General features: G+C 41.3%; 2 protein-coding genes across 2 annotated transcripts; both read right to left on the reverse strand.

Annotated features, from left to right (window-relative positions):
- Positions 1-595: 595 nt before the first annotated feature.
- LOC106600902 (nuclear body protein SP140-like protein) lies at positions 596-29,399 on the reverse strand. Its single transcript, XM_045714957.1, has 15 exons — positions 28,848-29,399; positions 21,873-22,047; positions 21,399-21,629; positions 21,090-21,209; positions 19,484-19,617; positions 11,141-11,188; positions 10,536-10,584; positions 10,225-10,344; positions 9,361-9,500; positions 9,099-9,167; positions 3,458-3,585; positions 3,119-3,236; positions 2,885-2,959; positions 1,251-1,393; positions 596-1,062 (listed from the first exon to the last, which is right to left on the reverse strand). Exons 1-15 carry the CDS (start codon positions 28,989-28,991, stop codon positions 1,026-1,028), a joined length of 1,731 nt encoding a protein of 576 aa, XP_045570913.1. The 5' UTR covers positions 28,992-29,399; the 3' UTR covers positions 596-1,025.
- A 23,164-nt stretch (positions 29,400-52,563) lies between these two features.
- LOC106600904 (membrane-spanning 4-domains subfamily A member 4A) lies at positions 52,564-66,676 on the reverse strand. The gene is made up of 7 exons (XM_014192673.2): positions 66,366-66,676; positions 66,146-66,262; positions 65,654-65,710; positions 65,195-65,356; positions 64,756-64,878; positions 58,522-58,611; positions 52,564-53,021 (listed from the first exon to the last, which is right to left on the reverse strand). Exons 1-7 carry the CDS (start codon positions 66,534-66,536, stop codon positions 52,926-52,928), a joined length of 816 nt encoding a protein of 271 aa, XP_014048148.1. The 5' UTR covers positions 66,537-66,676; the 3' UTR covers positions 52,564-52,925.
- Between the last annotated feature and the right edge of the window lie 5,413 nt (positions 66,677-72,089).

Raw genomic sequence — 72,089 nt, forward strand, 5'->3', positions numbered from 1 at the left:
GCATGGTCTTCTATTGGACCGCATTCTCCCGGAGAAATATCATGACGTGCTGCAGACTCCGAGGCTCTTTTGCCCGAAAGCAGCGAAGATGATTCGTCTTCTTCGTCAAAGGACTCGGAGTCTTCACTTTTCACAGTGATGTTCAACGACATTACCGCGTCTACCAAGCGCACTGTCTTGATTATGGAATCGCTCGACCCCGTCTAAATAGGCTGCCTATTTCTCTCCATCCTTAAAAGGAAAAAGTTTTCGTCTTTCAGTTAGATATAAAGAAATGTGTCTACAAGCCCAAAATAAGCCACTATTGCAGTATTTGCATTCTCAGATCTGTGACTTTACAACAAGCTGAAGAGAAATGACAGCATTCTTTACCAAGCATTTATGCGCAACACAGCTGCGCAGCTCTGGGCAGGGATTCGCTGCTTGCAATTGTTGTGATGTTACCAGCGTGCGCATGCCCTGTATGAAGGCAGAGACCCAAAGCAGACGCTGAACTAACTGCCCTGAAGACAGCGCTGCTGCTCTGTCTGACATTCTCCTCAACAGAACCACATTCTGGTAGGCTACACACAGTCAAACAAGTAGACCTATGTTGTACAATGTTTTCGAAATTCATGAGTTTATTTTCGACAGAATCCCTGGACATGAATCTAGTGAGGCCTAACCAAAAGTAAGAACCTAGAAGGTGAGGAATTCTAAGGCTCTTGTATGAGAAGTTAGCAAAGCAACATTTACTGTGTGAAATGCAATGTTATCACCATCATTCTATTTCAATTAGTATCACACACACATTTTGACTGCTAGAACGAATGAAAGAAATTCATCAAAGGACTAGATGGATAATAATGTTCATGCAAATCTGTATGAAGGCTGTATACAAAGACCAGGGCATGGTGAATATTCCCTGTTGTCTCATAGTGAGATAACAGTACAGACTTGATGAAGGCTCTACTGGCTGTTGGATGCAGTTGGATGCTGAAGTTGGATACTGAAAATATTCTTGAACTCTCTCTCAAATAGATCCTTCAATCTTTCGCCCATCCCACGGAACTCTGCATTATCCTTCAGAAAAAAAGACAGTCACATTTGTATAGAAAACATAATAAACTAGAAATGCAATAAACACAACTCATTTAGCTTAATTCATATTTGTTATGGATTAAACAGAGACACATTGTTAAAGTGTTATTCATGCATTAGCACAATTCCAAGATTTGTTCACATTGGATACTGCAGTAGTGCAGTCTTACCCTGTTAAATGTGGCACAGTTGGTGAAGATAAGCAACACATCAGACACAAAGTGTCGCACTGTTTGGTAGAGATTCTGCTGCAGCTTCTCCACAACCCTGTCCAGCCATATAGGGTCTTTATCACACTGGTGTAGTTTCTCACCTGGCAATTGAACATACAGTTGAAGTCGGAAGTTTACATACACATAGGTTGGAGTCATTAATACTCGTTTTTCAACCACTCCACAAATTTCTTGTTAACAAACTATAGTTTTGGTAAGTCGGTTAGCACATCTACTTTGTGCATGACAAGTAATTTTTCCAACAATTTGTTTACAGACAGATTATTTCACTTATAATTCACTGTATCACAATTCCAGTGGGTCAGAGGTTTACATACACTAAGTTGACTGTGCCTTTAAACAGCTTGGAAAATTCCAGAAAATTATGTAATAACTTTAGAAGCTTCTGATAGACTAATTGACATCATTTGAGTCAATTGGAGGTGTACCTGTGGATGTACTTCAAGGCCTACCTTAAAAATCAGTGCCTCTTTGCTTGACATAATAGGAAAATCTAAAGAAATCCGGAAAAAAATTGTAGACCTCCACAAGTCTGGTTCATCCTTGGGAGCAAATTTCCAAATGCCTGAAGGTAACACGTTCATCTGTACAAACAATAGTACGCAAGTATAAACACCATGGGACCATGCAGCCGTCATAACTCTCAGCAAGGAGACGCGTTCTGTCTCCTAGAGATGAATGTACTTTGGTGCGAAAAGTGCAAATCAATCCCAGAACAACAGCAAAGGACCTTGTGTAGATGCTGGAGGAAACCGGTACAAAAGTATCTATATCCACAGTAAAATGAGTCCTATATCGGCATAACCTGAAAGGCCGCTCAGCAAGGAAGAAGCCACTGCTCCATAACCGCCATAAAAAAGCCAGACTACGGTTTGCAACTGCACATGGGGACAAAGATCATACTTTTTGGAGAAATGTCCTCTGGTCTGATGAAACAAAAATAGAACTGTTTGGCCATAATGACCATCGTTATGTTTGGAGAAAAAAAGGGGGAAGCTTGCAAGCCGAAGAACACCATCCCAACCGTGAAGCATGGGGTGGCAGGATCATGTTATGGGGGGTGCTTTGCTGCAGGAGGGACTGGTGCACTTCACAAAATAGATGGCATCATGAGTTAGGAAAATGATGTGGATATATTGAAGCAACATCTCAAGACATCAGTCAGGAAGATAAAGCTTGGTTGCAAATGTGTCTTCCAAATGGATAATGACCCCAAGCATACTTCCAAAGTTGTGGCAAAATGGCTTAAGGACAACAAAGTCAAGGTATTGGAGTGGCCATCACAAAGCAATGACCTTAATCCCATAGAAAAATTGAAAAAGCGTGTTTGAGCAAGGAAGCCTACAAACTGACTCAGAAATAAATCATTCTCTCTACTATTATTCTGACATTTCACATTCTTAAAATAAAGTGGTGATCCTGACTGACCTAAGACAGGGAATTTTTACTAGGACTAAATGTCAAGAATTGTGAAAAACTGAGTTTTAAATGGATTTGGCTAAGGTGTATGTAAACTTCCGACTTCAACTGTATATGTGAACTTTGAGAGAGAGAGAGACCGACAAACTTACGTGGATGCAAGGATCTGCCACAAAGATTTGGTCCTCGTCCGCATTGTACAGACACAGCAGGAGGTACTGGCATTCCTGTCAGAGTAAACACACCTTTATGTGACTGGTCAAAGATTGCTTACATTTAATTCTGAATAATTATTTAATGTGAAGTGTATATATTGATGCTTATACTGGACAGGCAATTGGAAGCAGTTGGACCAATGGTAGAAGTCATTAATTCGGGCTCCTCACCAGTAGGTGGTCAGAGATTTGGCAGGTTAAGGCTTCCTGGTAGGTCATTTGTTTGGGGTAGCGCCACGACTGACTGGCCCTCAGTACACAGAATGTACACATCCACGGACAATCATCCCTGTGATTACACACACACACACACACACACACACACACACACACACACACACACACACACACACACACACACACACACACACACACACACAAACACACACACACAAACATTTCAATAGTGCACAAATAAGCTGACAGCTACGTTTACCTACAGTACACAGAACAAGCAGACCTCTCTTGTATCAATCTCTTTCTCTCACATCAACCCTCAACTCTTCTCACCCCATCATGGCATCATCCACATTAGGAAGATGACATCTCTGATGGAAGGAGCGAGGACACTCATCACAGCATATCAAGTTGCCCTGGCTTCTACAGATGAAGCAGTTGTCATCGTTATCCTGATCATGCTGCCAAGACAGAGAAGAGAGGAAGGTGAGAAGGAATTGGTTAACAATCAAGCACCAACTGTCTGTTTGTGTTAACGAATATCGTACAGATTGGCTTCCCACACCCTTGGGTGTAAAACAAGGACATGCCTTATCACCAACTCTGTTTGCTATGTTTATTTTTGATTTGGCAAAAATAAACGAAACAGTTAAATACTGGAGTAAGATATGATGATGAAATGCTGATTTATATTATTTTAATGGCAGAAACTGAACAAAACCTGTGGAAAATGTTATTACGTGCAGTCAATTGGTTGTCAATTTTGTGGTGGTGAAGACATTCTTGAGTTTACTAGCAATTATAAATATTTGGGTCTTATTTTGATTAATATAAGACCTTTCAATACAGCACATCTGCCCTGGCTGACTCAGCATGTAGAGCTTTTGGGGGAGTCATAGGAAAAACAAAAACATTCAAAGATATTGGTTATGCCACATATTCCAAATTTTATCAGACGTGTATGTCCTGTTGTGGATTATTCAGCAGGAGTGTGAGTTGCTAAGAGGTATCTCAAAGCAGTACTTATTTTTTTAGGTGTCCACAGATTTGCGCCTATACTGGCAATAACTGGGGACATGGACTGGGAACCCTGTGAAGTGAGATGGAAGGCGTGCATGGTGAGACTTTGGAATAGACTGTTGGATATGCCTATTGCCGGGAATGTTTTTCAATTGTATCTCTTCTCAGGAGGAGCCTGGGCAACCAAAATGTCGGACCTTTTCCAGCAGTCTGACTTTTAACATTTGTACGAAGACCAAATTAAGGGAGATATAGTCACTAAAAACAACTGATAATGCAATATGAAAATAAATGGGTGGGGGAGATTCAGGCTAGGGTCTATTTTTCTCCATTTTCCCCCTGACTGACTTGCCCAAAATATACTGCCTGCTGTTCAGGCCCTGAAGCCAGGATATGCATATAATTGGTACCACTGGAAAGAAAACACTCGACGAAGAGGACGCGCACCTGCTAATATCGTTTTCCTATTGAACATACTTCTTTCCGTATGAAATATTATAGTTTATTTACATTTTAGGGTACCTGAGGATTAAATAGAAACGCATTTTGACTTGTTTTAACCTGTTGGGTCTAGGGGGCAGCATTTGCACGTCTGGATAAAAAAAATGTACCCGATTTAATCTGGTTACTAATCCTACCCAGTAACTAGAATATGCATATACTTATTATATATGGATAGAAAACACTCTAAAGTTTCCAAAACTGTTTGAATGGTGTCTGTGAGTATAACAGAACTCATTTGGCAGGCAAAACCCTGAGACATTTTCTGACAGGAAGTGGATACCTGATGTGTTGTATTGACTTTAAACCTCTCCCATTGAAAAACACAGGGGCTGAGGAATATTTTGGCACTTCCTATTGCTTCCACTAGATGTCACCAGCCTTTACAAAGTGTTTTGAGTCTTCTGGAGGGAGATCTGACCGAACAAGAGCCATGGAACGGTGATGTCCCATTAGACACCTGGCGCGCTACTTCATGTTGGGTACCCTCGTTCCAATACGTTATAAAAGGCTATGCATTCGTCCACCTTGAATATTATTCATGTTCTGGTTAAAAAAGGCCCTAATGATTTATGCTATACAACGTTTGACATGTTTGAACGAACGGAAATATATTTTTTCCCCTCGTTCATGACGAGAAGTCCGGCTGGCTTACATCATGTGCTAACGAGACGGAGATTTTTGGACATAAATGATGAGCTTTTTTGAACAAAACTACATTCGTTATGGACCTGTGATACCTGGAAGTGACATCTGATGAAGAGAATCAAAGGTAATGGATTATTTACATAGTATTTTCGATTTTAGATCTCCCCAACATGACGTCTAGTCTGTATCGCAACGCGTATTTTTCTGGGCACAGTGCTCAGATTATTGCAAAGTGTGATTTCCCAGTAAGGTTATTTTTAAATCTGGCAAGTTGATTGCGTTCAAAAGATGTAAATCTATAATTCTTTAAATGACAATATAATATTTTACCAATGTTTTCTAATTTTAATTATTTAATTTGTGACGCTGACTTGACTGCCGGTTATTGGAGGGAAACGATTTCCTCAACATCAATGCCATAGTAAAACGCTGTTTTTGTATATAAATATGAACTTGATAGAACTAAAAATGCATGCATTGTCTAACATAATGTCCTAGGAGTGTCATCTGATGGAGATTGTAAAAGGTTAGTGTATCATTTTAGCTGGTTTTATGGTTTTGGTGACCCTGTCTTTGACTTGACAAAACATTACACACAACTCTTGTAAATGTACTGTCCTAACATACTCTAAATTTATGCTTTCGCCGTAAAACCTTTTTGAAATCGTAAAACGTGGTTAGATTAAGGAGATGTTTATCTTTCAAATGGTGTAACATAGTTGTATTTTTGAAAAATTTGAATTTTGACATTTATTTGGATTCAAATTTGCCGCTCTTGAAATGCACCTGCTGTTGATGGAGTGCACCACAGGTGGCACGCTAGCGTCCCACCTAGCCCCAAGAGGTTAACAAAGTTTAGCGGTAGATTTTTGGATTCCTTTCTCTGCATGTTGAACGAGTGGATTACTCAAATCGATGGTGCCAACTAAACAGACTTTTGGGATATAAAGAAGGATTTTATCTAATAAAAAGACACTACATGTTGAGGCTGGGACCCTTTGGATCACAAATCAGAGGAAGACTTTCAAAAAGTAAGTGAATATTTCATTGCTATTTGTGAATTTATGAAACCTTTGCTGGTGGAAAAATATTTTGATGTGGGGCGCCGTCCTTCACTGTAAAGCCTATTGTAAATCGGACAGTGCAGTTAGATTAACAAGAATTTAAGCTTTTAACCGATATAAGACATTTGTATGTTCCTAAATGTTTAATATTCATAATTTTTAAGATTATTTATTTGAATTGCACACCCTCCAGTTTCACCAGAAGTTGCCTAGCCTTAAGAAGTTTCATAAACCCATAAACCTTTTATTTGATTAAGTGTGAATTTGTGTCTGAGAGATACAGTATATTATGTACAACCTACCTAAAAGCAAGAGATTGCCATGTGTATGATCAGGGATATTGCCCCTGCGTATTGAAACAGGTCGGTATAATGGTAAAATGGATGAGGAAAAACGCTGTAACTATTGTGACCTCGAAGAAATGGAGAATAACATTCATTTGATCATCTATTGCACTTCCTACCGCGATATATACAGTGAAGGGAAAAAAAGTATTTGATCCCCTGCTGATTTTGTATGTTTGCCCATTGATCATTTCTTTGTCGGTCTATAATTTTAATGGTAGGTTTATTTGAGCCGTGAGAGACAGAATAACAACAAAAGATCCAGAAAAACGCATGTCAAAAATGTTACAAATTGATTTGCATTTTAATGAGGGAAATAAATATTTTACCCCCTCTCAATCAGAAAGATTTCTGGCTCCCAGGTGTCTTTTATACACGTAACGAGCTGAGATTAGGAGCACACTCTTAAAGGGAGTGCTCCTAATCTCAGTTTGTTACCTGTATAAAAGACGCCTGTCCACAAAAGCAATCAATCAGATTCCAAACTCTCCACCATGGCCAAGACCAAAGAGCTCTCCAAGGATGTCAGGGACAAGATTGTAGACCTACACAAGGCTGGAATGGGCTACAAGACCATCGCCAAGCAGCTTGGTGAGAAGGTGACAACATTTGGTGCGATTATTCGCAAATGGAAGAAACACAAAAGAACTGTCAATATCCCTCAGCCTGGGGCTCCATGCAAGATCTCACCTCGTGGGGTTGCAATGATCATGAGAACGGTGAGGAATCATCCCAGAACTACACGGGAGGATCTTGTCAATGATCAAGGCAGCTGGGACCATAGTCACCAAGAAAACAATTGGTAACACACTACGCCGTGAAGGACTGAAATCCTGCAGCGCCCGCAAGGTCCCCCTGCTCAAGAAAGCACATATACATGCCCGTCTGAAGTTTGCCAATGAACATCTGAATGATTCAGAGGACAACTGGGTGAAAGTGTTGTGGTCAGATGAGACCAAAATGGAGCTCTTTGGCATCAACTTAACTTGCCGTGTTTGGAGGAGGAGGAATGCTGCCTATGACCCCAAGGACACCATCCCCACCGTCAAACATGGAGGTGGAAACATTATGCTTTAGGGGTGTTTTTCTGCTAAGGGGACAGGACAACTTCACCGCATCAAAGGGACGATGGACGGGGCCATGTACCGTCAAATCTTGGGTGAGAACCTTCTTCCCTCAGCCAGGGCATTGAAAATGGGTCGTGGATGGGTATTCCAGCATGACAATGACCCAAAACACACGGCCAAGGCAACAAAGGAGTGGCTCAAAAAGAAGGACATTAAGGTCCTGGAGTGGCCTAGCCAGTCTCCAGACCTTAATCCCATAGAAAATCTGTGGAGGGAGCTGAAGGTTCGAGTTGCCAAACATCAGCCTCGAAACCTTAGTGACTTGGAGAAGATTTGCAAAGAGGAGTGGGACAAAATCCCTCCTGAGATGTGTGCAAACCTGGTGGCCAACTACAAGAAACGTCTGACCTCTGTGATTTTTGGGTTTTGCCACCAAGTACTAAGTCATGTTTTGCAGAGGGGTCAAATACTTATTTCCCTCATTAAAATGCTAATCATTTTATAAAATCTTTGACATGCGTTTTTCTGGATTTTTTATTTATTTTGTCTCTCACTGTTCAAATAAACCTACCATTAAAATTCTAGACTGATCATTTCTTTGTCAGTGGGCAAGCGTACAAAATCAGCAGGGGATCAAATACTTTTTTCCCTCACTGTACATTTTTCTTTATTCCAGAAAGCCCACCAGATATACCCTGGCAATATGTGGCTGAGTGATGAGGAGAAACTGAAATGTTTTTTTTTGTACATTGTGTATTTCTGTTTGCTGAATTTTTTTGATAAAGCCTGGAATAGAATACAAGGGCGACCAGTAATTACATTCTATAAGTATTTAGCTCCTATATAGCAAAGTGCATGTATGAATATAGATTGTCTGTAGGGCTGTCTCACAATCTTCTCTGATCTCACACAAATCTTCTTTGTGCGAGATCAGGTTGAAACACCTTCTGTTGAATTTTTCTGTATTTATTTTTTATTATTTTTACTGTTCTAGGATTATTATTATTATTGCTTGGATAACCTTATCTACTATTATGTACTGATTTTTTTGTTCATTATTTATGCGGTGCACACTGCGCAGAACACCAGAAGAATTATCACTGAGAATCATTGTAATGTTTGTTTGTGTCATTTAATCCCGTAATGGATGGGATACCAACGGATGATTTGACACAAATGTCATTCATTCATTCATTCATTCCCTATACAGTGATGTTAAGAAACATCTTGGAATTTCATTATTAGAACTGAAGCATGCGTTTAATTAATGTGATTGGCTGATTGGTAAGTGGGTGCTACCATGTTCCTGAGGATCGAGGGGGAAACTTACCCTGTCGTTGGCCGTGGAGCTGCACAGCTTGCACTTACACAGGAGAGAGTGGATGACCAAGATCTTTCTCTGAAAATGGGAAACAAACAGAGACAGTAGTAGTACTAGTAAAACGTTTTTGAAGAAGGGAAATGTTTTCATCACAGGTCCTTAAAGACCTTGGAGACTATCTTAAACCATTCCTTGAACAGTAGGTTGGTAAGTGTCAAATACACATTTTTTCTCTCTCATCTTTATCGCTCTGTTCTCTTTCCGTCTGTACCTCGATGAGCACGCTGAGTGGTTTCCCGTCCCACTGGATGTCTTTCTTCCAGGAGGGATCTTCCAGAGCTGACCCCACCGTCACAAACTCCACCGGGGTCATCCAGCGCTGGTCCGTGCGGATGCTCTTTCCACACGACCCTGTGTGGAAACAGAGAAGATAGGGTCAGAAGGACAAGCTCAAATGAAACCCTATTATAACCCTAGTATAAATCCAATACGGCGCATTACAGCTGACCAGAGTGACATGGGGCTATGGTAAAATAACTTGTAGCGTATTATTGATAATAGCTGAAAGTGTGTCATTTACTTTACATTATTACGTTTATTTTCGCAGGGACATTCAGTTCAAGTGCTGGTTTTAGCCATTCGGCAAACTTTCTACCGTAGTCCCTGGGCAGTACAGACAATGAGCACATACAGAGCAGAGAGCAACATATGACAACTAACTCTTAGTACGCAGACAGAGAGCAATAACACAATAAGCAACCACACAAAAGACAGAAAATTAACAAACAATATCTACACACCTCAGAAACTACAGACAGGTTGTGTGTTGCACAGCTACGTGTGTCTGAAGGCAGTGAGTTCCAGACGTGGGAAGCTCTCAGAGTGAAAGCTGTCTGACTGAAGGTGCTTTTCCTGAAGGGAACTGTACAGTCACCTCTCATGGCTGACCTTGTGGATCTGCTGAAATGGGTTTTCTGCTTGATAAAAGCACTAAGTGGGGGCAGTATTTGAGGTGCAGCCAGAGAAAGAGGGTTGCCAACATGTAAAAGTGTCTCCAGTACCTTCAATAGTTTCAAAGACATGACAATAGCTATAGAATGTTGTTTATTAAACCTTGAGAGAATAAAATATGTACCTGATGCAAACCGATCCTTATGTAGCATTCCACTGATGGCTCCACAGGTGACTTTGAAGACTTCCTCTTTTTCCCGCTCAGCTTCTTCTTCCTCCTCATCATCGTCATCCTCCTCAGATTCTGAAGTAAAGATAAAGAGGTTTAGGGAAAGATGGTTTATTCTATAAGTGTGAAGGGTCAGGCCTGTGTTATTCACAAAACCTTATAACAACAAAAACACTGAGTTAGAGAGACAACCCCATCCCCTTTACCAGATAGTCATGTCTAAAGGATTCAGAAAGATTCCATTGAGTTGTGATTGGTGTACATACCAGTGATTGAGCCTGCTGATTGGTTGAAGGGAAACAGTGCTCTCTTGGCCTAGATAGGAGAAAAGGGACAGACCAGTTTTCCATATATCAGTCACATAATAGACTCTTCTTTATCTAATATGGTAAGAACATGGACAAACAAAATGATCTTTGGTCAAAGTATGATCACGCACAAGAAATATAAATTCATGCCCGTATAAACATCACAATATCAACGGCTGAGGCTAAGCTTGTTGTCAAGTTCAGATGTTGCAATAAAACTGATTCATGACTAACAATCATAAACAACATGTACTCAGATGCTATGACGATGCAGCACTTTCTATGCATTTTCAATGGTCCCACATGTTCCTATGCCCAGTATGGTATAAGGTTGTACTTGATATGATATGTTACCATTTTATTCATTCGTAAGGGACCTCCGTGCAGTTATTCAGTTATTAGAAAGTATTTTTTACATAGAATGATGTGGGTGAACTGTTATCTAGATATACAGTATGATGTAGATGTACTAAGCATTTGAGAGTATTTGTACAACTAAATGGTCAAATGAAGTTTGGCTGTTAATCCAGAGGATGTGGTATATTGAAAGATTGGTCTCCTACCTGTGCACTCTTTCTTCTTTTAAAGTTTGGTGAAGTTAAATGACCTTCCTGAGGTGGGTGGGATGGTGATGGGAGGGGGTAGAGAAAGGGGGACAGACATTGCTTTTTAGTGTTGAGTGACTGAATGGAACATCAGTGAAATAACTGTACAGTTAGTTTCTTTACAGAAAAACAAAAAGGGTATAATGTGTAGCTATAGTTCGTTGCTCTGTCTGGCCAAAATGTTCTGGTATATGTAATAATAAACCGATATGCTGTGGTAAGAGTAGGGGAGACCGGGGTTGGTTGCCTCACGGGTTGGTTGTCACAGTGCTAATTACTACCAACCGAAATGGAGCTGTGTGAATTCTTCGAAATAACTCATCCACCTGGTCACTTCATGTCAGCATGATAAAACATTAAGGTGAGGAGAATGTATGTTTTTTATAAGTACAAGTAAAAAAATACATGCGTGATATTTTCTTTGTAAATGTTTGAATTATGGGAGTATCCATGAACACGTACGTTTGATGAAAAGAGGACATTTCAAACCTATTTCTGAGTCCCTAGGTCAAGCCACGAGTTAACTAGCATCTTAAAATATTGAGTCATATCCCAGTTTACCTATTTACTTGTGGCCCTGCCTACACCAAATTACTTTTTTTAAAAAAGCATTATATGAGCAAAACATATTCCACTTTATTTGGAATGGCAAGCCAGGCAAAATTAAACAGGCCTATTTATATAATGAATATGAATGATTAAATATTACAGCCTTGCACATCTCACTAAAGGCTTCAGTCATAAAAAAGATGAACTGAAATCCGGACTGGTTTTCCAGCAGATTAGTAAGAATGGCTCACCCCATGTACATTTTTTTTTCCTTTTTCCTTTTATTCAGATTACAACTTCTCACTTTCGGTTATTTGAAAATAAAATAATCTCCAGAATATCACTGTTTTTAAAACAGGCTATAGAAAGCTGGTTGCAATTTCAGTTTTATGCATCAGAAAAGAAAGAACAAATATTATGGTTAAACTCAAATATACTAATTGATTTAAAAAATATATATAATCTTTGTTAATGATATCAGAAATATGACTGTTGGAGTTATGTCACACATGTAGATAACAAAAATATATGGAAATGTCTGCTATATCCAAAATTACCACCAACTGATTGCCACATTACCACAAAAGTGGAAGGGGAAGAAGGTAAGGAACTTGTCTGTCGGACCTATATTAAAGACCAACATTTGTTAAAGAAAATTGTGATTTAAAAAAAGTATATCAGTTTTATTTAAGGACCAAAAAAATGAAAGCTGCGCCATGCAGGTCGCAAAATAGTTAGGAAGAGATTTTCAATATGCCGATTCCATGGTACGTGGTTTATGAACTGATACACAAAACAACACTGGGTTAAAACGTTTCAGTTTTTCCATTTAATTATTATACAAAATTCTTGCAACCAGTAGAATGTTATGTATATGAGGGGTACAATCAATCCCAGTTCTGCAGATTTTGCTGCGAAGAGATAGCCTAGTGGTTAAGAGCCCTTGTTGATGTGCCCATGAGCAAGGCACTTAACCCTAAGAGCTCCTGTAAATCGCTCTGAATTACAGCATCAGTTAAATCACGTAAATGTAGCTTGTTTTTGGTCGCAAATGTAGGAATGGCTGAAGAATTACAACATTTACCTGGAACTAACTCTGCAAATAGCACTGCTGGGTGACTTGAAGAGCCATAGTCAATCGATCAATAATATAATAATAATTTTAGGAATCTTTAATTTACCATCTGTAGAAACTATGAAAATAGAAAGGTTCAGAACTTTTGTGAAACATTACAGCATAGTTGAAAAATGCATGGAAATTAGATAGATGGAAGGGGTTGAGGGTAGCTGAAGTGTCGGACTAAAAACGAATAAATAAAGATAACTAATGTAAAATACACTGTGTCTGTAAAATGTATATAGTATGTATTAGCTGAAAGTAGAAGCCTAAGTATTGTTGTCCATTATTTTACTCCAATTAGGGGAGGGGTGGAAGGATTGGGGTAAAATGATAAAGAAGGAAACAAATATTATATATATATATATATATATATGGGGATTGAAAATTATGCAAACAATTACATTGATAGAACCAACAATCTGCAATATTAAAGCTGATCTGAACGCCGCAGCCCGTCTGGTGTTCAACCTTCCCAAGTTCTCTCACGTCACCCCGCTCCTCCGCTCTCTCCACTGGCTTCCAGTTGAAGCTCGCATCCGCTACAAGACCATGGTGATTGCCTACGGAGCTGTGAAGGGAACGGCACCTCCATACCTTCAGGCTCTGATCAGGCCCTACACCCAAACAAGGGCACTGCGTTCATCCACCACTGGCCTGCTGGCCCCCCTACCTCTGAGGAAGCACAGTTCCCGCTCAGCCCAGTCAAAACTGTTCGCTGCTCTGGCACCCCAATGGTGGAACAAGCTCCCTCACGACGCCAGGACAGCGGAGTCAATCACCACCTAATTGCTAGGGGGCTGGCCCACATGGGGGAAATTGTAGGGAAAATGGCACCGCACAGCCCCCAGTACACAGTCATTTTCAAACTAGGGATTTCATGGCTAATTAAATAAGACAGTCATTCTGCTCATAGATTATGCATGTATGAACTACACATTGACACATCCAGCCCAAAGCGGGAGGTAAAAAAAAAAAAAAAAAAGACTTACTAGTCGCCAACGTTCCGGAGCAGGTCTTTAATTATCATTAAGGGGATAGCTGGGGATGGTTGTCACATGGAATGTAGGGTTGGTTGTCACTATCATCATTGCCACTGCCAGTACACAATAAATCCCGAGCTATTTTGTGCTTGTGCTATAAAGAGGTCACTTCTTTGCCTCTCTCTCACACACATATTTTTCCTGTCACACACCCACACACAGACACGTGTGTTCAAACACACAAATAGACACACATTTACTAAAAATTTAATCTTATTCTTAAGGCATGAAATGCAGAATTTTGTTAGGAATATTGTTTGATCAAACAAAGGCTATTTCTAAGAATCTGTTTGCAACATTGCTTCACTTCTTGTTACAAAAGCAATAAGCAACAAGCAAGCATTGTGACAACCCACCCCATACTATGTGACATCCAACCCCACGATGGGGCTGGTTGTCACAAGTGGACAGAGTGTGTTTGAAGGCTTATAAAATAAAATAACATGTTATTTGTCACGCTAACAGGGTTAGACTAACAGTGAAATGCTTACTTATGGGTCCTTTTCCAACAATGCAGAGTTAAAGATAACGAGGTAATTGAGGTAGCTACGTACTGTAGGTAGGGGTATTGTGACTAGGCAACAGGATAGATAATTAACAGTAGCAGCAGCATATGTGGTGAGTGTGAAAGTGTGAGTGTGTGTGAGTGGTGTTAGTATGCATGTGTGTGCATGTTATGTGTGTTGGTGTCAGGGATTGACATGAATTCAAAGCGCACACATAATTGACACTGCCGGACTGCACACGCGACCTGAATGCAGTTAATAAACCCTACAGGGTCTAACCCCTAAGTATGGCCTATAAAAGAAAGTGTGCCTCTTTGAGCTGTCATTGTGACTCTTCAGACAGTCACAAATTTGATAGGTCTATTTACAATTCACTACATACGCGTCTCTGTCACAGACATGAAGTCTGTTAACAATTCAGAGAGGCATGAGGGAAAAGGCTATCTTCTCCTGTCCTACAGCCTAGGCTACTTTCCTATCCAGTCCCAATCCCACTGAAACCCCAAATCCTGACTCATGTCACGCATGATAAATCCTAACTTTATTCTGCAATATATAGGTTGCATTGTGAAAGCACGTCTCTTGCCTACGCATATCAAAATACTGCGATATCATTTCCCCCGCTTCTCTGCGCTGTCTCGTACTAGCTGCCCATATGAGAGATTCGGTAGAGAATGTGTGATCAACAAACGATATGAGAGTCGATATGGATAATAAGATACCTTGATATTTAAACTATTTGCACTCTTCTCTTCCCCGTTATTCATAAGCTGATCTGGTATCTTTATAATCATCAACTAGACTTTGCCAAAATATTCTGACATTTGTTGATTATTAAGTTATCTAGCAAGTTTAGCAACTTCGGTCATTGGAATTGTCATTTGACTGCCGTTTGTATGATTTGACAACGCTATAGTCGGGGTGTGCTCTGTGCGTCCTGAACGCGCTCTGTGTCGAGAAAGCCTACTGCTGAAATGCGCTGAATTAATTGAGGAACATGATAACGCTCAGAATTTATGAACGGCCTGTTTTGTAAATCACAACAATGTTATTGGTGATCAAAGATCATTCTATCAAGGCGTCACTACAGATCCGGGTTCGATCCTGGGTTGTGTCGCAGCCGGCCGCTTGACCGGGAGACCCATAAGAAGGCGCACAATTGGCCCAGCTGGGTTAGGGCAGGGTTTGGCCAGCTGGGATGTCCTTGTCCCATCGCGTTCTAGCGACTCCTTGTGGCGGCCAAGCGCATGCACGCTTACTTCAGGTCACCAGCTGTACGGTGTTTCCTTCGACACGTTGGTGCGTCTGGCTACCGGGTTAAGCGAGCAGTGTGTCAAGAAGCAGTGTGGCTTGGCGGGTCGTGTTTTGGAGGACGCATGGCTCTCGACTTTCGCCTCTCCAGAGTCAGTGCAGGAATTCCAGCTATGGGACAAGACGGTAACTACCAATTGGATGTCACGAAATTAGAGATAAATATATAATGAAAAAATAATTATAAGTTCATTCTATCATTACTAAATATCAGTTTAATTTGCTCTGAATTATTTACATAGTGGTGCAGCGCCCCTCTTATTTGGGGAGAACCCTGGCATAGTGACCATATCTTTTAAAACGCTTTAAATGGGCACTTCCGGTTGTTAAGGAATTTCCCGGGACTCTGGATAATAATGAATTATTCCTGGTATTGAGACTTGGTAGATTCTCGGGAAAATATGAATCCCAAGTGGGTGTATATAGTGTGTGTTTTTATGTATGTGTCGGGGAGTCAGTGTAAGTATGTGTGAATGTGTGCGAGAGTCCAGGCTGTGTGCATAGAGTCAGTGCAAGAGAGTTATTGCAAAAAAGGGTCAATGCAGGTAGTCTGGCTAGCCATTTGATTAGCTTTTTAGCAGTCTTGTTTAGAGGTCTTATGGATTGGGGATAGAAGCTGTTCAGGGTCCTGTTGGTTCCACACTTGGTGCATTGGTACCGCTTACAGTGCAGTAGCAGAATGAACAGTCTATGACTTGGGTGGCTGGAGTCTTTTACATTTCTTGGGCCTTTCTCTGACACTGCCTGGTATTGAGGTCCTGGACGGCAGGGAGCTTGGCCCCGGTGATGTACTGGGCCATACACACTACCCTATGTAGCGCCTTGCTGTTGGATGCCAAGCAGTTGCCATACCAAGCGATGATGCAGTCAGTCAAGATGCTCTCAATGGTGCAGCTGTATAGCTTTTTGAGGATCTGAGGGCCCGTGCCAAATCTTTTCAGCCTCCTCAGGGTGAGGAGGCGTTGTCGTCCCTCTTCATGACTGTGTTGGTGTGTTTGGACCATGATAGATCCTTAATGATGTGGATACCGAGGAACTTGAAGTTCAGGACCGGCTCCACTTCCGCCCTGTTGATGTGAATGGGGTGTGCTCGGCCCTCCGTTTCCTGTAGTCCACGATCAGTTCCTTTGTCTTGCTGACGTTGAGGGAGAGGTTTTTGTCCTAGTACTACACTGTCAGGTCTCTGACCTCCTCCCATTAGGTTTTCAACGTCGTCGGCCTATTACCGTCGTGTCGTCGGCAAACTTAATGATGGTGTTGGAGTCGCGAGTGGCCACGCAGTCGTAGGTAAACAGGGAGTACAGGAGGGGACTAAGTACACACCCCTTACGTGCCCTGGTCTTGAGGGTCAGTGTGGCAGATGTGTTGTTGCCTACCCTCACCACCTGGGTGCGTCCGTCAGGAAGTCCAACATCCAGTTGCAGAGGGAGGTGTTCAGTCCCAGGGCACTTAGCTTAGCGATGAACTTCGAGGGTACTATGGTGTTGAACTCTGAGCTGTAGTCAATGAATAGCATTCTCAAGTAAGTGTTCCTTTTGTCCAAGTGGGAAAGAGCAGTGTGGAGTACAATAGAGATTGCGTCATCTGTGGATGACGGGTCAGGGAGAGGTTGAAAATGTCAGTGAAGACACTTGCCAGCTGGTCAGTACATGCTCTGAGTGTGCATCCTGGTAATCCATCTGGCCCTGCAGCCTTGTGAATGTTAACTTGTTTAAAGGTCTTACAGTGACTCCATCTTGTAATTAGATATGAATATAAAATGTATGTAGAAAAAATGTATGAAATGTATGCATTCACTACTGTAAGTCGCTCTGGATAAGAGTGTCTGCTAAATGACTAAAATGATAAAAAGGGTCAGCCCCCATTTCAACCCAAGACCTTGGTGTTTCTCCTAAATTTGAAAAGAGTGTTGTAAGATATACTGGTGCTGAGAAGTACACATAAGAGTAAAATATGTGACAACCAACGCCAGTCTCCCCTATATGATATTGTATATGATACAGATCTTTTTATATATACTGCTCAAAAACATAAAGGGAACACTTAAACAACACAATGTAACTCCAAGTCAATCACACTTCTGTGAAATCAAACTGTCCACTTAGGAAGCAACACTGATTGACAATAATTTTCACATGCTGTTGTGCAAATGGAATAGACAACAGGTGGAAATTATAGGCAATAAGCAAGACACCCCCAATAAAGGAGTGGTTCTGCAGGTGGAGACCACAGACCACTTCTCAGTTCCTATGCTTCCTGGCTGATGTTTTGGTCACTTTTGAATGCTGGCGGTGCTTTCACTCTAGTGGTAGCATGAGACGGAGTCTACAACCCACACAAGTGGCTCAGGTAGTGCAGCTCATCCAGGATGGCACATCAATGCGAGCTGTGCCAAGAAGGTTTGCTGTGTCTGTCAGCGTAGTGTCCAGAGCATGGAGGCGCTACCAGGAGACAGGCCAGTACATCAGGAGACGTGGAGGAGGCCGTAGGAGGGCAACAACCCAGCAGCAGGACCGCTACCTCCGCCTTTGTGCAAGCAGGAGGAGCACTGCCAGAGCCCTGCAAAATGACCTCCAGCAGACCACAAATGTGCATGTGTCTGCTCAAACGGTCAAAAACAGACTCCATGAGGGTGGTATGAGGGCCCGACGTCCACAGGTGGGGGTTGTGCTTACAGCCCAACACCGTGCAGGACGTTTGGCATTTGCCAGAGAACACCATGATTGGCAAATTCGCCACTGGCGCCCTGTGCTCTTCACAGATGAAAGCAGGTTCACACTGAGCACGTGACAGACGTCACAGAGTCTGGAGACGCCATGGAGAACGTTCTGCTGCCTGCAACATCCTCCAGCATGACCGATTTGGCGGTGGGTCAGTCATGGTGTGGGGTGGCATTTCTTTGGGGGGCCGCACAGCCCTCCATGTGCTCGCCAGAGGTAGCCTGACTGCCATTAGGTACCGAGATGAGATCCTCAGACCCCTTGTGAGACCATATGCTGGTGCGGTTGGCCCTGGGATCCTCCTAATGCAAGACAATGCTAGACCTCATGTGGCTGGAGTGTGTCAGCAGTTCCTGCAAGAGGAAGGCATTGATGCTATGGACTGGCCCGCCCGTTCCCCAGACCTGAATCCAATTGAGCACATCTGGGACATCATGTCTCGCTCCATCCACCAACGCTACGTTGCACCACAGACTGCCCAGGAGTTGGCGGATGCTTTAGTCCAGGTCTGGGAGGAGAACCCTCAGGAGACCATCCGCCACCTCATCAGGAGCATGCCCAGGCGTTGTAGGGAGGTCATACAGGCACGTGGAGGCCACACACACTACTGAGCCTCATTTTGACTTGTTTTAAGGACATTACATCAAAGTTGGATCAGCCTGTAGTGTGGTTTTCCACTTTAATTTTGAGTGTGACTCCAAATCCAGATCTCCATGGGTTGATAAATTGGATGTCCATTGATTATTTTTGTGTGATTTTGTTGTCAGCACATTCAACTATGTAAAGAAAAAAGTATTTAATAAGATTATTTCTTTCATTCAGATCTAGGATGTGTTGTTTAAGTGTTCCCTTTATTTTTTTGAGCAGTGTATATCCCAGAGTGTAGTTTATGGAAACATTGTCCAAATTACATAGGCCTGATTAGAGTGTGAAAAGTGACTAAGCTGTTCAACTTTTCTGTGTTTTATTTGATGATTTTAAGTCAATTGTGTCCACGTCTGGTTGAATTGTGTTTTTAAATGGTCAAATAAATGTAATCAAAATATATGCTGTACCTGGATCAGTTTTCCCAGAGTGGTGCCTCTACAGCGGATACTGTACTTCCAGTTCTTACTGCTCTTCTTCCCCCCAAACTCCTCAAAGCCACTTGGGATGAACCATCGACCCTTGACCTCAATGCACCTCTCCCCTGAAACAAACCAAGGAGGAAGTCAGACGTCAACCAACAACCCTGGACCACAATTCTCCTCTCCCCTGGGACAAACCAATGAGGAAGTCAGACATCAACCAGCAAATCTGAACCGCAATGCACCTCTCCCCTGAGACAAACCAATGAGGAAGTCAGACATCATACACACCACCACACATTAAAACCATGCAAAGTCAAATAGACCGTAGTACACATGTGCCTGACTGTGATTGAAACCTGGGTTTCCTGCAGAGAACATTTATTGTAAGTACTGATGGGTAATAAATAAAAGCTGTCCTTGAAGCCTTTAGTCATAAGTCACACCTAGTCGACATATATTTAGGACACCTCATGAGCTGTCCTAACCAGTTAAGAGTTACAAGCGGGTGTCTTGATAATAGAAAAATGCAGCGAGTCTGGTTCCTGCACCACATGCAATTACTTTGGAGTGGTTAAAATAATGTTTTGATATTTCTATATGATTAATCCATAAATAATCTAGACCTAATTGTAACAGTATCTCTTGAGCTTTTGGCAATGATTTCAACGGGCCTATTTCATAATTATATGCCTACGTTTTTCTTTTGATTCTTTATTTCCCTACATCATGTTATTTCCGTTATCCAACATCACTTTGCTAAAAAGATATGTTAAAATTGGGCATGCCTATAAATTGGGCAATTGACGGCTTGGGCTTACGTTGACTTTGTGTTCAATGAAAATGATAGACCTTTCAAACGTTGTATGCAACATTGAAGGCAAGATTGTCTGCAAGTGACTTGATGCCTCCTGTGGCAAAGAGATTCAGATTTGTTAAATGGGAGTGACAAGTGTGTTGAAATAAAGGTAATCTTGTAAAAAATTCCACTTTAAACAACCATCAGAATTGGTTAAAGAAAAATATGCATGCCAACATATTAGAGTAGGCAACAGTGGAGGCTGCTGAGGGGAGGACGGCTCATAATAATGGCTGAACGGCGCGAATGGAATGGCATCAGATGGAAACCATGTGTTGGATGTATTTGATTCCATTCCACTCCAGCCATTACCACGAGCCAGTTCTCCCCAATTAAGGTGCCACCAACCTCCTGTGGTTGGCAAAGTGATCGTGCCAGGTAAAAATAATATCCAACTTTTTACCATTGCAACATTTTATGTAGCCTACAGTCACATTCACCATGGTTGCATGTTACCTATAGAGTTCACAGCTGGGCCTCGCGATTGGTTATTCCCCATTTGCAATGTCAATGAGCCTCATCACTATCTTTCCTTTGCGGTACCTCAAACTGTAATGATTACCATCTGAGATAAAAATGTATGAGTTGATTTTACTCCTGGCTCAGAATTTGGGTCCAAAAATGGATGTAGCAACTGCAGATTGCCACTTTTAAGGTCTCAGGCAAGGATATTCGGCCAAAACACATCCACCATTACACACAAACACATCATATAAAGTCCTTGTTATGACCTACCTTTGGCCAGCTTGTCCCTGTTGAGCATGCCTTCTTTGTCCCCACAGGTGACTGGGAGCTGGGTCTTGTAGAAGGGCCAGGTCCAGATGTCATCTTTCTCCTTCTTTCTGAAAGGAGAAGCTGCATGGGGACAGTCATTAAGATGTGAACATATATTTCACCCCCGCAAAAAACAAACTTACTACCTATGCTATGAATTCAGGAGTCAATATTTACTCAAGAAAATGTCTGTTTGAAGTTATAGGTACTTTAGACTTCCCTACACAAGGCCTCCTCTTTCCCCCAGGGAACATGAAGCCGGGGACTCACAGTATTTGGGCCTCTGGACTTTCCTCTTCTGACTGGGGTTGGACTGGGTGGACGTGCTGGGCTGCTCCTCCTCAGCACTCTCACTTCTCTTTTTCTGGTTCCTCTTTTTCCTTCTTGTCTTCTTCTCCTCCTCCTCCTCTTCTCCTTCCGCTGAACCCTTCTTCTTCTTATCCTCCTCCTCCTCTTCCTTCTCCACCTTCTCTGGCAGTTTCTCATAGAATGTGGACGACCCTACAAGGGATTGGTGTCAAAATTTTGCAAACCATGCAACCTAATTCATGTACACCTAATAAAAAATGATTATTATTACAAATTAGACAGGGCTTTGAACGTCAACTTCAAAGTATCCACCATTGTGACTACATTTATATTATACTAGGAGTTAGAATTATATATAGACATTAGGCTATCCATACAATTGCCATAATAATACCATAATAATACAATAATAAGAGTGAAGACTCTAGAACTGACCGTCCAGCAGGCGCTTTCGGAGCAGGCGTAACGTGGGGTACTGCAGCAGGAGGTGGTCCCTGAACACACAGTTCCAGAACACCTTGATGCTGTCGGGACTCTTTGCCTGCACCCAGTCCAACACCTGGTACACACCCTTCTCCCTCAGCTCCTTACTCCTACACCGAATCAGCTTCTGCAGGAGGGTCAAATACAACACCACGGTCCAATTTATAGGGGTTAACAATTTGTGGCTGGAGTAGAGTGCTAGATTTGATTCTCTAAAAGCAACTACCATCCCAATCAGTTCCTTTTTACAGACAGAAATTCATGGGCACACGTCAGGCATTACTAATCAATGATCATCAACTCCGAAGTCCACTCTTACAATAACATTCAAAGACCTGTTATTTATATTGTTTGTACCCAGCTACTAATAGGACAGTGAATGGTCTTAGTGTACACAGAACACTCTTAGAATTAGTGTTGACCCGATGAACCCTGGAGATCATCAAGGAACCTTTCGCGGATAAACCGGGAAATGGTTACAATCTTTTTTCCACCATTCATTTTTCCCATCATTTTTTAAAAACACTTAAAATAAGGGCTGTGTTTCATGTAGGCTTACCCTGGCGTGATGTTTTGATAACCGTGTAAATCTCTCTAGGACAAAGTAACTTTTAACAATATATTCGCCTGTATTTACCCCCCCAAAAAAGAAACGCTATTTAGCTGCTAATGTGGTTATCATAAAGAACCACAAATACCATGATGATCTGGAATAGACTGCTGAATCGAGGCATAGGTAATAATCTCTGGATTAACTATCTAATGTTAGCTAAATGTAGCCATGAATAAATTATCTACATTTCTTTAAATTGACAATTCTGTGAAATGTATTGTGCAAGTTTAAAATTGACACATTACCTGTTAGCAAAGGTGTCAGCTAGAAATGACATGCAGGAGCTTGCAGGGATTTGTAGTCTTGCAGGATGTCTACTTTGACGCTAATTAGCACTTTCGAATCTGAGCGTAAATAGAACCGAATATATTGATAAAAGTCACCTTCTCCGAGAGAGATTTACAGCAGTCCTCCAGAGGAATTAATGGAATTACTATACAGTAATACAGTATTTCAGGACAAAATTAAATGTATTTAAGTATTTTTTGTAGTAGTGGAGAAAGTAACATTAACACTCAAAAACCAAATAGTTTAAGGAAAATGTTTTTATATTTATCTTATGTTTAGCTCACATGATATAATTTTAAAGTATGCAATAAACTCGTAAAAAATGTATGTATTTTTTACAATGGAAGAGCATCAAGATGGCTGCACGGTGGCTTCAATACAGCACCCACTTTCAGTCATCGTTGACCTTTACACAGGGGTTCCTCGAAGACCCTCGATGACCCTTTTCAGAGCGGTTCCTCAAGGAACCTTTTTCAATCGGCAAGGTTCCGCTGGTGTGGCAACCCAAAAGGTTCTTCCAGGAACATTTACTTGCAAAATAGGAGGAAGAATTTTACCAAAGAATTCTGTATTCTGTATTCTACAATTTGTTTTGTTACAAGGTTGGATCAGGGTTTTATTTGATAGAGTACTACTGTACAGTACAGTAAGGTGTACAGTAGAGTTTAAATCAGTAGAGTACAGTACAGTACAGTTTAGTTCAGTAGAGTACATTAGAGTAAATTATTGAACAATACAGTACATTATACTGAACTCTACTATGCTGTACTCTAATGTACTGAACTATACTTATTTTATTTACCATACTGTGCTCTACTGTATTGTACTGTACTCTCCTGTATTGTACTGTACTCTCCTGTATTGTACTGTACTCTCCAGTCCGGACTGGACAAAATCTGAACCAATTATATACATTTTTGTTTTGGCCAAATATAGTCCGGACCAAATATGAACCAATCATACATGTCTATGTTTGAGCTAAATCAAGGCCTGTCGGGACAGGACCAAATCTGAACCAAACATAGACGTCTATGATTGGTTCAGATTTGGTCCAAACATCTACGCCCGTGGATGTTGAAATCAAGGCCGCTCCGGACCACACCAAAAAAATACATTAAAAAATGAAGTCCGGACAAGAATAAAAAAAGACGTCGGCATTGGTCCGTGCTTAGTGGGATTTAGTTTATCGCTGCTTGGTTAACCCATTTTCCCCCCAGACATGCCACTATGCAAATCTTATGCCATTAGTTACCCTAACATGTAATCCATATTTATTTTTATATTTTATTTTGAAAAGCATGTCAAAAAAGTATGTTTTAATCTCAGTCACAATTGTGACTGATGGGAACATGCAGTGCTCTGACTATAATAAAATGAAAACATATTTATCACTATTCCTCAGCCGCAATATCTATACACAGTGCATTCGGAAAGTATTCAGACCCCTTGACTTTTGTTACGTTACAGCCTTATTCTAAAATGTATTCAATTGTTGTTTTCCCCTCATCAATCTACACACAATACCCCATAATGACAAAGCAAAAACAGTTCTTAGACGTAAAAAAATTAAATATAACATTTACATAAATATTCAGAGCCTTTACTCAGTACTTTGTTGAAGCACCTTTGGCAGCGATTACAGCCTTGAGTCTTCTTGGGTATGACGCTACAAGCTTGGCACACCTGTATTTGCGGAGTTTCTCCCATTCTTTTCTGCAGATCCACTCAAGCTCTGTCAGGTTGGATGGGGAGCGTGGTTGCACAGCTATTTTCAGGTCTCTCCAGAGACATTTGATCAGGTCCGGGCTCTGGCTTGGCCACTCAAGGACATTCAGAAAATTGTCCTGAAGCCACTCCTGCGTTGTCTTGGCTGTGTGCTTAGGGTCGTTGTCCTGTTGGAAGATGAACCTTTGCCCCAGTCTGAGGTTCTGAGCACTCCGTTCCTCTTTCCCTCGATCCAGACTAGTCTCCACGTCCCTGCTGCTGAAAAACATCCCCACAGAATGATGATGCCACCACCATGCTTCACTGTAGGGATGGTGCCAGATTTCCTTCAGACGTGACGCTTGGCATTGTACTTCAGCCCACTTACCCACACACCTAAACCCAATTACTCACACACCCCAGCCCCATTAACCCTATGCCCTAACCCTAACACCCACATGCCAACACCCTAATATTGATACAATCAAGTACCAGTACACCAATATCCTAGCCCTAAATGCCCTATTTACTAATCATAGACCCCAGTTCCTTTGCCAATACACCTCATCCCTGTTACCCACTTTCCTTAGGCCTGTATTCCCCAAGTCACCAACAGTAACCTACAGGTAACTGCCAAAATAAAGGAAACAACAATAAAATGTCTTAGAAAAGCTTCAGTGCACCTTGGCATACATTTTTACAAGTGTATGGAAATCTATTGGAGGGATGTGACACCATTCTTCCACGAGAAATTCCATCATTTGGTGTTTTGTTGATGTTGGTGGAAAACACTGTTTCAGGCACCGCTCCAGATTCTTGAGATCTGGTGACTGAGACGGCCATGGCATATGGTTGTCATTGTTTTCATGCTCATCAAACCATTCAGTGACCACTCTTGCACTGTGGATAGGGGAAATGTCATCCTGGAAGAGACCACTCCCATCAGGTGAGAAATGACTTATCATAGATTGAAGGTGATCACTCAGAATGGCTGTGTATTTATTAGTGTTTACCTTGCCCTCTAAGGTATTGAGTAAACCAAAACCATGCCAGGAAAATGCACCCCACACCACAACAGAGCCGCCAGAACTCTAATTTTATGTTTCCTTTATTTTTTCAGTTACCTGTATATCCAGCTATTCTCTGCACACCCCAACCCTGTTATTTGCATATCTTAGTCATGTGACCTTTGACCTGTATACACTTATCATTTCATAGATAAACCCATAGTACAGTGGTATAGCACCAATTAGTCAACTAAGCCTGATGACTCATAAACTGTAAAGCAGGTCTACCCCTGCACAGTAGGGCCGTAGCTACATACAGTTGAAGTAGGAAGATTACATACACTTAGGTTAGAGTCATTAATACTCGTTTTTCAACCACTCCACAAATTTCTTGTTAACAAACTATAGTTTTGTCAAGTTGGTTAGGACATCTACTTTGTGCATGACACAAGTAATTTTTACAACAATTGTTTAGAGACAGATTATTTCACTTATAATTCACTGTATCACAATTCCAGTGGGTCAGAAGTTTAGGTACAGTAAGTTGACTGTGCATTTAAACAGCTTGGAAAATTCCAGAAAATTATGTCATGGCTTTAGAAGCTTCTGATAGGCTAATTGACATCATTTGAGTCAATTCGAGGCGCACCTGTAGATGTATTTTAAGGCCTACCTTCAAACTCATTGGTTCTTTGCTTGACATCATGGGAAAATCAAAAGAAATCATCCAAGACCTCAGAATTTTTTTTAGACCTCCACAAGTCTGGTTCATCCTTGGGAGCAATTTCCAAATGCTTGAAGGTACCACGTTCATCTGTACAAACAATAGTACGCAAGTATAAACACCATGGGACCACGCAGCCGTCATACCGCTCAGGAAGGAGACGTGTTCTGTTTCCTAGAGATGAATGTACTTTGGTGTGAAAAGTGCAAAAATATCCCAGAACAACAGCAAAGGACCTTGTGAAGATGCTGGAGGAAACAGGTACAAAAGTATCTATATCCACAGTAAAACGAGTCCTATATCGACATAACCTTAAAGGCTGCTCAGCAAGGAAGAAGACACTGCTCCAAAACCGCCATAAAAAAGCCAGACTTTGGTTGCAACTGCACATGGGGACAAAGATCATACTTTTTGGAGAAATGTCCTCTGGCCTGATGAAACAAAAATAGAACTGTTTGGCCATAATGACCATCATTATGTTTGGAGGAAAAAGGGGGAGGCTTGCAAGCCGAAGAACACCATCCCAACCGTGAAGCACGGGGGTGGCAGCATCATGTTTGCTGCAGGAGGGGCTGGTGCCCTTCACAAAATAGATGGCATCATGAGGGTAGAAAATTATGTGAAGCAACATCTCAAGACATCAGTCAGGAAGAACAACAACAAAGTCAAGGTATTGGAATGGCCATCACAAAGCCTTGACCTCAATCCTATAGAAAATTTGTGGGTAGAACTGAAAAGGCGTGTGCAAGGAAGGAGGCCTACAAACCTGACTCAGTTACACCAGCTCTGTCAGGAGGAATGGGCCAAAATTCACCCAACTTATTGTGGGAAGCTTGTGGAAGGCTACCCAAAAAGTGTGACCCAAGTTAAACAATTTAAAGGCAATGCTACTAAATACTAATTGAGTGTATGTAAACTTCTGACCCAATGGGAATGTGATGAAATAAAAATCTGAAATAAATCATTCTCTACTCTTATTCTGACATTTCACATTCTTCAAATAAAGTGGTGATCCTAACTGACCTAAGACAGGGAATCTTTACTAAGATTAAATGTCAGGAATTGTGAAAAACTGAGTTTAAATGTAGTTGGCTAAGGTGTAAACTTCCAACTTCAACTGTATGAGGACACAGAGGTATGAAATGTTTGTTTAGTGTCTCTTACACAATGGTAGACCATATGTGAGTTTTGCTGAATAGTCACAAGGGTCCTTGGTTTATCAGAGTATTGGGACATAGCCACAGGTGTAAACCTGGTTCATATGGGTATTTGTGCTGAGATATGCAGGCCTAGATATGGAACTCAGTCGGGGTCTCAACTTACTGTTGAGAGTTTGAATAGTAGAATAGTACACAAGATGCAATTTCGAAACTTGGTTGTGCATCAGCAGATTTCCTTGTTATGTCACTCACTGACAGTCACTCAATTAGCCCGTGTCACATAATTAGCTTTTAAAACTGCAAAAACTTCTCCCCACCACATGGCAAAATGTGTAGAATTGCAGGAAATTTGCTGTAAAACTGCAACAACAAAAACGTTATATTAAGCAAACGTATTTGTTTACCTTTTGTTAATAAAATACTTTTTCTGCTAACAGATCCCGCTGTACATATTCAATTATAGTTTTTAATCCCGGTGCTGAGTTAATGTGAGTTAATAACTAACAAACACTTTTTTACAACACGTTTAACATAGGCCAGGCCCTGTTGTTGACTCATATCACAGCAATAATGCCTTGCATTACGCCTGGGAAGAAAACACTTCAATTGGCTCAACTTACCCCATGGCCATTGGCTCAATTTACCAGAAGGCAAACATTTATATATCAGCCCACACAGCTACAAGGATGCACTTTTCTGCTAGGTTTAGGAACTCATATTGAAGATTACAGAGACCCCAACTAATGTGCTGTATAGAACAATCTTGTAATGATCTACTTTGGTTTAGATACAAGTATCATGATACCTCTAACACAATGAATGTATTTGACTTGGTGAAAATCTGTTTTTTGGACATAACTTGGTTGCCACTTTTGGTTTCTTCCTTCACAGACTCCATCAGATGATGACCTCTTCCTAAATATTTGGTCAAATCTTGCACCAATCCCTTGTAATTACAGTAAAATACTGTGAAATACAAACCCTCACCTCAATAAATGTAATCAATTCATCCAATCATTTCAATGATGGTAGCATTTACTTTTTTTACAGTATAGACCTAATACAGTCACTTTTACGGTAATGTACTGTGTCATTACACAGTACTTGCTATGATACTGTATTTATATTACAGTAGGTGTACTTTAATATTAAATACAGATTTTTATTTGCCACCGAGCTGCCAATAAATGACGTCAAATTCATAATGATCCCTTTAAAGTAAACGTATTGAAAATTACGGCACATATGTAAACTAGACCCTTAAACATTAAACAAAATATCTAAACATTTCAACAATTCATTTGTTTTTTTAGCTTACAAAAGTAGGCTTACAAAAGTTGTTTTTCGGTATTGTGACCGATGGGATTAAATTGAACCTTTGAGTGGGCAGGCGGGTATGTCTATAGAAATGTTAAGGTCTCTACTGCTCACCTTGTACGTTTCTTCCGGAATGAGGTGGTGGTCTCGGAGCTGGTTAAGAAAGGTGTGTGGTTGCTCCATGCACGACATTTCTGTCCTACTACAGCGGAAAAACTGCAGTAACTGCTTATCTGTAAAATAATCCAACGGGTCCATTGGCGCCGATCGCAAATGCAGTTCACCTCTTCAATTCAGTTTTCTTTGTTGAAAAAAAAAAGCAATATTTACCAGGTGACTGAATATTATTAACAGTTCAATAATTAACGAACCGGTTCATATTGGGTTGCACATATAGATTCAGAAATTAAAGTATGATTTTAGGCTATTTACATTTCAATACAGGCCCAGGGTGGATAGATTCATTCAGACTATAGACGCGCAAAAGCAATCGAGACGAAAATAGTCTACATTCCAGTTTGGACGATGGACGTAATCAAAAAGTTTTCAGCTGTAGACCTACAACATGTTGTTATTGTTATTTTCGAAAAAACAACAACAAATAGATCTCCCGCCAGCACGGAAGGCCACTTCAAATTACTTTTAGAAAGTGAAAGTGAAAGTGCACATATGACTGTTGCGTACTGGCCACTCTGCCGCCCTTGGCGAGAGGACTACATTTCAGCCCCTTACGAGAATAGTCCCAGTAAGCAAAATTACGTTAAAAAGACGTCTACAATACGTATTTTTCCAGACGTTGAAGACAATTTCTGAAAGGTGAAAATAGTATTTTCCAGATGTTGAAATCAGGTTCATTTTCGGTTCTGATTGAAAGCTGAAAATACATCATTTATAGACCTCTACGTTTGGGCCAAATCAAGACTGGCCCAGACCAGACAAAATCTGAACCAAACAGACGCCTATGATTAGTTCAGATTTGGTCCAGAGTGGACCAAAAACCAACATCCGTGGATATGGAAATCAAGACCTGTCCAGATGGCACCAAAAAAGACATATGAGATGACCAAAAGGCATCAGTGTCAGTCAATGCTGTGAACCTGATTTCCACAATAAAAATCATCTAGACAATATCTCACAATACGATTAGACTAACATTTAGTTTTTAACAGCGGAGATTTGTATAAACCGTACTGTCTCTCTAAGATTTGCAACATTGTTTCAATATTCAAATCCAATTTCCAACTGTCCAAATCAAAATCAAATCAAATGTTATTGGTCACATACACATGGTTAGCAGATGTTAATGCGAGTGTAGCGAAATGCTTGTGCTTCTAGTTCCAACAGTGCAGTAATATCTAACAAGTAATCTAACAATTCGTCCTACATCCAGCTAATACACACACATCTAAAGGGGTGAATGAGAATATTTACATATATATATATTTGGATGAGCGATGGCCGAGAGGCAAGGCAAGGTGAAATAGATGGTATAAAATACAGTATATACATGTGATATGAGTAATGTAAGATATGTAAACATTATTAAAGTGGCAATATTTAAAGTGGCAATGTTTAAAGTTTTCACTATATATTTTACCTCTTGGGGATGTCATTCGAAAACATAATGTTAACTTTCACTGCTATGCGGATGACACACAGCTGTACATTTCAATGAAACATGGTGAAGCCCCAAAATTGCCCTCGCTGGTAGCCTGTGTTTCAGACATAAGGAAGTGGATGGCTGCAAACTTTCTACTTTTAAACTCGGACAAAACAGAGATGCTTGTTCTAGGTCCCAAGAAACAAAGAGATCTTCTGTTGAATCTGACAATTCATCTTGATGGTTTTACAGTCGTCTCAAATAAAACTGTGAAGGACCTCGGCGTTACTCTGGACCCTGAACTCTCTTTTTACGAACATATCAAGACTGTTTCAAGAACAGCTTTTTTCAATTCAATTGCAAAAATCTGAATTTTCTGTGCAAAAATGATGCAGAAAAATTAATCCATGCTTTTGTTACTTCTAGGTTAGACTACTGCAATGCTCTACTTTCCGGCTACCCGGATAAAGCACTAAATAAACTTCAGTTTATTACTCCAGTGCTAGCCTCCCTACACTGGCTTCCTGTTAAGGCAAGGGCTGATTTCAAGGTTTTACTGCTAACCTACAAAGTATTACATGGGCTTGCTCCTACCTATCTTTCCGATTTGGTCCTGCCGTACATACCTACACGTACGCTACGGCCACAAGACGCAGGCCTCCTAATTGTCCCTAGAATTTCTAAGCAAACAGCTGGAGGCAGGGCATTCTCCTATAGAGCTCAATTTTTATGGAATGGTCTGCCTACCCATGTGAGAGACGCAGACTCAGTCTCAACCTTTAAGTCTTTATTGAAGACTCATCTCTTCAGTAGGTCCTATGATTGAGTGTAGTCTGGCCCAGGAGTGTGAAGGTGAACGGAAAGGCACTGGAGCAACGAACCGCCCTTGCTGTCCCTGCCTGGCCGGTTCCCCTCTCTCCACTGGGATTCTCTGCCTCTAACCCTATTACAGGGGCTGAGTCACTGGCTTACTGGTGCTCTTCCATGCCATCCCTAGGAGGGGTGCGTCACTTGAGTGGGTTGAGTCACTGACGTGGTCTTCCTGTCTGGGTTGGCGCCCACCCATGATTGTGCCGTGGCGGAGATCTTTGTGGGCTATACTCGGCCTTGTCTCAGGATGGTAAGTTGGTGGTTGAAGATATCCCTCTAGTGGTGTGGGGGCTGTGCTTTGGCAAAGTGGGTGGGGTTATATCCTGCCTGTTTGGCCCTGTCCGGCGGTATCACCGGATGGGACCACAGTGTCTCCTGACCCCTCCTGTCTCAGCCTCTAGTATTTATGCTGCAGTAGTTTATGTGTCAGGGGGCAAGGGTCAGTCTGTTATATCTGGAGTATTTCTCCTGTCTTATCCAGTGTCCTGTGTGAATTTAAGTATGCTCTCTCTAATTCTCTCTTTCTCTCTTTCTTTCTTTCTCTCTCTCGGAGGACCTGAGCCCTAGGACCATGCCTCAGGACTACCTGGCATGATGACTCCTTGCAGTCCCCAGTGCACCTGGCCGTGCTGCTGCTCCAGTTTCAACTGTTCTGCCTGCTGCTATGGAACCCTGACCTGTTCACTGTGATTACTATTATTTGACCATGCTGATCATTTATGAACATTTGAACATCTTGGCCATGTTCTGTTTTAATCTCTACCCGTCACAGCCAGAAGAGGACTGGCCACCCGTCATAGCCTGGTTCCTCTCTAGGTTTCTTTCTAGGTTTTGGCCTTTCTAGGGAGTTTTTCCTAGCCACCATGCTTCTACACCTGCATTGCTTGCTGTTTGGGGTTTTAGGCTGGGTTTCTGTACAGCACTTTGATATATCAGCTGATGTAAGAAGGGCTATATAAATACATTTGATTTGATTTGACTAGTGATCCATTTATTAAAGTGGCCAGTCATTTGGTCGCAATGTAGACAGCAGCCTGTATGAGTTAGAGATAGCTGTTTAGCAGCCTGATGGCCTTGAGTTAGAAGCTGCTTTTCAGTCTCTCGGTCCCAGCGTTGATGCACCTGTACTGACTTCCCCCCTTCCCCCTTCTGGATGGTAGCGGTGTGAGCAGGCAGTGGCTCGGGTTGTTGTTGTCCTTGAATATCAGGCTCTCTCTCGGTCCCTATGTCTCGGTGTGTGTCCAGGCTCCAGGGTGGGTGGTGTCAGGTCTGGGATTTCACACTTAGAGAATCATGCACCTGTACTGACCTGTATGTATGTATGTATGTATGTATGTATGTATGTATTATTTTATGTATGTATGTATGTATGTATGTATGTATGTATGTATGTATGTATGTATATATATACACTGCTAAAAAAAATAAAGGGAACACTTAAACAACACAATGTAACTCCAACTCAATCACACTTCTGTGAAATCAAACTGTCCACTTAGGAAGCAACACTGATTGACAATAAATGTCACATGCTATTGTGCAAATGGAATAGACAACAGGTGGAAATTATAGGCAATAAGCAAGACACCCCCAATAAAGGAGTGGTTCTGCAGGTGGAGACCACAGACCACTTCTCAGTTCCTATGCTTCCTGGCTGATGCTTTGGTCACTTTTGAATGCTGGCAGTGCTTTCACTCTAGTGGTAGCATGAGACGGAGTCTACAACCCACACAAGTGGCTCAGGTAGTGCAGCTCATCCAGGATGGCACATCAATGCGAGCTGTGGCAAGAAGGTTTGCTGTGTCTGTCAGCGTAGTGTCCAGAGCATGAAGGCGCTACCAGGAGACAGGCCAGTACATCAGGAGACGTGGAGGAGGCCGTAGGAGGGCAACAACCCAGCAGCAGGACCGCTACCTCTGCCTTTGTGCAAGGAGGAGCAGGAGGAGCACTGCCAGAGCGCTGCAAAATGACCCCCAGCAGGCCACAAATGTGGATGTGTCTGCTCAAACGGTCAGAAACAGACTCCATGAGGGTGGTATGAGGACCCGACGTCCACAGGTGGGGGTTGTGCTTACAGCCCAACACTGTGCAGGATGTTTGGCATTTGCCAGAGAACACCAAGATTGGCAAATTCGCCACTTGCGCCCTGTGCTCTTCACAGATGAAGCAGGTTCACACTGAGCACATGTGACAGACGTGACAGAGTCTGGAGACGCCGTGGAGAACGTTCTGCTGCCTGCAACATCCTCCAGCATGACCGGTTTGGCGGTGGGTCGGTCATGGTGTGGGGTGGCATTTCTTTGGGGGGCCGCACAGCCCTCCATGTGCTCGCCAGAGGTAGCCTGACTGCCATTAGGTACCGAGATGAGATCCTCAGACCCCTTGTGAGACCATATGCTGGTGCGGTTGGCCCATGGTTCCTCCTAATGCAAGACAATGCTAGACCTCATGTGGCTGGAGTGTTTCAGCAGTTCCTGCAAGAGGAAGGCATTGATGCTATGGACTGGCCCGCCCGTTCCCCACACCTGAATCCAATTGAGCACATCTGGGACATCATGTCTCGCTCCATCCACCAACACCACGTTGCACCACAGACTGTCCTGGGCACCACCTCATCAGGAGCATGCCCAGGCGTTGAGGGAGGTCATACAGGCACGTGGAGGCCACACACTCTACTGAGCCTCATTTTGACTTGTTTTAAGGACATTACATCAAAGTTGGATCAGCCTATAGTGTGGTTTTCCACTTTAATTTTGAGTGTGACTCGAAATCCAGACCTCCATGGGTTGATAAATTGGATTTCCATTGATTATTTTTGTGTGATTTTGTTGTCAGCACATTCAACTATGTAAAGAAAAAAGTATTTAATAAGATTATTTCATTCATTCAGATCTAGGATGTGTTATTTTAGTGGTCCCTTTATTTTTTTGAGCAGTGTATTTTGAATTAAATAAATGGTTTTAAAATTGTATCTCACCCTTTAACGAATGGGAATCGGGCGTTTTCTCTCTCGCGGAGAAAGGATTTTCAGGGAAAATGGGTCTGTGCGTTTCAAAACAATGCATTATTTGATACGAATACAGTCCTTCCTACAACAGCCAGTTATAAACATAAATATTTAAAAGGTTATTAAAGTGTAGTATTGTGTGTGTTAATGATGTACAGCTGTAGTCCAACAATGTTTATACATGTCACGTCCTGACCAGCAGAGGGAGGTATGGTATCAGTTTTGGGTCAGGATGTGGCAGGTTTTTTGTATGTTAAGGGGTTTGTGTTGGTGATTAGACTCCCAATTGAAGGCAGGTGTGTTGAGTTGCCTTTGATTAGGAGTTCTATATAGTGGTGTGTGTTTTTTTGGGGGGTTGTGGTTAGTTGTTTTTGCACTGCGTTTATATAGCCTGTAGAACTGTTGCTGTTGTCATCTTTATTGTTTTGTCAGTGAATACTTTACTCTTCTGAAATTAAAACCATGAGTATCCACATACCCGCTGCGCCTTGGTCTTCTCTCCATGACAACTTCTGTGACAATTCATCAAACATTCGTGCATGTTTAAATTTTGCGCAGTAAAATTGTTTAAGTTACAATATCACTTGTCATTGTGTACATTTCAAGCTGTCAACAACAATAAAACAACCATCTAAATAATGTTTCTCGGACTAACACACTGTTGAGTTTCCTATTTACTAAAGAACAATCACTAAGACAAAACACAAAAAGTTGTAATATAATCTATATACATGTCATTCTATACTGAAAACAGGTACATTCTGAAAGATTATGATGTTGATGTGATAACACATTTTTTTATTCATCTCTCAATTTAGGATAATACTGTTTATTTTATACTTTACTTAAATTGTATTATTTATCTTGTCTCATACCATGCTAATAATACACTACCAAGCAATGCAAACGGATGTGGAATTAACCTCATAACAGGTATGTGTCTTTTTGGATCAAGAATTGATCAAGAATACCAATAGGCTTGATCAGATCCTCTTCCCTATTAAGGCATCATATAATGCACATCATATAATGCACAAAAGTGTACACTTTTTTTTCACAGTAGATTTGTTTAGGACCACCAAATAATCCTTTCAAAAAGAGGCTGGCATGATTGACTGTGACACCCCCCACCCTGGAGAGCAGCTCACCTTTGATCCCCAACCTAGGAAAATCACCTGTTGTTTGGGTATGTTATGTATATATGCCCTCCTATTGTTGAATTATTTAGATAAAAAAACATTGTTTTAAACACCCCTGCAAAGACATACACACACACACAAACCCACACCCACACACACCCCAGGATAGATCAAATGCATACACATGCTTTAACATATACAGATGCACTATCTTGTTTAAATAAACACCTACTAAATAAAGCGTGACAGCTTCAAAGGAATCGATGCACTATATGCAGAAATTAACACTCATTCTAAGTCTCTCACCGTTACCGCCTGCTATAGACCACCCTCTGCCCCCAGCTGTGCTCTGGACACCATATGTGAACTGATTGCCCCCCATCTATCTTCAGAGCTCGTGCTACTAGGTGACCTAAACTGGGACATGCTTAACACCCCAGCCATCCTACAATCTAAGCTTGATGCCCTCAATCTCACACAAATTATCAATGAACCTACCAGGTACCACCCCAAAGCCATAAACACGGGCACCCTCATAGATATCATCCTAACCAACTTGCCCTCTAAATACACCTCTGCTGTTTTCAACCAAGATCTCAGCGATCACTGCCTCATTGCCTGCATCCGCAATGGGTCAGCGGTCAAACGACCTCCACTCATCACTGTCAAACACTCCCTGAATAACTTCAGCAAGCAAGCCTTTCTAATCGGCCAGGCCCCGGTATCCTGGAAGGATATTGACCTCATCCCGTCAGTAGAGGACGCCTGCTTATTTTTTTTAAATGCCTTCCTCACCATCTTAAATAAGCATGCCCCATTCAAGAAATTTAGAACCAGGGACAGATATAGCCCTTGGTTCTCTCCAGACCTGACTGCCCTTAACCAACACAAAAACATCCTGTGGCGTTCTGCATTAGCATCGAACAGCCCCCGTGATATGCAACTTTTCAGGGAAGTTAGAAACCAATACACACAGGCAGTTAGAAAAGCCAGGGCTAGCTTTTTCAAGCAGAAATTTGCTTCCTGCAACACAAACTCAAAAACGTTCTGGGACAGAGTAAAGTCCATGAAGAATAAGAACACCTCCTCCCAGCTGCCCACAGCACTGAGGATAGGAAACTCTGTCACCACCGATAAATCTACTATCATTGAGATTTTCAATAAGCATTTTTCTACGGCTGGCCTTGCTGGCTACCCCTACCGCGGTCAACAGCACTGCACCCCCCACAGCTTCTCGCCCAAGCCTTCCCCATTTCTCCTTCTCCCAAATCCAGTCAGCTGATGTTCTGAAAGAGCTGCAAAATCTGGACCCCTACAAATCAGCCGGGCTAGACAATCTGGACCATTTCTTTCTAAAATTATCTGCCGAAATTGTTGCAACCCCTATTACTAGCCTGTTCAACCTCTCTTTTGTGTCGTCTGAGATTTCCAAAGATTGGAAAGCAGCTGCAGTCACCCCCCTCTTCAAAGGGGTGGACACTCTTGACCCAAACTGCTACAGACCTATATCTATCCTACCCTGCCTTTCTAAGGTCTTCGAAAGCCAAGTCAACAAACAGATCACCGACCATTTCGAATCCCACCGCACCTTCTTCACTATGCAATCTGGTTTCAGAGCTGGTCATGGGTGCACCTCAGCCACGCTCAAGGTCCTAAACGATATCGTAACCGCCATCAATAAGAAACAATACTGTGCAGCCGTAATCATTGACCTGGCCAAGGCTTTCGACTCTGTCAATCACCACATCCTCTTCGGCAGACTCAATAGCCTTAGTTTCTCAAACGATTGCCTCGTCTGGTTCACCAACTACTTCTCTGATAGAGTTCAATGTGTCAAATCGGATGGCCTGTTGTCCGGGCCTCTGGCAGTCTCTATGGGGGTGCCACAGGGTTCAATTCTTGGGCCAACTCTTTTCTCTGTATACATCAGTGATGTCGCTCTTGCTGCTGGTGTGTCTCTGATCCACCTCTACGCAGATGACACCATTCTGTATACTTCTGGCCCTTCTTTGGACACTGTGTTAACAACCCTCCAGACGAGCTTCAATGCCATACAACTCTCCTTCCGTGGCCTCCAACTGCTCTTAAATACAAGTAAAACTAAATGCATGCTCTTCAACCGATCGCTGCCTGTACCTGCCCGCCCATTCAGCATCAATACTCTGGACGGTTCTGACTTAGAATATGTGGACAACTACAAATGCCTAGGTGTCTGGTTAGACCGTAATCTCTCCTTCCAGACTCACATCAAACATCTCCAATCCAAAGTTAAATCTAGAATTGGCTTCCTATTTTGCAACAAAGCATCCTTCACTAATGCTGCCAAACATACCCTCTTAAAACTGACCATCCTACCGATCCTCGACTTTGGCGATGTCATTTACAAAATAGCCTCCAATACCCTACTCAATAAACTGGATGCAGTCTATCACAGTGCCATCCGTTTTGTCACCAAAGCCCCATATACTACCCACCACTGCGACCTGTACGCTCTCGTTGGCTGGCCCTCGCTTCATACTCGTCGCCAAACCCACTGGCTCCAGGTCATCTACAAGACCCTGCTAGGTAAAGTCCCCCCTTATCTCAGCTCACTGGTCACCATAGCAGCACCCACCTGTAGCACGCGCTCCAGCAGGTATATCTCTCTGGTCACCCCCAAAGCCAATTCCTCCTTTGGCCATCTCTCCTTCCAGTTCTCTGCTACCAATGACTGGAATGAACTACAAACATCTCTGAAACTGGAAACACTTATCTCCCTCACTAGCTTTAAGCACCAGCTGTCAGAGCAGCTCACAGATCACTGCACCTGTACATAGCCCATCTGTAATTTAGCCCAAACAACTACCCCTTCCCCTTCTGTATTTATTTATGTTTTTATTTTGCTCCTTTGCACCCCATTATTTATATTTTCTACTTTGCACTTTCTTCCACTACAAATCTACCATTCCAGTGTTTTACTTGCAATATTGTATTTCCTTCGCCACTATGGCCTTTTTTGCCTTTACCTCCCTTATCTCACCTCATTTGCTCACATTGTATATGTACTTATTTTTGTACTGTATTATTGACTGTATGTTTGTTTTACTCCATGTGTAACTCTGTGTTGTGTCGAACTGCTTTGCTTTATCTTGGCCAGGTCGCAATTGTATATGAGAACTTGTTTACAACTTGCCTACTTGGTTAAATAAAGGTGAAATAAATAAAGATTTTTTTTAAAAGGCATGAGAACAGGAACAGGATGTCCTGACCGGATGCCCAAATATGGGCATGCACACATCATCCGGACATAGGGTCATAAATCAAACGTACATTTGACGTTTGCCGTATTCTGTATTCTCTCTGATGTTTGTTGTACAGTAAGAGGTGATATGGCTGGTTAGCTGTGTATTGTTGAGCCTCATGCAAAGTTTGTATTCTACCTGGGACTTCCAGATAATTATTTACTTAGGAATGTAATGCAAAATAGGTGTGTGCATCAGCCAATCATTAGACTTCAAACTCTCCCCATTAAATATGGGTAGGCTCTGTGTGTCTGTGGTTGCTGTATCATCTGTTTAGTTGAATAACTTCCTCATTGCTGAGCGACCTTTAGTTCCTTCTTTATTGTCATAACTTCCCATCTTGGGCTTGATGTTTTTTGCCTATAGAACACAGGCTATAAAAGAAACTCATACACTTCCATGAAAGTGTGTATAAGTTTCTCTTTCATGCTACATAGCATGGAAGTGTATACATTTATTTTGTTATGTGCTGTATAGGCAACCATTTTCAAGGTGTAGTATAATAAAGTAATTTAATTTAACCAAATACTTTGCCCCTCTGTGGGGAGACATCCTGAATTAAATAAGTAGGTGAAATAACCAAAACAACTGTATATTAGTGAATGTTCAATTATTGGTGAATGGACATTAGATAAGTATGACAAACAGAAAATAGCTTAGTAAAGTGGAGTGTATATAAATGCTGAGAGATCATGTAAACATAAGCTCTTCATGTCTATTCCTGCACCCCTCTCATCTTCTCCCCTCTCTCTCTCTCATTTTCCTCTCCTCATCTCTCATCGCATCTCTTCCTCTCCTCTTTCTTCCAAGGTTTTTATAGTTTTGTCTTTTAAAAGTTGTAGAAACATCTCAAGGATGATCAATGGAAACAGGATGCACCTCAGCTCAATTTCGAGTCTCATAGAAAAGGGTCAGAGTACTTAAGTAAATAAGGTATATCTGTTTTATACACTGCTCAAACTCCCAAGGCGTGACTTTTCTTGAATGAATATATTGAAAACGTTTATGTTGTGAAACTGCAAAATACAGAAAATAATATACTTTAGTATTCAATTCAAATCGACATACTGTAGCTGGACATTATACATTTCAAGTTGAAGTTGCATGAAAATACAAAGCACGTGCCGAGGGTACCATGCATCTGGCATGACGCCAAACCATATAGCTAATTGTTACTCATATGGTAATTGGCTAACTCCTTTCATTGCTCTAATAATGTGCAACCATCTCTGTAGAATAACAAAGCATATTACAATAGAAACAGTAACAAAACTACAGTATTGTATATTTTACAATTAGTTTGCATGACGCACGAGCAAAGTAATACAGCTGATGGCATACATGAAAGGCAAGGCAATTTGTGTGAGTAAATGCAACCAACCAACATTGATATGTAAGCAATTCTATCAATAACAAGATTATCATCATTAGCTAAATGCTTGAATGAAACTTACAAACAAATATTTTCTGAGGCTGAAGTGTGACAAGAGAACTGCACTGAAAGACCTGCACCTTACCATTGTTTTTAACTGCTTCTCGGTGTCTCTTCCTGTTTCCTTCTCTGCGTCTCTTCCTGTTTTCCTTACAGTCTAAGTACCAGAAAGCTCCACTAGGGGGCGAATAACACCATGGAACACAATGAAAATCCATCTTAACCATTGTAATAAAATGATCTGTTACCTTCTAACAGGATGGCAGCACAGAGAGAATACAGTAGACGGCATCCGTCAAACGAGTGATTTATGACCAATTTTATGGGTCACGTGGTTACGCCCATATATGTACATCCAGTGCTTCTGTTCTTACCGTATGAGTGAGTGCTTATGCCCATATATGTACATCCTGTCCTTCTGTTCTCACGCTCTCGAGTGAGTGTTTATTTAACCAGATAGTGCATCTGTTTATGTTAAAGCTTAAAGCTGTCATGATGATTGATGTGTAGTGACCTCGTAGAACTGTGAAATGTGTTTGAACATTTCAAAGAGTATGGACCCCCCTGTTGTAGTGAACTTAGGGCCTGGCTGTTGTGTATGAAAACAGTAATGTCCGGGGCTATTGGACAGACGCAGTATAAGTAAGCGCTGTGAACACTACAAGCGACCACGATAAACCCCAGAACACTAAAGAAGAAATTAAACATGGATTTTGTGATCACTGACACACACGTGATGACCCTAACAACGGAAGCAGGACCCCGGTTAAAACATAGAGAAAGGGAAGAATATAAAGCATCAATATACGGTGCGCCAAAAAAGCGTTTTCTAAATATGTATAGAACCCAAATTCCGCCCGCAACAGTGTTGAAAGATCAAGTGTTGATGTCTAATGGACAGCTATAGGGTTATCTGTTTGATTACCCGGCCTGTAGAGTGAAACTCTATACCGTAGCCGAAGGAGAAGAATATACAGACCAGACATTAGGAGTGGACTACAGGATTGAAGACTGGCATGTGTTTCGCAAGGTGGTGTGTCCCAAACTGAGAGTTATCACAAAGGGGTATAGCTTGTTCACGGGCTACGAGACCCGTTGGGAAGGTGCCCCTGACTCCTCAGGAAGAATATTTCATAGGGTGAAAATACAAAGAAAGAATGGACTTCCATGTGGGTGCGTGGAGTTCTATATCAGCAACGAGAATATCTGCAACGATAACATCCGTGAAGGTGGTCTGACTGGGGATTTTAGGTTACGTATGCTTATTCCTTTTAAAAGTTGGGATATAATGGAATTGAAAATGTTCGAGTTAGTGGAGGCTCTTTTTTGTACAGAGCCAACAACGGCAGAGTATTGTTCAACTAAGGAAGTGCATGATATATACGAATCCTAAGGATTATGATTCAAAGGAACCCCCAGAAGGGTCATCCTCAGAAGGGTCATCCCCTGAAAAAAACAAAGGACGCAGCTGTTACGTTAACCAAGCCCCGATACCAAAGGATTGGTTCAACAATAAAAGGGGTGACCATAAAGCCTCTGGTTCTTCATTTCAGCATATACCATGGATATTCATGTACCATATCAGGACTCCGATACGTCATGGGTACCAGACCCTAAGGACTCTATGCCTCACAGCCCTCCTTTCTACTCCCCCCAGGCAAGCCCCCCGACACGCCCTACATGGACAGCCTGAGGATGTGTTTGATGGGGTGGTCAGTACGATTTTGTGGACACCATCAAGGCCTCTGTAGCCGCACTTTTAGATGTGGTGATTGGAGAGTATAGAAGAGAAAAATTCCACGGTTGTGAGATCAATCACCCCAGCCAACAACGACATGCGTGTTTATATGACCCACCCAAGTACTACTTCTTCAACCACTTTGAGGAGCTGGTGAAAAGAATGTGGTCCAGCCGCTTTATACCATCGATGGTGTAACGCCCTGGCCATAGAGAGGGTTTTTTTGTTCTTTATTTTGGTTAGGCCAGGGTGTTACATTAGGTGGGCGTTCTATGTTCCTTTCTCTATGTTTTTATATTTCTTTGTTTTGGGCCGTGTGTGGCTCCCAATCAGGCACAGCTGAAGCTCATTGTTGCTGATTGGGAGTCACACATAAGGAGCATGTTTTTCCTTTGGGTTTTGTGGGTAATTGTTTCTGTTTAGTGTTTTCACCTGACAGGACTGTTTGGCTGTCGGTTTCTTGTTTTTTGTCTAACGTGTTCTTTCTTTAATAAATTCCTGAAGATGAACACATCCTCCGCTGCACCTTGGTCTCATTTGAACGACGGCCGTTACAGATGGTCAGAGCCCTGGAGTCTATGGGTCTTGTGCCATCTATTCCCAGGGTTTACGGTGTAACTGAGGCTTTCCTACATGAACTGAAGGAGGTGATCTACATCCACGAGAAACTCAAAGAAATCAGGCACGCACTGGTGGACGACAACAAATACAAGGAAGCTTTGGTGGCTGACGTGGTGACTTTCTGGCTCAATAAACCCCAAGAGAACGAGTAACAATATATATTATTCATTTAGATGTAAAGCAATGGGTATTTATATGCATACGATGTTAGAGAGAATAAATACATTTTTTCTTTTGAGAGAATTTACAAATGTTTTGCAGCAAATTATTGAAAATAAAGTGAACAATGTATCGCTCTACACATCCCACATTACAGGGGTTAATGCAGAGCGTATGCAACAAATGAAACAAATCATGAGTCATGTAAGACATACGGGGGAGAATCTACAGTGGACACAACTGGTATCCCGTCTTGTGGATGATTCTGAAGAACTAGAAACATCCTTGTCTAAGATTTTAGTTTATTTGTTTGAAACATCATTTAATTGTAACATGTATCATATTTGTTGTTTATATACTTATATAACAGATGTATGTGTTTTAAAAATTCAGCGATATAAGCCTGTAAATAAACCAAGTATACAAGGTGTTGCATGCATATCCTGCTACGTATCCTGAAGTTTATGGATGTGTAATACTTAAAAAATGTATGCAAAAATAAAATGCAAAATGAAAATGAAATGTTCTTGTTATTTGAAAGGGGCTTATTAATGTTATTGTACATCAGAGAGGCAAGAAGGATGGTGGAGAGGTTGGAGGGAAGGAGAGGTTCCAGAGAGCTATAGCCGAAGAATCAGGTAGCAGGTTAGGCGCTTACACTCTGCATAAATCTGAGAGCAGGATGCAGAGCAGGATGCTTACACTCTGCATAAATCTGTGCGAAAACAATTTCCCCGAAATATAGTTTTTTCTACTCATCCCCTGTCCCAGTTTCAGGCGGATCTATGTGACATGCAGGCCCATGCAGATAAAAATGATGGAAATCGATACATGCTGACGGTTATAGATATTTTCTCTAAAATAGCATTTGTAAGGGTCTTAAAAAATAAGAGTGGGGCAGAGGTGACCCGGGCCTTTGACTCTATCTTGAAGGAAGGAGGAGCTCCCAAGAAAGTGCAGACGGACAGCGGTAAAGAATTTTTTAATAATACTTTTCAGAAACTCATGAAGAAGCACAATATTGTACATTTTGCTACAGGTTCGGATTTGAAAGCTTCAGTTGTTGAACGCTTTAATAACAGAACTTTGAAGGAGAGGATGTGGAAATACTTTACGGCTCACAACACCCATAGATATGTGGATATAGTTCAAGATTTAGTAAAGGGTTATAACTACAGCTACCATAAGAGTATACGGATGAAGCCCTCCGAGGTCTCTCCTGAAAACTCTTTTCAAGTCTTTAAAAATCTGTATGGTTTGTTCCCCCTTCGCCGTAATATTTTTTTAAATTTTCAGTTCATAGTGGGGGACTTGGTACGTATATCCAAGTTGAGGGGTGTTTTCGACAAAAAATATGAGCAAGGTTACAGCGATGAGTTGTTCACAGTTACCCGAATGTCTACCACGTATACCCCCTGTCTACAAGTTAAAAGATTATGACGGGGAGCTTATAGAGGGTTCCTTTTATGAGAAGGAACTCCAGAAGGTACAGCTGGGTAAAGACAAAGTCTTTCACGTGGAAGAGATTCTGGATCAAAAGAGAGAAAAGGGTAAAAAAAAATGGGTGTTGGTCCGTTGGAAAAACTGGCCCCAAAAGTTCAACAGTTGGGTATTAGAGGACGCGGTGGTGGAGGCAGTGGGGATTAACTTAAACCCTCATGCATGATAAAAACACCATCATTCGAATGTACACTGGAGTGCACCATGGAGCACAATGGATTTTACCTGACTCTCCCCAGTAATGCATCTGCACATATATATATGAATAACCAAAATTCGAATTATACAACCAATTTTCCAAAGCCGATAGAGTTATCAGAGGCCTGGGAAGTAGGTCTCAGCGAGATTACATACCCCCATAGTTGGTATAATATCAAAGATAAGGACCGTGATTTTTATTGAAAAAGGATATCAGAACCCCCAAACGTTATAAAGCTTAAGAAAGGGTTCTAGGGAACTGTAGAGAGGATCATCTCTGAGTTGAACGACCTCCTAACCCTGAACAATATGGAAATACTCTTGAACTACAACCCTATTCATAAACGTGTACAAATCTAAGGGAATGCTGATGGGGGTATAAAGACCAGTGGTAATTTAGCCTACATGTTGGGGATGAGGTCCAATAAATGGACGTATGTGAAAGATAAATTATTCCCATTCCCTGCGGATATACATGCAGGGTTGTACAACATATTTGTGTATACCGACATCATATCCTATCAAAGGGTAGGAGACAGTTATGTGCCCCTCCTGAGAACGGTTCATATAGAGGGAAAAGATGGTGATGTAGTCACTGTTAACTATGACAAGCCACACTATGTACCTGTAAGCAAGAAATATATTGAAAACATTCTGTTTGAGCTTAAAACGGATCAGAACGAAAATATTGAATTTACTTATGGTAAAACGATTGTAAAACTCCACTTTAGACCCACCAAAACCTCTCCACATATCTAATATATTATTAGTATTATATATATATCCAACCACAATTTAATAACAACATATCGGTGTGAGAATTTTACAATCTCTTCCTGGCTACCGGGAGGCATCTAAAAGATCTCTCTTTACCTATTGACAGAAATGATTTTGCAGAGGGTTACACATTGTATGCGTTCCTTTTATCACCTGATGATGACACCTCAGGAAATCTGTCTGTGGTGTCCCTAGGTAACCTCAGGCTGGAAATGCATTTCCGTACACCTTTAGCTTGTACAGTTAGTATGATTGTTTATGCATGCTCTGATTCAATCTTGGAAGTGAATGCCCGAAGACAAGTCTTAGTGCATAAATAGTAAGATATTAACGATCGTTGAGCAAAAACATGAATACCCAAGAGCTAGAAGGTCTCATGATCCGCATGATTGGAGAACAATTTTGTGGAGTCTGGGCTTGTGATGAACTAGCTATTGAGAAATGGAAGGAGCGATCGGCCATGTTTATTGTCAATACCCATCCTAAACAAATGCCGGGTGAACATTGGCTAGCTGTGACATTAAAAGATGAAGGAGGAAGAAAAATCGCAACTTCTTTTGATTCCTACGGCTTACCCCCCGGATTTTTACATTTCCCCACATCTATTTTTAAGCAAGTCCATCATATGAGGACCCTTGACAAAATCCCCCTGAAAGATAAACTCTCCTTTATCATTCCAAGTAGCGGCACGCTTTGAGTCTTTTATCTTGTTCATAATGTATCTAACATTATTCCTGTTACGTGCCTGAACATGTGTCAACATGTCATGCATAACATTATCTTCAACATGCATTTGATCTTCAACCGGTAAGATCACCGGTCCAGGCATTACAGGGGCATGGCTCTCTGTAGGCGCATCATCTTTTAAAGGGTCCGGTAGGGAAAGCGATAAATGGTTCGTTTCTCTCTCACCTTGTTTTACCAAGGCCAAATACCTTTGCAAGAGGTTTGTGCATTTTTGGACCTTATCATAGGGGTTCAATCCTTTTCTGTTCAAAAGATCCTTCATGGCCATATCCAAATCATTTTCCGCTGTTTGTCTGATATTTTCAGGACCCTGTGATTGCTGTTTAAGTCTATCCAACTCTTGTTGAGGCACCAAGTACATTTTATTTGCCATCACACTCTGTGTTCAACCCCCATGTCTGGCAGCAATAAGGCTGGTGATGAAGTGCAAGGCTATACTTAGTAAAGGTAGAAGAAAATCCCCAGACTGTTGTATGGTGTGTCTTTTCTTTTGAAGACTGGCCCTTTTATTGGCAATGAGTTTGATCGCGGTCTTTTGTCTTTTAATTTTTTTTTAATTGGGGTGAGTGGGTGAGTGGAATGCGGCCTTTGAGAAGATTCAAAGCAATCTCATAGGCCTTCTCAAGAGCGGTAGGTTTCTTTTTAAACGCAGAGACATATCGGTTACTTTTTAGGAATGTAAACGGTTGGCCACTCCCACGGAAACAATCCTGTTCGGAGCCTCAGGTGTTCTGGAGTATTTGATTTTAAATCCACGATTAAATAAGAAAATGGCGCTTTGGTAGCGTCCTCATAGCTTTCCATAAAGTAGGATTTCCTTCCAGGGTAGATCTGCTGAGCTAGAGTGTTTATTTGTAGTTTGTCTCTAGGGTCTTTGAACAAAACCATGCAATTGGCGTTCAAACTAATGGTACGGCTATTTTTACCTTGGTGAAACACATTTTGTACCAAGTAAAGCACGGACCGGTTTCGATGATGAGTATATTGTGTAAAAGCTTGTGCAATTTCAGGATGTTCGCTATCGGCAAATAGCATATCGTCCAAAACCAGCAGATTGTTTTTATGAGGAGGTAAAAGTTCATCATCAGACAGGCATGCGGGTATTCCTTCAACAAACTTGATTTTTATTTTCTTCAACAGCTCATCATACAAAGGTTGATAACATGAATAACACCACACAATATTGTCAGGTTTCTGAGATAATACATGTTCAGAATTCTCTAAAATACTTTATACAAAACACGTTTTACCGCTATTGGAGGGGCCTGCGATTAAGGCTGAAAATGGTAGTTGCAACCTGGGATCAAAACCTACAGCAACCATTATATCTTAAGGGTTAAGACACACGGAGCTTGTAACATAAGTCAGTAGCCAAAGGGCAAGGTGGTCCCGTCAGGTAAAAGCAATCTCTTGTCATAGACTACCCGGAATCTTTTAGTAAGTGGGGCTGTCAGGCGTGTGCGTACTTGTGCTGAAGTCAGGTGCAGGAGAGCAGAGAATTGTGAACAGGCGCACACTTTATTTCGGCAGGAGCGAATATACAGACAGACACAGCTGCGTCCAAAAAAACCTCCAACCAACAAGGCAAAGTGTAAAACTCGCAAAAACAGTCACAACCATCAAATGTATACAAACAGGCTTCGTGAAATAACACGAGAGAAAACGCACACAAGCCTAGTGCGTACAAAAACATGTACCACACAAACAATCTTACACAAAGACATAAGGGGGAACAGAGGAATAAATACAGGTAGTGTGATTGGGGAATGAAAACCAGGTGTGCAGGGAACAAGACAAAACAAATGGATAGATGAAAAATTGAGCGGCGATGGCTAGAAAGCCGGTGACGTCGACGAACAAGGAGAGTAGCCGACTTCGGCGAAGTCGTGACGGGCATTCCTTTTTATCCCTAACAATCTTTTTGTAGGAGTTAAAAATGTCCAATTCACTATTCCGGTCGTTTATGAACCCCTCGACCAAGCGTGTGATTGATTCCAAGTTTACACACGGGGCATTTTCATAGTTTTGAGTCACGCCTTTGATACAGTTGTGTAGTCTATCGCCCGCCCTGCTGATCATGCTCTGTCTGAACTACATTATGCTTTCATTATTTTGCATAAAATCTTTATTGACCTTCAATTATTACTGAATACATGTAAAACTAAGTATATGTTGTTTTCTAGAGTGTACAAAAAATATTCTAATGATTGAATTTGTATCAGCATAGACATTAAGCTGACTTTTAAAAAACATATGAGTTAGTTAATTATGCTGAATATAAAAAGGGGCTTCTTCTATAGAAATAGGTCAGGCATCTTTCTTAATAGTACAAAGCAGATCATTCAATCTATGTTCTTACTGGTTCTAGACTATGTTGAAATAATCTATATGAATGCAGCTGCCCCTTCATTAAAGCCTTTAGATCCATTTGACCAAAGAGCACTTTGTTTTATTATGGGTGCTGGTTCAGTACACATCCCTACATTCTCTATTCTAAAGTAGGCTGCCCGTCTTTGAGGTCACGTAGGTCAATTCATTGCTCTCTTTGCCTTTGTAAAGCTCTTTTACATACTGTAAACTCCCTCTGTAGCTAACATCTACAATAACCATTAGACGTACGAGTCAGAGTTATCACACACAGTGTCAGGGCTTGCTAACTCTGGAAATTCCTTTGGTCTGTACATAGTTAGGTAAATCGGCTCTTTGCCTCTTACATGTGGAATAATCTCCAAGCTTCTCTAAACAATGATGTTTTGGTGTCTCTAGGTTAATCTCTAGCCTGCTGAATGAGGCCTGTTACAACTTACTTACAAAACCTTTAAAGGAGTTTGTGAAACCATTCAGTCATGGATGTATGTAAACATATTTAATACGTATTGCTTGTTACAGAAGACTACTGTTGTACATTGAATAGCCATTCATCCCTGTTTCACCTTAATGTGATGGTTTTCTATATCTGTACATGTTTATAATCCACATAGTGTGAAAAGTGGTTTCCTTAAAGTTATTACCCCCTAAACCTGAATCTGAAATGACCTTTTATGATCTTTCATTATGCGAACATTTGTTTATTAGATTATATTTCTCATTAAGAATAATGTTGTTTTAATTCTATATGGGTCATGCTTTGCTTTGGTCATGTGTTCTCTTATGGGTCAATGATTTTAATTACAATATAGCAATTATGTTCTCAGCTCAATTACTTAGAAGGGCGTGCGGTCCCACCCCTCCTGTGTGTTCCCAGGTACATATTTGGGAGCCCATATACATTCAGGATGTAAGGCTTACTAGTTATGGCAAATGTTAGGAAGACCTGTTGGTTGTAACAAAAACAAAACAAAAATTAAATAAAAAAAATAGCAAAGTTTTATACTTTGACCCCATCTTTTCACATACATTTTATTTGGGTCTTTTTCATTTACCCTGTTTCTTGGCTCCAGCCATTGGAAGCTCGGTGCATGTACAAAGAAAAAGAACGCAATTCAACCATTGATGGATGGTGACAAAAATAATGACATTGCAAGTAGTCATGTTAAGGTTTTCAATGTTTTATTGGTGGCGTTTTATGGATTTGCATGTGGCTGTGCATTATATGATGCCCGAATAGGGAAGAGGATCTGATCAAGCCTATTGGTATTCTTGATCAATTCTTGATCCAAAAAGACACATACCTGTTATGGGGTTAATTCCACATCCGTTTGCATTGCTTGGTAGTGTATTATTAGCATGGTATGAGACAAGATAAATAATAAAATTTAAGTAAAGTATAAAATAGACAGTATTATCCTAAATTGAGAGATGAATAAAAAAAATTGTTATCACATCAACATCAAAATCTTTCGGAATGTACCTGTTTTCAGTATAGAATGACATGTATAAAGATTATATTACAACTTTTTGTGTTTGTCTTAATGATTGTTCTTTAGTAAACAGGAAACTCAACGGTGTGTTAGTCCGAGAAACATTAATTAGATAGTTGTTTTATGCTTGTGAAACCTTGAAATGTACACAATGAGAGGTGATATTGTAACAACAGTTTTGAATGGGTAATTGTATCAAATATATATCATTGTATGTTTGAATTAGAGCTCATTTAAAATGTTTTCATCACTGCCTGGTAAACACATTCTTGTAAATTGGCGCTACTGTACGTGATTATATGGGGCTGCTGTACAGATAATTTTTTCCTGAGTTCCCGGTTGTCTTGAACTCCCTGAAGTCAAGTTTTCGCAGTTCCGAGGTAACTGTCGTTTTGAGCGCGGCACAAATCATGCTTCATTGACAGCATGGCCAATGTTGAATGTTTATTATTTTAAACTTGGAAAAGAGACCCTTAATCCCAGATTTGGTTCCACACAGCCACTGCACTGAATAGCAGGCTAGTGATTGCTTTGCAATGCTTGCAGTTAGCCACTGACTCCTTCCAAACTACTCATTGTTCAATTTGCGATTTCCAACTTGTTGTGTAATGTTTATATCCTATGGCCGATGAGCACCGATACATTTAAGATATAATTTCTCTTCATATGACAAGGATTAAAAATATTTGCCAGTAGATTGTCGACTTGATTCATGATGATGACTGCTAGCTAAGATTTTGAAAGTATGATTTTGACATGTTCAGTCCAATCAATGCTACTGTAGATATAACGTGTTTTGACATCCTTTTACCTGTGGCCATGACCTTGAGCCTTCTTGGATGGGCACTTCTAGTGTAACTATGGCAGAACCCAAGGGGCTTGAATTTTCAAGCTCTACCCTTAGACTTGGCAGTGACGTTGTGCCCCCATGAGTGACAGAACACTGAGCTAATCACGGCACAGCGAGAGAACATTACCAACACCGACGCTCCGTATATTCCCGCTGGCTGCCTCACCACCACAGAAAGCATTGAGCTTAGGTGGCTGGAGTCTAACAATTTTCCGCGCCTTCCTGATTTGGGATGGGGTCGTCTGACATGATTGTGTTCAAGTGCTTTTGAAGTCTGAACAATTCTTCATTATAATGTCAGTTAGCTTGCTTAACATTGACAGTATGTCAAAAACGTATTTGTTGTAATCTTTTGGTTGAAAGTGGGTAAAAGGTCAGTGGAGAAACATCTCAACTCGGAAAAACAACATTTCATCATTTTATCAGAGTTTGCCACTTGTAATTCTGACTTGGAGGATCATTCAAGTGGAATTTCTAGGAGGTTCCGATAACTCTGATGCAGCATAAGGCGATGGGTCAGGTCATAGGTTAGGTTTAAACGTAGATTCAGCGAGATGACGTAGAGGCACAAAGTAAACAGTTGTAGCACACAAGGTTGGTGGCACCTTAATTGGTGAGGAAGGGTTCGTGGCAATGGCTGGAGTGAATAGGTGGAATGGTCTCCATGTGTTTGATGCCATTCCATTTGCTCCATTCCGCGAAATTATTATGAGTCATCCTCCCCTCAGCAGCCTCCACTGAGTTGTATTAGGTACATTTCCGCAACAACCAGTAGCGTTGAAGGCGAGACTAAACTTCTCCACTCTTTTGATCTGGTAGCTACCACAGTGAAGCAGCGTGAAGCACACCTGTGCACATGCTCGGTTACTCTGTGTGACTGTGTGAGAACAACGTCTTGCGTCTCACTCATCTCAATCTGCGGTGCTGCAACATCATCACGCTTAGTCTACCTTTAAATTAGTGTGACCCGCCAGTTTCAGAAGCTTGAAAACTCCATTAGAAAACAAATCTTGAAAATCCCATTCGATTTTTGCCCAAAATGTGGCAAAATGGGGCCTCCCACTCCTCTTTCTATTCTGGTTAGAGACAGTTTGCGCTGTTCTGTGAAGGGAGTAGTATACAGCGTTGTACGAGATCTTCAGTTTCTTGGCAATTTCTCGCATGGAATAGCCTTCATTTCTCAGAACAAGAATAGACTGACGAGTTTCAGAAGAAGGTTCTTTGTTTCTGGCCATTTTGAGCCTGTAATCGATCCCACTAATGCAGATGCTCCAGATACTCAACTAGTCTAAAGAAGGCCAGTTTTCAGCTGTGCTAACATAATTGCAAAGGATTTTCTAATGATCAATTAGCCTTTTAAAATGATAAACTTGCATTAGCTAGTGTGCCATTGGAACACATGGGTGATGGTTGCTGATAATGGGCCTCTGTACGCCCATGTAGATATTCCATAAAAAAATCGGACGTTTCCAGCTACTTTAGTGATTTACAACATTAACAATGTCTACACTGTATTTCTGATCAATTTGATGTTATTTTAAACGGACAAAAAAATCATAATCTGTGTACACGACAAGGACTTTTCTAAGTGACCCCAAACTTTTGAACGGTGGTGTATATTTTTTTGTAAACTCAGAATCTCTTTATGTAATAGTTGACTTTGGTTGAAGATCTGATAACATTAGGTATAACAATATGCAAAAATTGAGAAAATCATAAAGGGGGCAAATACTTTTTCACGGCACTTTTTCATACTTTGATCTGGTTTCTTATTAAAAGATCATAACATTTCATGAAACACATGGTTTTGATTGTTCATGAACTTTAATGTTGCACAATCTCAAGATAGAAAGGATATAGGCTAATGCCCAATGTAAACATCCACGCACCACTCCCTCCTTATAAGGATGTTTTCAGACCCTTCAATCACTTCTCCAAAAATATACACATTTATTTAGGTCTAGCATTACTTTAAAGATCAATATTTACCCGAAATATGAATGTCATTAATTACATTGCATAGAAGATAAAAGTGAGTTCAAACCCCCAAAGAATTCTATGAGTTTTATTGTTTCAAGACATTAAGTTAAATATGCATTTGTGTGTTGTTTTGTCATATAGCAGTGGTTGATTTTAGTTGATAAATCTACTATACTTTTATATAAGAAATTCTGATTAAATTATATCAATTAAAGATAGCAATGACAAAAACATGAAGTTATAAAATCAACCATATAGTAACCTAAATATTATACTGACACATTGCGTTACAATACACTATCAATATTTAACTGTCAAATTATTCAGATCAGTAATGTGGTGCAAACCGTTGCCTGGCTTGGATCAGAAAAATAGGCCTAGAGAACACAATTTCAACAAGAAAAAGAACAATGTATTCACGGAGGCCCAATTCTCAAGGGATGACAGCAGTGTATTGAGGAGGCAGGGGATTCTGTTGAAACCCTGTACCCATACCGTCTCCTTCCGGACCCTTTGGGTAGTTCCCAGTCTGTAGAGAAAACAACACAGTACATAATAGGACATGTATGACCTTAACTATAGCTATGTCCCAAATGGCACCCTATTTCCAATATATAGTGCTCTATGTTTGATCAAAGCCTGCACCCTATATAGTATACTGGGCCAAAGTAGTGCACCATACAGGGATTAGGATGCCGTTTGGGTTGCATCCTATGATAGAAATTCTACAATAAAGAGATGTTAACAAAAAAGCTACAGTACACATGCTCAGTATCTATAACTTAAACTGATTACTTACTGGGTTGCGCCTGTAGAGTGCCAATATTGCATCATTGTTATATCATTTTTAAGTTTTAAGTTACATCTATTCATTTTAAATGTTAATTTTGAATTTAGTGGCAGTTAGTTTTCAGACCTTTATTGTTCGTTTTTATTTAGTTTAAGTTGTATAAAAATATTTATATTTCATTTTTATATTATTTATTTTTAGTGTTACGGACAGAATCAAATCTAATTTGATTTGATACATGCTTCGTAAACAACAGGTGTCGACTATCAGTGAAATGCTTATTTATGGGGCCTTCCCAACAATGTAGAGAGAGAAATAAAATAAAATTGTTGAAAAATAATAAAACGAGGAATAAATACACAATGAGTAATGATATCATGGCTATTTACACGGGGTACCAGTACCCTGCACAGAGTCAATGTGCAGGGGTACGAGGTAATTGAGGTAGATATGTGCATATAAGTAGGGGTAAAGTGACTAGGCAACACAATAGATAATAAGCAGTAGCAGCAGTGTATGTGATGAGTCAAAAGAGTTTGTGAAAAAGGGGGTCAGTGCAGATAGTTCGGGTAGCTATTTGGTTAACTATTTATCAGTCTTATGGCTTGGGGGTTGAAGCCGTTCAGGGTCCTGTTGGTTCCAGACATGGTGCGTCCGTACCGCTTGCCATGTGGTAACAGAGAGAACAGTTTATGACCTGGGTGGCTGCAGTCTGTATATGTTTAAGGCCTTCATCTATCACCGCCTGGTATAGAGGTCCCGCCAGGTCACTGCTCTTCTCCTTATAGGCTGTTTCATCGTTGTCAGTGATCAGGCCTACCACCGTTGTGTCGTCAGCAAACTTGATGATGGTGTTGGAGTTGTGCATGGCCACGCAGTTGTGGGTGAACAGGGAGTACAGGAGGGGACTAAGCACACACCCCTGAGGGGCCCTCGTGTTGAGAGTAAGCATGGCGGATGTGTTGTTCCCTACCCTCACCACCTGGGGCGGCCCGTCTGGAAATCCAGGATCCAGTTGCAGAGGGAGGTGTTCAGTCCCAGGGACCTGAGATTGTAGTGCACTATCATGTTGAATAGAGATTGCGTCATCTGTGGATCTATTGGGACGGTTTGCAAATTGGAGTGGGTCCAGGGTGTCTGGGATGATGGTGCTAATTTGAGACATGGTCCACTTTTCAAAGCATTTCATGGCTACAGATATGAGTGCTAAGGGGCACTAGTCATTTAGACAGGTTAGCTTGGCGTTCTTGGGCATAGGGAGTATGGTTGTCTGCTTCAGGGAATGTAGGTATTACAGACTGAGTCAGGGTGATGTTGAAAATGTAATTGAAGACACTTGCCAGCTGGTCAGAACATGCTCTGAGTATGCACCCTGGTAATCTATCTGTGAATCTGTCTTTGAATGTTAACCTGTTTAAAAGGTCTTACTTACAGTCGTCCAGAATAGCCGGTGCTCTCATGCATGGCTCAGTGTTTCTTGCCTTGAAGCGAGCATAGAAGAACTTTAGCTAATCTGGTAGGCTTGAGTCACTGGGCAGCTTGCGGCTGGGTTTCCCTTTGTAGTCCATGATAGTTTGCAAGCCCTGCAGAGCGTAGTAAGATTCAATCTCGTTCCTGTATTGATGGTTTACCTGTTTGATGACTTGAGGTGGTAGCGGGATTTCTTATAAGCGTCCAAATTAGGGTCCCGCTCCTTGAAAGTGGTAGCTCTTGCCTTTAGCTCAGTATGGATGTTGCCTGTAATCCATGGCTTCTGGTTGGTATATGTACGTACAGTCACTGTGGGGACAACGTTGTCGATGCACTTATTAATAAAGCCGGTGACTGATGTGATAAACTCCTCAATGTTATCGATGAATTCCGGAACATATTCCAGTCTGTGCTAGCAAAATCGTCTTGTAGCTTAGCATCCGCTTCATCGGACCACTTTCATATTAAGCTCGTCACTGGTACTTCCTGTTTGAGTTTTTGCTTGTAAGCAGGAATCAGAAGGATAGAGTTATGGTCAGATATAGAACAGAGGTTAGGGGCGGTTTATTTGCTTGCCAACATAGTCTTGTCTTGTCAGGATGCCGGCTCGTTTTGCTTCTCTTGTGCCGTCACTTTCTCTTTTGAGTCCCGGGTCCTAATCTGGAGTAAGCAGAACGTCCAGAGTTTACGACTTGTAGAAGTAGAAATTGCCATCTAATTCGAGGTTAGTGATCTCTGTTCTGATGTCAAGAAGCTGTTTTCGGTCATAGGAAATGATGACGGAGACATTATGTACAGCAAAAGTTACCATCAATGTAAAAAAAATGAAACAAATAAGCAGAATTGGTCAGTACCCCGTAAAATGTCTGCTATCCAATGCAGTGCCATCTGGTACCCAGAAATCATGGAGTGGGAGGTTAGGAGCCATTTGGATTGTATAGTTTTTTAGTGCTTTTTGGGATGTCACTTCTTGCAAATGGGGGGAAGTAACACATCATGTGATGGGTCAGGTCATAGGTTTGATTAGCCCTTTTGGGTTCCCGAGTAGCACAGCGGTCTAAGGCACTGCGTCTCAGTGTTAGACCACAGACACCCTGGTTTGAATCCAGTTGTATCACAACTGGCCGTGATTGGGAGTCCCATAGGGCGGCGCACAATTGGCCCAGCGTCGTCTGGGTTTGGCCGGTGCAGGCCATCATTGTAAATAAGAATTTGTTCTTAACTGTCTTGCCTAGTTAAATTAAGGTTAAATAAACATTTTAAAAATCATGACTACAATTCTGTACATTGGAGTCATCCCATGTCCCTTTTGAATAGCTGAGGTGATTTGGTCAAGTGTAAAATGCTCTATCTACAAACAATTGATTATTGATAGCGATGCGGTTTTGGATACCGTGAACACTCAGTTTAATTATCATCCAAAAACAACTGTAGAAATACAAAAGATACACTTACTGTTTTACCACACATTTCCACTTAGGTTTTATGTGTAACACAACCTGTAAACCCCAATGTGCTGTCATTATTATTTTATTTTAAGAAACCTGTTGTACTTAATATGCCAGAGTACAGTTACTTGGTGGTTTTGTTGTCAGTACTCAAATGTGGACTGTGTAGTTTTGAAGTGAATTGTAGAGCTACCACCCATAACTGTATTTGTTAGTGACAGAGATGTGGTTGTTACATTTTTCATTTTCACTCCTGTGGCCCTCACCAAGTGAGTTGCTAGGCAAATGTTATCATTATATTTAAACTTCATGAAAACACACGAGGCCTTATTTTGAAGCCTAGCTTTACCCTATTTCAGTGGCCTGAAATGCATGGTTTACAGGCCACATGAGGCCTTATTTTTAGTCCTAGCTTTACCCTATGTCAGTGGCCTGAAATGCATGGTTCACAGGCCACGTCAGGCCTGCAAGTAAGGTTGCAAATTTCCAGTAACATTCCCACAATTCTCAGATTCCAACTGAGATTTCTGGAAAACCTGGGAAATTTACCAGAATTTTGCCACCCTACCTGCTAATCAGATTATGGTGTCTTGCAATGTGATGTTACAGAGTTACAATATCCAACAGTTTACCCTATTTCAGTGGCCTGAAATGCATGGTTTACAGGCCACATCGGGCCTGCAAGGTTACAAATTTCCAGTAACATTCCCACAATTCTCAGATTCCAACTGAGATTTCTGGAAAACCTGGGAAATTTACCAGAATTTTGCCACTCTACCTGCTAATCAGATTATGCTGGCTTGCAATGTGATGTTACAGAGTTACAATATCCAACAGTTTAAAGTTTTAATCGCCTGCAACCTGAATGAATAACTACTGCCAGGGTTAGGAGACAACCTAAGCCATTTAATAAACTGGAACAACCATTTCAGTAATGGTAGCAAAAAAATCGAACTAAATGATTGGATTAGTTTAGAAAATGTGTTATATTATTTATCTTTGTGTAGCACAAGATGAATCAATCAATCTCTCAATGTACATGCAAAAACATAGATTTTTTTTTTTTAAATCCTCCCCCCAAAAAATCTACATGCAGTAGAGCATGCTGGGGGAAAAAAAATCACAACTTAAAAAAATAGAGTTGTGTGACCTCATTTAGTTTTGAGTCAGTACCACATAAATATTTTAATAATAATGTAATGACCGACGCTGGAGTCGAGAAGCAGGTACGGGGTGTGGTGTCAAACATTTAATGAGCAACAGACAAGGAACAAGACAGGAACAGCGTCAGCACACAAGTAACAAAACGGCATACGAACATTAATGCAAAAGCGGGAATCAGAGCTGGGGGACAGACAGATATAGGGAAGGAAATAACACAGGTGAAAGGTTTTTTTGTTTCCATTAGCTCAGGAAGTGCAATGCAAAACACCTCTGTGGGAATCTGTGTTCAAATGGCGCAGAGTAAGTGTGTCTTTTGTTTTTGTAAAATCATTTTGGGGTGATATGAAAGTACAATTTTCCAAAACCGTTTTGCACGCAGTGATTATTAACGATTAGACAGAGAATCGGGAAAGTTTAACACGTTGGCCCTGCTGTGGTCAATTGTTCAAATGAGATCCCGATGGCTGTATGGGCTTGGGTTCTCAAGAGCTAAGGTTAGGTTAGGTTAAAATTATAAAGTCACAAATGGCAAAAATCACCAGGGGCTAATCGTTCAGTTGAAAATTGTTGTGTTTTAGTAACTTTGATTAGCAGATAATTCTGTGACTGTTTTTAAGGAGAATGGAAAAGTGTTTTATCTAATGATGTATATAAACCCTGGATTGTATTAGCAATGGAAAGCTTTGAAGTTTAGCTCACATAATATTATTTGAAAGTATGCATTAAGGTGTCTGTAATAGAATAAACATGTCAAAAACGAATGTAGACATTAATAAATACATTTCGATAGCTTGCAAAATCTTATTTACATTGGAGGAGGAATGCCAAGATGGCAACCCCTGTCACTCATACAGGGTTTATACACATTGGTTCTATCACATGCAACTACGTCAACGATTTTAATTGGACGATGCTTAAACTTCAACTCAAACGTTTTCTAATGTTCGCAAGTTCGAAACCACAGAATTTCATACAGTGACCAATGTTTTGGTGATTACACAATTTGAAATTAAAGTTTTTGCAGTGGAAATGGAAAAAATTACTCCATAAACTCAGTTACTAGGACACTGGTGAGATCTTTTTAATTCAAATTTTAGATAACGAGCAGCCTATTTGATATGGCGACCCTGCAGCTCAACCTCCAAAAGATGTCATACCTCGTTGTTGTTCTGAGGAGGGAAAGGTGCGTTGCTTGTAGTCATGCTGCCATGAGGTCCCGGTATTTGATTCCCAATGATGAACACTTGCTAAAAGACAGACATGTCAATTTTAAATCCATTTCTAGTAATTAATTATCGAATATACAGGTGTCATGACTGCTCAGTGCTCTTACAGTTGCCAGAACATACACTATATATACAAAAGTATGTGGACACCCCTTCAAATTAGTGGATTCGGCTATTTCAGACATACCTGTTGCTGTGTCAGGTGTATAAAATCGAGCACACAGCAATGCAATCTCCATAGACAAACATTGGCAATAAAATGGCCTTACTGAAGAGCTCAGTGACTTTCAACGTGGCACCGTCATAGGATGCCATCTTTTCAAAAAGTCTGTTCATCAAATTTCTGCTCTGCTAGAGCTTCCCCGGTCAACTGTAAGTGCTGCTATTGTGAAGAGGAAACGTCTATGAGCAACAACGGCTCAGCCACAAAGTGGTAGGCCACACAAGCCAAGTGCTGTTCTCGGTTGCAACACTAACCACGAGTTCCAAACTGCCTCTGGAAGAAATGTCAGCACAAGAACTGTTCGTCGGGAGCTTCATGAAATGGTTTCCATGGCCGAGCAGCCTCACACAAGCCTAAGATCATCATGCGCAATGCTAAGGGTCCTTCCCGAATGCATTGTGCCTACTGTAAAGTTTGGTGGATGAGGAATAATGGTCTGGGGCTGTTTTTCATGGCTTGGGGCAGGCTAGGCCCCATACTTCCAGTGAAGGGAAATCTTAACGCGACAGCACACAATGACATTCTAGACGATTCTGTGCTTCCCAATTTGTGGGAACAGTTTGGGCAAGGCCCTTTCCTGTTTCAGCAAGACAACGCCCCCGTGCACAAAGCATAGTCCATACAGAAGAACTTGTCTGGCCTTCACAGACCCCTGACCTCAACCACATCAAACACCTTTGGGATGAACTCAGACTGTGAGCCATGGCCTAATCACCCAACAGCAGTGCCCGACCTCTCTAATGCTCTGTGGTTGAATGGAAGCAAGTCCCCGCAGCAATGTTCCAGCATCTAGTGGAAAGCCTTCCCAGGATAGTGGAGGCTGTTATAGCAGCAAAATGGGGACCAACTTCATATTAATGTCCATGATTTTGGTCATGTGTACTTAACTTTGCTTTATATTTATAATGTTTTCAATATAGTAAGACTTACAATGGGGTCTGAAATTATTGACACCCTTGATAAAGATTAGTAAAAATGACTCATCTATAATGTATGCTCAAAACAATGGAGAAATTCTATTATTTTATGCTAATACAAATGCAAAGTGATAGAGATACTTTTTTCTCTCAAAAAGGTAGTGGTTAAAATTATTGACACCACTGTTTCCAATACCTTTCAATATCTCACCTTGTGAAGATAACAACACTGAGCCTTTTACTAAAATGTCCTGGTACTGGTGTCATGACAATTTGCTTCGGAAAATCTCAGATTTCTAAGGATTCAATGTCACCAGGTGAGTGAATGGTAGCAAATAGACTCGCTCTTTACAAGCCTCAAACTTAGCAATAGTGGTTACCTTGAATGAATCAATGTTGACTGTCCAGTCGTGGCCAAAAGTTTTGAGAATGACACAAATATTAATTTCCACGAAGTTTGTTGCTTCAGTGTCTTTAGATATTTTTGTCAGATGTTACTATGGAATACTGAAGTATAATTACAAGCATTTCATAAGTGTCAAAGGCTTTTATTGACAATTAAATGTAGTTTCAAGACCTCTGCAATCCGTCCTGGCATGCTGTCAATTAACTTCTGGGCCACTTCCTCACTGATGGCAGCCCATTCTTGCATAATCAATGCTTGGAGTTTGTCAGAATTTGTGGGTTTTTGTTTGTCCACCCGCCTCTTGAGTATTGACCACAAGTTCTCAATAGGATTAAGGTCTGGGGAGTTTCCTGGCCATGGGCCCAAAATATCTATGTTTTGTTCCCCGAGCCAGTTAGTTATCATTTTTGCCTTATGGCAAGGTGCTCCATCATGCTGGAAAAAGGCATTGTTCGTCACCAAACTGTTCCTGGATGGTTGGGAGAAGTTACTCTCGGAGGATTCATTGCTGTGTTCTTAGGCAAAATTGTGAGTGAGCCCACTCCCTTGGCTGAGAAGCAACCCCACACATGAATGGTCTGAGGATGCTTTACTGTTGGCATGACACAGGACTGATGGTAGCGCTCACCTTGTCTTCTCCGGACAAGCTTTTTTCCGGCTGCACCAAACAATCGGAAAGCAGTCCAATCCCTGTACCATTTGCAGAATATCAGTCTGTCCCTGACGTTTTTCCTGGAGAGAAGTGGCTTCTTTGCTGCCCTTCTTGACACCAGGCCATCCTCCAAAAATCTTCGCCTCACTGTGCGTGCAGATGCACTCACACCTGCCTGCTGCCATTCCTGAGCAAGCTCTGTACTGGTGGTGTCCCAATCCCGCAGCTGAATCAACTTTGGGAGATGGTCCTGGCGCTTGCTGGACTTTCTAGGGCGCCCTGAAGCCTTCTTCACAACAATTGAACCATTCTCCCTGAAGTTCGTGATGATCCGATAAATGGTTGATTTAGGTGCAATCTTACTGGCAGCAATACCTGTGAAGCCCTTTTTGTGAAAAGCAATGATGACGGCACGTGTTTCCTTGCAGGTAACCATGAAGAACAATGATTCCAAGCACCACCCTCCTTTAGAAGCTTCCAGTCTGTTATTCGAACTCAATCAGCATGACAGTGATCTCTAGCCTTGTCCTCGTCAACACTCACACCTGTGTTAACGAGAGAATCACTGACATTATGTCAGCTGGTCCTTTTGTGGCAGGGCTGAAATGCGGTGGAAATGTTTTGGGGGGATTCAGTTTATTTGCATGGCATAGAGGAATTTTGCAATTAATTGCAATTCATCTGATCACTCTCCATAACATTCTGGAGTATATGCAATTTGCCATCATACAAACTGAAGCAGCAGACTTTGTGAAAATGAATATTTGTGTCATTCTCAAAACTTTTGGCTACGACTGTAGTAATCCTTTGAATCTTGTTTGGCATTCATTTCGTTTTCTTGCATTAGTTTGTGTTGATTTGATTGCGGTAGAAACTGTAAGCTCTCTCACCATCCACACACACCACATGTTCAAAGACCTGTGTCTTTATAGATCACCTGATGTGTGTTTACCGCCACCATTTGTCTGCCCCTAGTGGTCGGGAGTGTAATTGCCCGAATAATACCATAAGGTACACCCAAACACACCGGCCCCTAATTGCGAACAAAAATTACCCAATAAAGTGAAATGCGAGTGAATCTTCCTTCACTTCTTCTGTGGGTCAGAGTTCATCATAGGTCCCTCTGAACCCTCTTGGAGTAGCCAGTTCTTGGTAACAGGTCTGTCCAGTTCTCCTGTTCTAGTTTATGTCTCACAGACCGGACCAGACCCTTCTTGTCAGGGTAGGTTTCCAACATCTTTCCCATCAGCCATGACCCTCTTGGTGACCAGCTCAATATACGACCCCTTATGCTTTCTATCACCGTTTATTCTATCTCCAAAACTGCTGCTCCAACAGCTGGGATAATGACATACCCCAACATACTCCATCACTCTCCTTCTTGGTCAAATAGCCCTTACACAGCCTGGAGGTGTGTTGGATCATTGTCCTGTTGAAAAACAAATGATAGTCCCACTAAGAGCAAACCAGATGAGATGGCGAATCGCTGCAGAATGCTGTGGTAGCCATACTGGTGTCACGACAGTGACGGATGGTGGCGCCCCTCCTCGGCCGGGCGGAGCTCGGCGGTCGTCGTCGCCGGCCTACTAGCTACCATCGATCCCTTTTTGTTTCACTTTCTGTTGGTTAGGTCTAGGTAGGCACGCACCTGCTTTGGGTTAGTCATTAGTAGGGGGGGTTATTTAGTTTAGCGTAGGATGTATGTGTTTGTGCGTGATTGTGTTTCTTGTCCGGGTTTTTGTGCTAGAGGAACGTGTACTGGGTTTTTCCCTCTGCCTGTGGTTTATTTTCATTGTGTACACCACCGCAGAATAATTTAAGGGCTGCGCCCCTATACTTTTGGCGACCACATCCAGTTGCTTTGAATAAAGAAGTGTGGTCAAGAACTCTCTGTCTCCTGCGCCTGACTCTACCTCTCCTGTTGTTTTTTCGAGCCAGCCCGTGACAACTGGTTAAGTGTGCCTTGAATTCTAAATAAATCACTGACAGTGTCACCAGAATAGCACCATCACACCACCTCCATGCTTCATGGTGGGAACCACACAAGCAGAGATCATCTGTTTACCTACTCTGCGTCTCACAAAGACACAGCGGTTGCAACCAAAAATGTAATATTTGGACACATCAGACCAAAGGACAGATTTCCACCTGTCTAATGTCCGTTGCTCGTGTTTCTTGGCCCAAGCAAGTCTCTTCTTCTTATTGGTATCCTTTAGTAGTGGTTTCTTTGCAGCAATTTGACCATGAAGGCCTGAGTCACACAGTCTCCAATGAGCAGTTGATGTTGAGATGTGTCTGTTACCTGAACTCTGTGAAGCATTTATTTGGGCTGCAATTTCTGAGGCTGGTAACTAATAAACTTATCCTCTGCAGCAGAGGTAACTCTGGGTCTTCCTTTCCTGTAGAGGTCCTCATGAGAGCCACTTTCATCATAGCGCTTGATGGTTTTTGTGACTGCACTTGAAGAAACTTTCTTGAAATTTTTCGCATTGACTGGCCTTCACATCTTAAAGCAATGATGGACTGTCGTTTCTCTTTGCTTTAGCTGTTCTTGTCATAATATGCTCTTGGTCTTTTACCAAATAGGACTATCTTCTGTATACCAACCATACCTTGTCACAAGGTAACTGATTGGCTCAAATGTATTAAGAAGGAAAGAAATTCCACAAATGAACTTTTAACAAGGCACACCTGTTAATTGAAATGCATTCCAGGTGACTACCTCATGAAGCTGGTTGAGAGAATGCCAAGGGTGTGCAAAGCTGTCATCAAGGCAAACGGAGGCTACTTTGAAGAATCTTAAATATAAAATATATTTTGATTTGTTTAACACTTTTTTGGTTATTACATGAATCCATATGTGTTATTAAATACATTGTAAAAAATAGTAAAAATAAAGAAAAATCCTGAAATGAGTCGGTGTGTCCAAACTTTTGGCTGGTACTGTGCATCTTCCGTTCATGCCGGGAGAGTTGTTCCCATGAATCATAAACCCTTTCTAGGCTTGAGCTCACAGCTGCTGGCAGGAAATTGTCATAACAAAAGTGAGAACTGTGAGCTCTCCCACCATCCACACACGCCATATGTTCAAACACATGTGTCTTTATACATCACCCTGTGTGATTACCACCACCATTTGTCATCCCCTAGTGGTCAGGAGTGTAATTGCCCAAATAATACCATAATAAAAGATACACCCAAATTGGCTCTTACACTGGGTAAAGATCATGATGCATTTGACCTTAACAAGGGGCCCAGGACCAGTGGAAGAAAATGATCCCCATAGCATCAAAGATCCACCACCATATTTTACAGTAGGTATGGGGTTATTTTCTGCTGTTGCGTTCTCATTTCGATGCCAAACTGTGGTCAATGAGCTATTTTCATGTCATCCAACAAATGTAAACCCCTGGAGGTTACTAAATGGCATTGGCACTTGGATTGAACACTGTGATTTGGTCAGATGACATGAACATAGAGCTCTGTCACCACACACACCAGTGGTGGGTTTGACGTTGAAATAAGAATACATTAAGCAGAAAAGAACCCCATAAAATAAGTGCAGACGAAGGATATCAATGATCTGGAAGGATTCTGTACGGATGAATGGTCTAAGATCCCTCCCAATGGGGTCTCCAAATCATAAAACATTTTAGAAAACGTGTCAGTGCTGTTATCCTTGCACAGTGAGGTATTGAAAACAGGGGTGTCATTAATATTGACCCATACCTGTTTGAAATAAAAATATGACTTGTTAAGCAAAAACGTCTTTATCTGAGCAATTTTATTAATACACATTTTTGGGTGCATACGATGTATCTCAGTATTGTATTATTTATTTTAAACAGTCATTTTTGCTCATTTTTATCAAGGGTGTCAATAATTTCGGACCACACTGTATATGGAACTAGATTTCTGTCTAAATGTTGTACAACATTTTGACAGAAATCTATGTCCAAAGACTCACCTCAGGGGTGGAACAGCAGCACAGGCAGACAGCTCTGCAGGCGAATGACGAGACACAGATGGACACTATAAACTCCAGCAAGGAGAAAACAGCCAAAACACCTGATATTCCCTGGGACCTGACCTATAGACAGAGCGGAACAGGAAACAGTAGTTAACTAGACTACACCGCCATTTTGGAGCAATTATGTACAATTGAACTTTGACTCCCGTTTCACTGTGGGCTAACAAGAAGTATAATTGAACTCAATGGCATCTAATTCACTATTGCTTGCATGTTCGAGATGTCACATATATGCTCCAAATGGGGTATAATTTAAACAAATAAAAAACATTAAACAGTACGTACATTAGTCTAGTAATAGGATTGTATATGATAAATACCCCTTTACCGATTTACAAATATCTCCTGACCAAAGGAATAAGCATTTGGTATATACCCAATACTGTTGACAGACATAGGATGGAGGGTAGTATGAAGGATAGCCTGGATTGTCACAGTAGTAGTAGTACAAGATCCCAGCACTGTCTAAAGAATGCAGAATGGTGCCAGTAAGAGCAGTAACCGTGGCGACAACATTCATTCCAAGGGAGCCTTTTACCTGAGGGACAGAGAGCAGAAAGAGGACATGGGAATGAATGATTTGTTGTGAAGAATGAAATGCAATAATAAATACATTGTGTTGACAATCATTATTGCAAGTCTTTATTAAAGGGGCAATTCGCAGTTGCTGAATTTCCAGTGCCCACCCCACTGCTTGTGTTGTGGGAGGAAAACAAACAGGTTGAATGAAAACATGAGGGCCTATATGTAAAGTACATTCTATGTTTTGAAATAGAGTGGAACTTTATAAATCAAAAGCCTAAACTTTATTGAGGCAAAAATAGTTGATACTGACCAGACATTTGTCCAGTTTGTTGTCAGCAGCAACAGTTAGAGAGCCTGCAACTACATACTGAGAAGGAACAAGGAAGAGATTATACAAGCCTACGTACCAAATGGCACCCTATTCTCTACATAGTACACTACTAAAGTAGTGCACTATATAGGGAGTAGGGTACCATGTGGGACAAACATATTTCTACAGTATGACCAAAAGTTCAAAATCAAGTTTAATTACTCCCACATAGAAGTCAACAGAAACTGAAATGCATGAGTGTATAAACGACCTAGCCAAATACATGTACATTGATAAAAGTAATTTGTTAAGTCATTCATTATACATTAAAGTTTATATATATATATATATACATATTGTTTTGCACATACTGTATTGTTTTTAATGCATTTCTTTAATTATATGACATGATTCAATTATTAGGATGTTTTGTTTGCATCACAACAGACAGGAAATGTAAGAAATTATTATTAGACAAAGCAGCTCACTCACAATGATAGACCCCCAGACAAATATTCCACTAAGTACTCCAATATTGTCTACTTGTGGTCCTGCAGTCATCACGATTCCTGTCAACAGCACCATCAAACCAATCATGATCTGTATGGTCTGTGAGAGAAAAACAAAGCAGGAAATTCATTTTTCCCCTCTTCTAATACGTTCAACCAAAATGAAAAATAATTTTCAAATGATGCAAAACATAAATTCTTACTCCCAGCGCTTTTGGATGCCCTGCCCGGAAACTTCCCAGCACTGAGGAGACCGTCTGTCCCAGACAGTGAGGGGTAGAAGCGACCCCCGCGACCCCCACCCCGTTCCCATTGGGGTAGACATGGGTGATGACCACCACCCCATTAGTGGTGGTTGTTTGAGAGCTGGACATCTTCACAGAGGACAGAAGGATGTTTGTAGTACAGTAAGAGGTGATATGACTGGTCAGCGTTGTATTGTTGAGCCTCCTGCAAAGTTTGTACTCTACCTGGGACTTCCAGATAATAATTTACCTGGCAATGTAATGCACAATAGGTGTGTGCATCAGCCAATCATTAGACTTTGAACGCTCACCATTAAATATGGGTGGGTGGTAGGCTGTGTGTGTCTGTGGTTGCTGTATCATCTGTTTAGTTGAATAACTTCCTCATTGCTGAGCGACCTTTAGTCCTTCTTTATTGTCATAACTTCCAATCTTGGGCATGAAGTTCCTTGTCTATAGAACACAGGCTATAAAATAAACTCATACACTTCCATGAAAGTTGCATAAGTTTCTTTTTCATGCTACATAGCATGGAAGTGTACACATTTATTTTGTTCGGTGCTGTATAAGTAACCATCTTCAAGGTGTAGTATAATAAAGTAATTTAACCAAATACTTTGCCCCTCTGTGGGGAGACATCCTGAAATAAAGAAGTAGGCGAAATAACCTGAACAACTGTTTATTAGTGAATGTTGAATTATTGGTGAATGGACGTTAGATAAGCATGACAAACAATCTCTCTCTCTCTCTCTCTCTCTCTCTCTCTCTCGTGTTTTAAAATAGAAACATCTCAAGGATGATCAATGGAAACAGGATCCACCTCAGCTCAATTTCGAGTCTCATAGAAAAGGGTCTGAGTACTTAAGTAAATAAGGTATATCTGTTTTATATTTGTAATAAATTACCAAAAATTTCAAAAAAGCTGTTTTCACTTTGTCATTATGGGGTATTGTTTGTAGATTGATGAGGAAAAAAATGATTTAATCAATTTTAAAATAAGGATGTAACAAAATGTGTAAAAAGTGAAGGAGTCTGAATACTTTCCAAATGCACTGTCTGGTCTAAAAAGGAAGGAAAATACAATCACGAGTATCCACTTTTGTAGACAATATATTGATGCACAGACAGTGCATTGCGCAAATAAAACAACCCTCACAATATCAACTGGAATAACTTGGGTCTATTACTGAACTTTGTGTTGAAAACAAATATTTGATTGTGAAGAGACTGTCACTGGCAAACATGGTTACAGACCCAACAACATTATATAGTATCTCCTCCTCATCAAGAAAAGCACATCAGCTAATTATAATACACAAAGTAAGCAAAGCAATGAAATCATTCCAACATTGCCTAAAATGATGAATAAGATACTAATGATATAGACCTATATATGCAATATAACAATTGAGATGTACAAACTATTGCATAAGGGAACGATGAGCGGATAAGAGGCAAGCCGTAATTTTGTTTAAGATGTTAATGAGTGAGTCGTCGATATACTGTAACTATTTGTTCAGCACTTTTTAAATGTACAGCGACAGAATTCAGAACATGGGTCGTTCTTACAATATTCTCCCTGTATACCAAGTCAGAACCGTAGGACAAATAACGGGGGCATATAAGCAGACAATGAAAGCTCTTACAATATTCAATAGATGACATATCTCGAAAACAGCCTACAGGTTACATGTGCACCACCTAGTCAGAACAGTAGGCTAAGTCCTGAGGGAAAGAGGGACCAAATTCTTAGGGTGAGACACATGGGCTACTAACAACTTACTACACAACATACACTTACTATTACTTTCTTAGCTACAGTATACATATCTTCCCAGCACATTACTTCATATTACAATACATTTTTGGACTCATCTTGTTGTGCTGTGCTCACTTGAAAAGGAAGGTGACATGGAGGTCCTTCTTGTGGGCAAATTTTGTCATCAAGTCTGTCATTCTCTGGATTTATGGTGCTTTCAAGACAACTGGGAACTCTGAAAAAAACAAGGTTGAATCATGATGACGTCAGTGATCTTCAGCTCATAGCTCTAGAAAAAGGCCTGACTTCCGGATTTACAATTCAAATCAAAAATCGAATCAAATCAAATGTATTGGTCACATGCAGATGTTATTGCGAGTGTAGCGAAATGCTTGTGCTTCTAGTTCAGCAATATCTAACAAGTAATATCTAACAATTCCACAACAAATACCTAAAACACACAAATCTAAGTAAAGGAATGGACTAAGAACATATAAATATACAGTATGGATGAGCAATGTCAGAGTGCATAGGCTAAGATGCAATAGACAGTATAGAATACAGTATATACATATTAGATGAGTAATGTAAGATATGTAAACATTTTATGGCGGCATTATTTAAGTGACTAGTGTTCCATTTATTAAAGTGGCCAATGATTTGAAGTCAATATGTAGGCAGGAGCCTCTCTGTGCTAGTGATGGCTGTTTAACATTCTGATGGCCTTGCGATAGAAGCTGTTTTTCAGTCTCTCGGTCCCAGCTTTGATGCACCTGTACTGACCTCGCCTTCTGGATTGTAGCGAGGTGAACAGGCAGTGGCTCGGGTGGTTGTTGTCGTTGATGATCTTTTTGGCCTTCTTGTGACATCGGCTGCTGTAGGTGTCCTGGAGGGCTGTTTGTGAGGGTTTTAATTGACAAGACACATTTCTTCATCCTCCTGAGGTTCCCTCTGCTGTTATTTTCTTGAGGTTATTTTCCTTACACCACACTCCGAGAGCCCTCACCTCCTCCTGGCAGGCTGTCTCGTCATTGTTGCTCTGCAAACTTGATGATGCCCACGCAGTTATGGGTGAACAGGGAGTACAGTAGTGGGCTGAGCACGCACCCTTGTGGGGCCCTGGTGTTGGGGACGACGGACCACCTGGGGGCGGCCCGTCGGGAAGTCCAGGACCCAATTGCACAGGGCGGGGTTGATGAGCTTGGAGGGTACTATGGTGTTGAATGCTGAGCTATAGTCAATGAACAGCATTCTTACATAGGTATTCCTCTTGTCCAGATGGGATAGGGCAGTGTGCAGTGTGATGTCGATTACATCGTCTGTGGACCTATTGAGGCAGTAAGCAAATTGAAGTGGGTCTAGGGTGACAGGTAAGGTGGAGGTTATATTATCCTTGACTAGTCTCTCAAAGCAGTGAGTGCTACGGGATGATGGTCATTTAGTTCAGTTACCTTTGCATTCTTGGGTACAGGAACAATGGTGGCTGTTATGGATACAGGTATCCCGTGTGTGTATCCTGTGTGTGTATTTTTTTTCCTTCTGCCCTATTCACAGGTGCCGCCAATCAGTCACCAATCAGTCACTAATCTGAAGACACACCTGCTCCTTTTCTCTTACCCAATCACATCCCTTTTCCCTTGGTTTAAAAATATCCCAATCAGTTCTCTCTGGAGATCTCTCTTTTGTTTTTGCAACTACATGTCACGGTGGCCATTATCCTGTGAGTATTGTTTTGGTGTTTGACTGTTTGTTTGATGGTGGAAGAAGAGGGTACCAAGACAAGTTGCCCATGGGCATACACTACCCATAGGTAGTGTTCTAAAGAACACTAGTTAGAACTGGGGGGGACCACCCACTGTATTTTATTGGTTAGTGAGCTAGCTGTTGTTGAAGCAGGTAGAGTAGGTTAGGGGTGTTTTTGAATACTTATTATTTCTTTCCTTGGGTCCAGCTCAGCCCCTTTTCCCGCCCCCCTTTACCGTGTGTTTAAAAATAATCCATGCGTGTTTGACGGTAGACTTAAGTTGTCTGGTTTTTGTTCTCACTGTTCCTTTTCACTGTTATAATTTGCATGAGTTGTGTTACGGGTCTCGTTTCCATCCCCCCCCTAGACTGCAGGGCCAAAGGGATTCGTAACAGTGGCCATCTTGAAGCATGTGGGGACAGCAGACTGGGATAGGGAGAGATTGAATATGTCCGTAAACACACCATCCAGCTGGTTTGCGAATGCTCTGAGAATGCAGCTAGGGATGCCATCTGGGCCGGCAGCCTTGAAAGTGTTAACACGTTTAAATGTCTTACGTCAGCCACAGAGAAGGCGCTCCCACAGTCCTTGGTTGCTGGCCGCATCGGTGGCGCAGCAGGCAAAGAACATGTTTAGCTTGTCTGGCAGCAAGACGTCGGTGTCCGCGACGTGGTTGGTTTTCCTTTTGTAGTCCGACTGTAAACATTGCCACATACCTCTCATGTCTGAGCCATTGACCTGCGACTCCACTTTGTCTCGATATTGATGTTTTACTTGTTTGGTTGCCTTGCGGTGGGAACAACTACTCTGTTTGTATTCTGCCATATTCCCCGTCACCTTGCCATCGTTAAATGTGTTGCTTCGTGCTTTCAGTTTTGTGCAAACGCTGCCATCTATCCACATTTTCTGGTTAGGGTAGGTTTTAATAGTCATAGTGGGTACAACATCTCCTATACAGTTCTTGATGAAATCAGTAACCGTCTCAGTCTACACGTCAATATTATTCTAGGAATCTACCCGGAACATATCCTAGTCCGTGTGATCGAAACAATCTTGAAGCGTGGATTCTGATTGGTCAGACCAGTGTTGAATAGTCCTTAGCACAGGTGCTTCCTGTTTGAGTTCATGCCTATAGGAAGGGAGGAGCAAAATGGCGTTGTGGTCAGATTTGCCAAAAGGAGGGCGGGGAAGGCCTTGTATGCATCCCGGAAGTTGGAGTAGCAGTGGCCCAGAGTACTACAGTCAATATACTGTTAGAATTTGCTTTGTTAAAATCCCCAGCTACAATAAATGCAGCCTCAGGATATTTGGTTTCCAGTTTGCATAAAGTTCAGTGAAGTTCCTTGAGGGTCGTCGTGGTTTCGGCTTGAGGGGGGATATACACGGCTGTGACAATAATGAAGAGAATTCTCTTGGGAGATTATACGGTCGGAATTTGATTGTGAGGAATTCTAGGTCAGGTGAACAAAAGGAGTTCCTGTATGTTACAATTACACCATGAGTCGTTAATCATGAAACATACATCCCCGCCCTTCTTCTTCCCAGAGAGATGTTTATTCCTGTCGGCGCGATGCACTGAGAATCCAGTTGGCTGTACCGACTCCGACAAGATATCCCGATAGAGCCATGTTTCTGTGAAACAGAGTATGTTACAATTCCTGATGTCTCCTTGGAAAGCAACTCTTGCCCTGATCTTGTCAACTTTGTTATCTAAGGACTGGATATTACCGGGTAATATACTCGGAAGCGGTGGATGGTGTGTGCGCCTCTTAAGTCTGACTAGAAGACTCCTCCAGCTCCCTCTCCTTCGGTGGCGTTGTTTTGGGTCGGCCTCTGGAATCAGTTCAAATTCCGAGTTGGATGACCATTCAAAATGTATTTTCCCAGTCGGAGCTCGTTTTTTCCCCCCTGGTTCCCAGTTGTCTTGAACTCACTGAAATCAAGTTTTCGCAGATCCGAGGTAACTGTTTTGAGCGCGGCACTAATCATGCTTCATTGACAGCATGGCCAATGTTGCATGTTTATTTTAAACTTGGAAAAGAGACCCTTAATCCCAGATTTGGTTCCACACAGCCACTCCACTGAAGAACAGGCTAGAGATTGCTTTGCAATGCTTGCAGTTAGCCACCGACTCCTTCCAAACTACTCATTGTTCAATTTGCGATTTCCAACTTGTTGT

The sequence above is a fragment of the Salmo salar genome, chromosome ssa03 (assembly GCF_905237065.1).
Source record: "Salmo salar chromosome ssa03, Ssal_v3.1, whole genome shotgun sequence".
NCBI classification, from domain to species: Eukaryota; Metazoa; Chordata; class Actinopteri; order Salmoniformes; family Salmonidae; genus Salmo; species Salmo salar.

What these genes read in the sequence shown, in the direction of transcription:
- LOC106600902 (XM_045714957.1), bottom strand. Translation starts at nt 28,991, where the DNA reads ATGGACCCGTTGGATTATTTTACAGATAAGCAGTTACTGCAGTTTTTC. An exon ending in CCGAAAGCGCCTGCTGGACG is followed by an intron (nt 21,630 to 21,872) that starts GTCAGTTCTAGA and finishes AATCCCTTGTAG; the next exon opens with GGTCGTCCACATTCTATGAG. An exon ending in AAATCTCTGACCACCTACTG is followed by an intron (nt 2,960 to 3,118) that starts GTGAGGAGCCCG and finishes TTACTCTGACAG; the next exon opens with GAATGCCAGTACCTCCTGCT.
- LOC106600904 (XM_014192673.2), bottom strand. Translation starts at nt 66,536, where the DNA reads ATGTCCAGCTCTCAAACAACCACCACTAATGGGGTGGTGGTCATCACC. An exon ending in GGCATCCAAAAGCGCTGGGA is followed by an intron (nt 66,263 to 66,365) that starts GTAAGAATTTAT and finishes TTTCTCTCACAG; the next exon opens with ACCATACAGATCATGATTGG. An exon ending in TTGTCTGGGGGTCTATCATT is followed by an intron (nt 65,711 to 66,145) that starts GTGAGTGAGCTG and finishes GTTCCTTCTCAG; the next exon opens with TATGTAGTTGCAGGCTCTCT.